Raw genomic sequence first — 72,089 nt, forward strand, 5'->3', positions numbered from 1 at the left:
TACAGGACTCTGCTTGAAAATCTATACTACAAGTATTTTGCAGAGTTCACAATAATATCTGTACTTCACGGTGGTGGAAAAGGTGTGTGAGAAGGGCATGCCTGTGTGCTAGAAAGGCCATTCCATTTAAGAAGGGTGAGATGTCTCCCCTGCAGCTGTGGAGAAATGCTCTTGGTTCTAGAAAAATTCTATTTAGAAGGCAATCATATCAAAACATGTTATTCTACCGGAAAACAAAAATTATTTTTTCCCCTTTATTTAAATGGAGGAAATATATACATTTATTTTTGTAAGTAGTTGATTCCTGAAATCCTTTTTTCTTTGAATTTTATTTAAATTTTTGTTGCATTTACTCTGCTTGTACAGTAGGCAGCAGTGCCTAGCAAGTGTAATTATTGTGTATTTCTGGTTTACTTCAAATTTTGATTCAATCAAAATCTGTAAATCTGACAACCTATAATCAAATAAAGGGAGTACTCTAGTAGGTGGAGATTAACAGAAGGAAATTAAACTGTCATTTTGCAACAGTTTATATGAAAGCCCACTTATCAGTCTCTCCATAAACATCCCTTTTGTTTTGTCTAATTGCTGGTTTGAATGTATCAGACTCATCAATGGGATTAGGGTTAATAGATGTTTGGTCACGCACAACATGCGAGGAGGAATCTGATACACACACACACAAAAATTGCACTTAATGAGCTTAGCAAATGTTTGCCATACTTTTAATGAACCCTGGGACTGTCATTTAGAAATGCTTAGCAACTGCTTTTCCGTCCTTAAAAATAGAGCAACTGAAGGACATTAATACTATGTACACCATAAATAATGTGAGCTATTTAAAGATACCAGCTGGGACATGACAACGGTGACATTTTCTGTGCAGGAGTCAGGGATAGTTAACACTTCATGTGTGTGTGTTACATGTCTCACATCCCCGATAGGCATCTCTAGTTTTCTACAGGGAATGGGTGTGAGTGTTTGAGGGAGATCAAATAACTCTGTGGGTTCATTTTTTGTGCGTTTTGTTTGTTGTTTTTTATTTTTTAAAGTTAAACCTCTTTATGATACTTAGTTTTCGAAATCATTCTCCCCTGACTTTTTTTATTTCACCCTCCTCATCTTTTTACCAAATACTTGTACAGAAGACTTTTAAAAAAACAGATCTTTTTTGGCATCATCTGCTTCTGAGCTTTTAATTTCTGCCTTTGGCATTAAGTAGAATGCTTGCTTAAACAAGTGATGTGGCAAAAAATGGGCATAGTCTGGATGACTGATTGCACAGTAGATTTAATGATCCATTCATTAACCTGTGGGACCTGCACATATAAAACCAATGCAGGCTGATTAATGGGGAATTATTGGAGCAAACCATGTGTTGTGTGTTTAGGTGTTTTGACTGGATGTAACAGAATCAGGTTTTCCTTAGGGAAGGACTTGACTTGATATAACGGTGCAAAAAGTGCCATCTGTATGAATTATGTTTAGAAGAAATGAATGCTTTTTAAGACTTCAGTTGCTATAGAGGCAGTAGATCTAACATCTTTTGTCTGCACACAAAAATCCTTTGAAACATGGGCTCTTAAGGCCTTGGATAGGGAAAAGAATCTGAAATCTGAACTGGCCTTTAAATGCTTGTTCGTGCTGTGATCAGTCAAAGCAGACCCTGCTGTGTCAAGTGAGTAATGTTTTTAAAAATCTGAATAGCTGAGAAAAAGCAGTATTATTAGCCTACAGAGTTCACCGGTATCACCAGACAAGGTTGTGATTACTGAAAACTTGTGTTTCACTAGTTCAGTTTTAGTTAGTGCAGTAAGTATGGCTTGCATGCTATTTATGTTGTACTAATATGGATGCCTCAGTTGGTGTGAAACCAGAGGGAATTTGAAAGGGAGGCAAAACAAGAAAGGATCTCAAACATCTCTCATTTAATCATGCAAATGTGAACATAAACAGTGTTGAAATTCAATAATTATGCCTGTAATTTGCTTGAATGATGTTGCCTACATGAGCAAGAGGGACCAAGTTCCTTTCCTCTCATTCTGTTTTTACCTGATACTTTATCCTTCTTGAAACTAGAGGGAGATGTATGATGACTATCCTCACCTTAACTTTGACTTCCCAGTGCATATATTTAAAAATCTTGAAAATATTCCTTTCTATTTTTCATGTATGGAATTTTTTATTCAGAGAACTAAATAACTTTGAAGTTCTCCATTAGCATGCAGAGATCTTTTACTCTACTCTGAAATAATTTCCAACCCTCTAATGCCTGAAAATGTTTTCATTTAATAGAATGAAATAAAAGTCTTTTACAAAAGTCTTTGACCCTATTTCAATTCTCCATGTGGAGGCAATCACCTTACAAGACACCTACCTCTATGCTGTTTCATATATATTTACATAAAATAAAGAACTGAGATGTTCAGGCGTGTGTTGCACAAAAGCAGTGTGAACTCAGAACTGCTAGGAAGCAGTATGGACATTCATAGCTTCACAGAATATGGATAAGAGATTTCAGACTGTAGCTCACAGTAATTACCAACTACATTGGTATTGTAGTTTGCATGTTACATTACCTTACTTCTAATGTGCTTCAGCCAAGACTGAACTTTGACAAGATCACTTTCTATGCCAAATATAGTATATATTTTCAATATAATCTTAGTTTAAGAGGTTTACTAGTTCCTTCAAGAAAAATAAACTTTTCAGTTTGCAAAAGTTTGAGGAAGAAAAATACAGTCTGATACCAAATCTAACTTCATCATCTATGAATAAGAGATACAAAAAGATAACAAACACTAGGAAATTAAAAAACGCCCTGTTAATAGTAGAGGCAGGTTCAGGAGTGACTGGACTGACTGCATGGTGCAAAGGAGGAAGTAGATGTTGAGCTGCTTGGGGAATGTCTATACACATGAACAGCATAAATCTCTCACCAAAACATCAGGATTGTGAGATAGAAGGTAATGTGGGTGTATCAAAATAAAAGACAGCAAGATCAAGCCTGGGGAAGACCAGGAATGTTTCCTTGAAACATTTTGATTCTCTAGCTATTCATCTGTGCAAAATAACACAGAAACTATTTTCTGACTTTGCCATCTGTGATGAAGAAGGGTAGTAGTAGTGTAATATGCTGCTTTTTTGAATTACATTCTCTGCAGGGCAATGGAAAGTGGTGGTATGCTCCAGTCTGGTCCCTCATGATGCTGCAGCTTCTACAGAAGTCATGGCAGGAGGTAGAGAGGTCTATCATTGCATAGACAATTTTGTACCGAAGCAAAAGGCATTTATTTGTTTATGTTCCACTCCCCCCATCCCAGCTTTGGGTGTTTTCTATAGCTCTCATGCAAACCCAAGGAAACTACTGCAGGGCTTCAGCTCTGAGTTAGTTCTCCACGTGAGCAAGGACTACAAGCTGGTTTCTTTGACAAAGAGAAGCAAACGGTAAACATTTTTTATACAGGAAAAATCAATACACTTCAACTTTAGGCATCTGCAACTCTTGTCCTGAAGACTTTGGAAAGGGTGTAGTAGCAGGTACTGCTCCTTCACCTGTGTGTCTTAGCCTGCATGTGCACAGAAACACGCTGAGTGTAAAACTTGGGGAAAGCTTCCCAGGTTCATCATGGAGACTCTCTTACCTGATGGTCTCCTATAAATCAGTAAGACTGATGCTGTTGTATTGGTCAGCATGTAAAATAACCTGTCATCAGTACAGAACGTGATGTGCAGAATATCAGTGTAACTTGAAATTCATAGTACTTTAACACCTGTTTCCATAGCTACAGTGTAATCCAGACATCTGAGAAGCCAGCCTGCCTTTGCCAGACATGTCATTTAGGGAAAGAAATTAAGGAAGCTGATCACAAGGCCTGGATTATACAGCTTTTTTAAAATATAGCAGCCAGACCTGAAATGTAACCAAGAATGGAACAGAGTGGATAAACCCCATTTCCTGTAACCTTTGTTGGAAAATTTGTATGTATCCTCCTCTATATCTTTTTTTACTCCCCACAAGCAATATTGCTTGTTATACCTGGCAGTATTTGCAGGACCGTATGTCTCGATTTTTGAGAAGTTATACCATATTCTTAAGTGAAGGTTCGAAAAAATAAACAGATGGAAAAACGGAAGGGAGAAGGCATAGGAAAGAGATACAGTTAAGTGAATGCTAAAGGGCAAAGCTTCAGTGCCAGACAGTTATTTACATATGCACAATATGTTTCTGTCTAGAGGCATATTTTCTCAAAGTCTGTGTGTGTATTTCTATGACTCTATATTTATCTGTATTACTGGCAACATATGTATGGCTATGAATAGAGCTGGAGTGTTTGCAGAATGATTTATGATGCTCCTTAATTTTTTTTCTTTAAATACATCCTGGTATTGAGAAATGATCTCGTATATGTAGGGCATTTGGAAAGAAATACAGGCATCATTTCTTAAATGCAAAGAACTGGAATCCACAGAAGATGCAGTTACATACATGTTTGTGCTTAGAGGTCAAATATATAATGTATATGCATGCGTGTTTTCTAGGCCACTTCATTTGCAAAATTTTTAACAAGGAGATGAAAGCTGTCCTGATATTTGTAGGATTGAGGAGCAAGGCTATACTCTGCAAGGATGACTCTGTTTTGGCCAGATTTGGCTGGTAGAAAGGATCAGAGGTTCTTTTAAAAATCATGTTTTGCATCCAATAATTTGTGACATCCTACCAGAGTGAGGAGAAAGCTATATAAAGGTTTCATAGCGGCTAACTGCATTAGGTAACTGCCCTGGTCTAGCAATAAAAGGGTCTATGTGGGTAAATATTTGCCATGATCCCATAAGACTGGCTTTATTACTGTTATATTTGGCAAATGGGAATAGCAGTCTGTAAGTAGAGAGTGGAAATGCAGTTCTTGACTATTAGGTGATTTATCCAGGTAATTCCTAAGGCCACTTATATTACTTATATGAGTAAGTAATGAAATAAACAAGAAAATTTGTGTGACTTTGAGTAAGCAGAGCCTTGTATCTGTTATTTTTAGGGCAAAATATTTGTTTATCTTTGCTTCTGTAAAGATTGTACTTGTATTGACCAATGCAAGTTCATACAATGGCACTGTAAATGCCCTATTTGACTTTTCCTTTTATAAAACATTTTACTGGTGAACCATATCCTAATGAACTAAGATAATATAATTTCAGGATGAAATACGGCTTAAATACTTGAAGGACACAGCCAGATAAATTCAGTTCTTGGGTATAGTGGTGTTTTGTTGATATTTTTATTATTATTTTTGTTATTATTATTTTTTCCTAGAGGTAGATATAAAGAGGCATGATATATTGACTTCGACCTGTCAGGCTGAAGCTATTACAGTCTACCTGGTTTGTGTAGTTAAATAACATTTCCTTTCCCTGGGAGGAACAGGAAGGTATTCCATATCATGTTACATCAGCCTGGCTACAAAAGGGGAGGGAGAGGTAGCTCGGCCCTTCTTCTTCTTCCGGGATGGCCCTGTAGACAGCTATGCCTCTCTGAGACGCTGCTTCTTGGGGCAGGTAGAATTTTGCTGTTAACTTTCCTTTGCCTGTGTGTTTGTAGCGTTATTAGTTCCTTCCCTTTTTCTCTGTGTAGATATAAGCTGTCTTTCTTGGTAAGCTCTGTGTTTTAAGTTTTTTTTCTTTCATCTCCCCTTTGGAGGGGGCACCTGGCGTGCAGTCAAAGTAAACAGCTACAAAATTGGTGCCGAAACCCCGGGAAGACTGCCAAGGGAAGATTGTTTACATAAACAACTGCCTCACTTATCTGTTTGTTTTACTAACCTGAGAACATATAACAAAAACACGGTAATTCGCTCAGCTTTAGTGGTTATCCCTGTAATTTTACTAACAGTTTTGATAGGATGTGAAACTTACCCCTTAAAAGACCTAGAAGGGGATAAAATCAATTTTTTTTCTCTTCTTAATTTTGACATAGATGGTCTGGTAATGTAAGCGCCCGTGATCCTTACTAATCCTTACCTGAGTTGTCTGACTATATTACTGCTTATAACCAGTGCTCTTAAAACATTATGGGGAGTGGGGAAGGTAGTGTTGTTTTTGTTGCCTTGTGTTAGGACAAAACCAACTTTGAGAGAGAATTTACTGGGATGTTCTCTAAAGGGGCCAGTTCCTGGGTGACAAGGGATGTGGATGGATTTAGGCAGGTTCTTAGGGTGTCTAACACCCCCTGTTGCTTTGGACTTCACACCAGAACAAGTATTCAACCCCAATAAACTGACACGTAGTTTAATGGAAGGATGCCTTGCCTACCCTAATCAAAACCAGCAACTTCTTGTCCTGTACTGGGGCCTGGCATGTGCCTATCGAGCTGCAGTTCAATACTCTAAAAAGACTGTGACTGAGGCAGGGACCCAAACTACGACATCTGAAGTCATTATTGCCCCTGTAGTGAAAAGGAAGACATGGGTAAGGATATCTTCAGGACCTACAGGCCTACCTCCACAATTAGTAAGGGAGGAAGAAGGAGAAGGATCTACGCCCTCTGTGCCTTTAAGAGAAGAAGCGGAGGCAGGACAAATAGCTGGTGATTCACCAGAGGGAGTAGAAGCACTTCCACGTGAGAGAAGCAGAGAGAAAATTAGTCAGGAAAGCAAAGTTACCTGATCCCTGAGCCCGTCAGAACTTTGGGACTTGCAGAGAGACTATAGCCACCAGCCTGGTGAATGAATTCTTACCTGGCTGCTCCAATGCTGGGATAATGGGTCTAGTAGTCACCTGTTAGAAGGTCATGAAGCACAGCAATAAGGATCTATTGCCAGAGACTGTGAAATTGAACAGGAAATTGGAAGGGAGAGTTTTATTTGCAGTCTTTGGCTCTGACTCCTCTTCAGTGTGAGAGAAAGGTACCCATTTAAAGAAGATCTAATGAGCTCTCCAAGAAGGTGGATACTGCAGAAGAAGGCGTCCAGGACCTGTGGGAATTGGCCATGCTAGAAATCATTTATTGTGACACAGGTAATCACCACTTCCTAAATCCAGAGAGTGTCCCTTGCACGCTACCCATGTGGAGAAAAGTGCTCCTGCATCATGTACTAACTGCCTGATAACAATATATCATCCAAGGATGAATGAACCAACCATGGACACGATGTGTGCCTGAATACGGAGTATAGGAGAAGGTATGGAAGCCTCCTCACTCCCATGGACCAGCAAGTTAGATTTCAGGGAAAGCCCTGACCTTCAACACTGGCGCACCCACACTGAGGAGAGGATGGAGAGGCCTTACAAGTGCCCTGAATGTGAGAACTGCTGCAGAGACAACCCAAGAGATAGGTCTCCATCTCCTCCTGCCCCACTCAGAAGGAAAGGAAACCCCAAGAGCAGGTCATGTGGTGAGCTATGGTTCTTTCTGTGTGACTAAGGGGAAGACATGAAGAAGTGGGATGGTGAACCTACCTATAAACTTGAAGCCCGTCCATGAGAATTAAGAAGGAAGAAACCTAGTAAGAAGGCTGTCTACACAGTTAATGCAGAGGCTCCAGAAAGAAATCAGTGACCACTGAGACGCAGAAAGACTGAGATCCTGATGAAGGGACCTCTGGCTGGGCAATGCAAGGATCAGACAGTGAATACTCTGACCAGTAGAAGAATAATAAGAATAAGAACAAGATCATCATGGCTAGGCTTCATGAACAAAGATTTAGGAGGGCTCTATCCATATTTGTTACAAGCACGCTGGTGGCTAGTGAGGCCAATATGAGATAGACATATCCGACTGCAAAAGGCACAGTAGAAAGACTCCTTAGGTGGTATATTCTGCAAGACATGGTTCTTTCTGCGTTGTCTTTTCTCCTCAAGGGTGATCCTGCATGCATTCTTGAAGGAGACAGCTGCGTTATAGATGGTGTGTCTCCAGGCCTCCCAATTGGAGGCCAGAGTAGACCAGTTATGATGATCAATATGGCCAAGGCTGAGATGTTGTTTCAGGGAGTCCTTGTATCTTTTCTTTGGGGCTCCTCTCTTGCGGTAGCCAGTGGCAAGTTCACCATAAAGCAGGATCTTAGGGAGGCGGTGGTCCTTCATCCTGGAGACGTGCCCTGCCCATTGCAGCTGTGTTCTGAGTAACATGGCCTCAATACTTGTGACTGCTGCTTGTTCTAGAACAGATGTATTGGTCACATAATCTGACCAGTGGATGTTTAGGATTGTGCGGAGGCAGCGTTGATGGAAGCGTTCTAGGAGACGCAGGTGGTGGTGGTAAATGACCCATGATTTGGAACCATATAAGAGAGTAGACAGCACAATGGCTCTGTAAACACTGATCTTTGTACTTTTCTTCAAGTGTTTATTACACCATTCTCTTTTGTGGAGTTTTCTGAAAGCAGTACATGCTTTTGCTAACCTGTTGTCTATCTCTCTATCAATCTTACCATCCGAGGAGATGAGGCTGCCTAGGTAATTAAACTGCTGGACTGATTTAAGCTCTGATTGTCCAATGGTGATGTGGGGACGACGGAGGACTTCCTGAGGTACAGGTTGAACTTCTGTCTTCTTTAAGCTGACTTCCAGCCCAAAGAGCTCAGCAGCATCTGCAAAGCAGGATGTTAAACGCTGCAGTGCTGCTTCTGTGTGGGCAACAAGGGCGGCGTCATCAGCATAAAGCAGCTTCTGGACAAGATGATTTAAGGTCTTGGTGTGGGCCTTCAGTCGCCTTAGGTTGAATAGGCTTCCATCAGTACGATATCGAATGTAGATACTGTCCTGATCATCGAGGTCTGCCGTGGCCCTTTGGAGCATCATGCTGAAGAAGATTGTGAATAGAGTTGGTGCGAGAACACAGCCTTGTTTCACACCATTAGTTATTAGAAAGGGCTCAGAAAGTGTGTTGCCATACCTGACTTGGCCGTGCTGATCCTCATGGAATGAGATGATCATTTTAAGGAACTTGGGGGGACAACCTAAACGTTCTAAAATCTGCCACAGACCTTTTCTGCTCACAGTATCGAAAGCCTTGGTGAGGTCGACAAAGGTTACATAGAGACCTTTGTTCTGTTTCCTACACTTCTCTTGCAGCTGTCTGAGAACAAATGCCGTGTCTGTGGTACTTCTGTTGGCTCTGAAACCACACTGACTTTCAGGTAGAATTCCTTCTGCTATAGCAGGTATTAGTCTGTTCAAGAGTATTCTTGCCAGGATTTTGCCAGCAATGGAGAGCAGAGTAATACCACAGTAATTTGAGCAATCTGATCTAATTCCTTTCTTCTTATACAAAGTGATGATGACTGCATCACGAAGGTCTGATGGTAGTTTGCCTAGTTCCCAACAGCGCACCACAAACTCGTGAAATTTAGCATGGAGTGCAAGGCCCCCATGTTTCCAGACTTCAGGTGGAATTCCATCAACCCCAGCTGCCTTGCTGATTTTCACCTGCTGTATGGCCTTGAGGGTTTCTCCTAAAGTGGGGGCAGTATCCAATTCGTATTTCACTGGTTGTTGTGTGATGGACTGAATTGCTGAGTCTTGGACTACATGGTTGGTACTGAAAAGAGTCTGAAAGTGTTCAGACCATCAATTCAGAATAGAGATTTTATCTATTAGAAGCATTTGACCATCTGCGCTGAGTAGAGGGCTTCGTACCTGGTATGTAGGCCCCTATGCTGTTTTTAGGGCCTCATAGAATCCTTTGTGATCACCGGTATCTGTGTATAATTGAGTTTTTTCAGCTAGATCGATCCACCACTTGTTCTGGATGTCATGGAGTTTCTGTTGGAGCTTGCTGCATGCAAGACGAAAGGCTGTTTTTCGTGTGACAGGATGGCAGTGCAAGGTGTGCTTGGTGGGTGGTTCCCTTCTTCCTCAACAATTCCTGGATCTCTTGATTGTTTTCATCAAACCAGTCCTTGTTCTTCTTGAGGGAGAACCCTAAGGAATCTTCAGAGGATTGCAAGATGCTGTCTTTAATATGGTGCCAAATTGTTTCAGGAGACGAATCTGTAGAATCTATGGAAAGGTTTTTGAGCCTAGTTTGAAGGTTTACCTGGAATCTGTCTCTCACTGTGGCTGATTGGAGATTGTTAACTTGGAGTCTTCTCCTTGGGATACTGCCCCTTTTAGGTTTGAATGTGAGATTGAAGTTGAGTTTGCAGTGCACAAGCTGATGGTCTGTTTGACATTCTGTGCTGGACATCACGCAGGTATGGTAGACATCGCGGACGTCCCTCCGTCGCATCAAGACATAATAAATGAGGTGCCAATGCTTAGATCTGGGATGCATCCAGGTTGTCTTCAGACTATCTTTCTGCTGAAAGATAGTACTAGTGAGGGTGAGCTGTTGCTCCGCACAGAATTCTAGCGGGAGTCGACCATTATCATTGCAGTTTCCAACACCATGCTTGCCTAATATTCCTTTCCAGGCTTCAAAATTCTTACCTACTCTGGTGTTGAAATCACCAAGGATAATGATCTTATCCTCTGCAGGCACCTTTTGGTTAAGGTGGTGCAGGTCAGTGTAAAATTTCTCTTTTTCAGCAGGGTCAGCTTGGAGAGTTGGGGCATATATACTAAAGAGGACGACGTGTTGCTTGTTGTGTAGTGGAAGGTGTAGGGAGATAATGTGGTCAGAGTGACCTGTTGGCAGATTTTCGAGTTTAGGAACAATAGAGTTTTTGATCATGAAGCCAACTCCTGAGATACGCTTTTCAGTTCTGGGCTTACCTGACCAAAAGAGTGTGTAACCGGCACCATGTTCTCTGAGGCTGCCTTCCTCGTGAAGGCAAACTTCACCGAGAGCAACAATGTCGATGTTCAGACGAGCCAGTTCATGGGCATTTAGGGCAGAACGATGCTCAGGATGTCCGCTATCCACAGAATCGAGCATGGTTCTGATGTTCCAACACGCTAGAGTTAATTTAGGTACACCTTTGGAGGCAGGTGCATGCCTTTGTCTTTTGATCTTTGTGCGACTGCATTGGAAGAAGATGCCCGTTGGCCTGCAGTTAACCAACTGGGTGAAGATGGAGCAGAGCTTTGTTTAGGCCACCTTTCCTAGGCCCCTCTCCGAGTGGAGCAAGCAGTGCTGTCCTTGAAAAGGCTGTTTGGTCGTTCAGGGTGCTACCTCAAGAGACTGTCATCTCCGGTCAGTCTCAAATGACCAATATCCTGAACCGCCTGCATGCAGGGTTGAGTCTGCGGCTTCCAGTGCACCTTTCACCTGCCGTTTTGACCCTCGCCCGTCGCTACAGGGCTTTTTGCATGTGGGTAAAGCCTTCAAGCCTGTGTAATGGATTTTTTAGGTGAGACACAGCATGCGTGGAACTGAACCCTTTAATCCTAAGGTTCATCTGCCAGGGCCGAGAGAGCTTGGATGTGGCAGCGAGGTCCTCAGGATGTAGGTTTAATTAGAGTGATCTTCTCTTAGATGGATGACCTTACAGGGCTAAGCAAGCTCCATCTGCCCGGGTTTGGGATTAGAGTTGTCCTTCTCTTAGGATGACTGCCAGAAGGCTAATGAGCTCATCCTGCCCGAGGATGTATTGTATCTGACCCTACGGTTTTGACCTGTCTGGCATGGGCGACCCTACCGAAGGCATGTACCATCACCAGCATAGCTCGCAACACATAGGATTACACGGGCTACATTCCTACTATTAAAAATGATTAGGGCAAGTCTTACATTTCCTACTTTTCTGCCACCTATCTATATTCAATCCCAGGGAAACACCCAGGATCAACCCTTTGTCCTGACCACCCTTTCAGGATGTAACGAATATATCCAGAACATACCGAACCTGGGCAGTAGCCGCAGGTGAGCCAAAACCAAACAAACGAACAAAACTGTTCCGGCCCCTGTACCCACCTAGGGCTTGAGTACCTCTCCAGACCCCAGCCCGGCCAAGACCCCCATCCCCCAGAGGATACCATTATCCACCCTGACCTTATCCTCCCCGCATCGTGTTACCTCGTATCTTCCCATGCACCGCTTACCTGCCCACCCTCCAGTCTGAGGACCCCCACAGCCCGCCCAGCACCATTCCCCTCCCCCCACCCCCAAACCACATCAGCAAACCTCTGTGTGCACCGAGGCTTCCACTCTCCTTTCTCATGAGGGCTCAAAGCCACGCCAGTGAAGCTCTCCCTCTCCTTTCCCCCACTTTGGGGGGGGGGTGACGGCGGCCCCACGCGGGCCCAGGGGCGGCCCCGGGCTGCGAGGCTTGGGAGGGTGCCCCCGCAGCCGCCGCGAGGCTTCCAGGGGGGGCGCCCCAGCGGCCGCCACCATAAGAACAAGAACAAGAATAATAAGAATATGAATAAGAATAAGAATAAGAACAATAGAGGGGCCCTGCCTTCAGCCAGGAGAAGGAAAGGGGTGATAGGGTTTACTCGACTGTGTGCATTCGATGGCCTGGCACGTTGGATCTGCAGAGATATAAAGCTTTAGTTGACACAGGTGCACAGTGTGCCTTGATGTCATCAGGGCATAAAGGCACAGAGCCCATCTGGATTTCTGGAGTGACAGGGGGACATCAAGAATTGTCTGTTCTACAGGCTGAAGTAAGTTTAACAGGGAACAAATGGGAAAAGCACCCCATTGTGACTGGTCCAGAGGTCCCTTGAATCCTTGGCATCGATTACCTCAGGAGAGGATACTTCAAAGACCCAAAGGGGTATTGATGAGCTTTTGGTGTAGCCACAGTGGTTACAGAGAAATTTAAACAATTATCTACCCTGCCTGGCCTCTCAGAAGATCCTTCCATTGTGGGATTGTTACAAGTCAAAGATCAGCAAGTTCCAATGGCCACTACAATAGTACATAGATGACGATACTGAACGAACTGAGACGCTGTGATCCCCATCCATAAAATGATCCGAGAGCTGGAGAGCCAAGGGGTGGTCCATAAGACTCACTCACCCTTCAATAGCCCCATCTGGCCTGTACGTAAGTCTGATGGAGGATGGAGACTGACTGTGGACTGTCATGGCTTAAATGAAGTCACCCTACGGTTGAGTGCCGCTGTGGCAGACTTGTTGGAGCTCCAGTACGAACTGGAGTCCAAGGCAGTGAAGTGGTACGCCACCATCGATATTGCAAATGCATTCTTCTCCACCCCCTCAGCAGCAGAGTGCAGGCCGCAGTTTGCTTTCACGTGGAGGGGCGTGCAGGACACCTGGAACTGGCTGCCCCAGGGGTGGAAACACAGTCCCACCATTTGTCATGGACTGATTCAGGCTACACTAGAGAAGGGTAAGGCTCCAGCACACATACAATATATTGATGACATTATTGTAGGGGGGGACACAGTAGAGGAAGTTTTTGAAAAAGGAAAGGAAATTATCCAGATTCTCCTCAAAACCAGTTTTGCCATCAAAAAGAGTAAGGTCAAGGGACCTGCCAAAGAGATCCAATTCTTAGGGGTGAAATGGCAAGATGGACGTTGTCAGATTCCAGTGGAAGTCATCAACAAGATCATAACAATGGCTCCAGTAACTAAGAAGAAAGAAACACAAGCTTTCCTGGGGCCATAGGTTTTTGGAGGATGCACATTCCTGAATACAGTCAAATCGTGAGCCCTCTTTACTCAGTGACCTGTAAGAAGAATGATTTCCAATGGGGTCCTGAACAACAGCAAGCCTTTAAACAGATTAAGCAGGAGATTGCACACACCGTGGCACTTGGACCAGTCAGGACAGAACCAAATGTGAAAAATGTACTTTATTCTGCAGCCGGGGATAATGGTCCCTCCTGGAGCCTCTGGCAAAAAGTGCCTGGTGAGACCCGAGGCCAACCACTCGGTTTCTGGAGCTGAAGCTACAGAGGATCTGCAGCCAACTACCCCCTCACGGAGAAGGAAATCCTAGAGGCTTATGAAGGAATACAAGCAGCCTCAGAGGTGATTGGCACAGATGCACAGCTTCTCCTGGCACCCCAACTACTGATGCTGAGCTGGATGTTCAAAGGAAAGGTGCCCCCTACCCATCATGCCACTGATGATACATGGAGTAAGTGGATTACTTTGATTATACAACGTGCCTGAATAGGAAACTCGAATCGCCCTGGAAACCTAGGGATCATAACAAATTGGCCTGAAGGTGGAAACTTCAGTCTGGCCTATGAGAAGGAAAAAGAACAAGTGAATCGGGCTGAAGAAGCTCCACCATACAATCAGTTACCTGAAGAAGAAACACATTATGCCCTCTTCACTGATGGTTCTTGCCGTATTGTAGGGAAGAATTGGAAGTGGAGAGCAGCTGTATGGAGTCCCAGCCGACAAGTGGCAGAAGCTACTGAAGGGGAAGGTGAATAGAGTCAATTTACAGAACTCAAAGGCATTCAATTGGCCCTGGACATTGCTGAACGAGAGAAATGGCCAAGGCCTTATCTCTACACAGACTCATGGATGATAGCCAATGCTCTGTGGGGCTGGCTGGATTGGTGGAAGAAGATTAATTGGAAGTGTGGAGGAAAACCTATCTGGGCTGCTGATTTGTGGCAAGACATTGCCGCTCGGGTTGAGAAGTTGACTGTGAAAGTCCACCATGTAGATGCCCATGTACTCAAAAATTGAGCTAATGAAGAACATCACAACAACAAACAAGCAGACCAAGCTGCACAAGTCAAGGTGTCACAAGTAGATCTAGATTGGCAGCACAAGGGAGAGTTGTTCTTAGCTTGATGGGCACATGATGCTTCAGGTCATCAGGGCAGAGATGCCACTTATAGATGGGCATGACACTGAGTGGTGGATCTCTATGGACACTATTTCCCAGGTTATCCATGATTGTGAGACATGCACTGCCATTAAACAAGCAAAGAGTGAAGCCTTTATGGTATGGTGGACTTTGGGATAAGTATAGATACTGGGAGGCTTGGCAGGTTGACTATATCACACTGCCACAGACTTGCCAAGGTAAGCACTATGTGCTCACCATGGTGGAAGCAACCACTGGATGGTTAGAGACTTATCCGGTGCTTCATGGAACTGCCCGAAATACCATTCTGGGTCTTGAAAAGCAAGTACTTTGGTGACATGGCACCCCAGAGTGAATTGAGTCAGACTAGGGGACTCATTTCAAAACCAGTTTAGTTAGTACTTGGGCAAGGGAACATGGCATCGAATGGGTATATCATATTCCATATCATGTACCAGCTGCTGGAAAAGTTGGATTGCTGAAAACTACTTTGAAGGCATTGGATGGGGGAATTTCAAAAATTGGGATCAGCATCTAGCAAAGGCTACTTGGCTAGTCAACACTAGAGGCTCCGTCAATCTGCCCAATCAGAGCCCCTTCACACTGTGAATGAAGACAAAGTCCCAGTAATTCACTTGAGGGGTATGTTAGGTAAAGCAGTTTGGGTTAACCCTCCCTTGAGCAAAGGCAAACCCATTTGTGGGATTGTCTTTGCTCAAGGACCCAGATACACTTGGTGGATAATGAGAGAAGATGGGGAAACCCAGTGTGTGCCTCAAGGAGATTTAACCTTGGGGAAAAACTGATTTGTATTCTGGGTTGTATGTTGCAGGAAAAGTCACTAGACGAGGAAGACCTGAACTAAGCTGATGCTGGTGCTCAGTGATGAGACAACCATAGAAGTCAAGACCTGTGCAAGTGCAGGATATAGACAAATAATGGGGATATGTGTGTGACGTAAAATGGTATGGAATAAGGAGTGGAGATTGTAGGGGGTTTGTGTAGTTAAATAACATTTCCTTTTCCTGGGAGGGACAGGAAGGTATTCCATATCATGTTACATCAGCCTGGTTACAAAAGGGGAGGGAGAGGTAGCTCGGCCCTTCTTCTTCTTCCGGGATGGCCCTGTAGACAGCTATGCCTCTCTGAGACGCTGCTTCTTGGGGCAGGTAGAATTTTACTGTTAACTTCCTTTGCCTGTGTGTTTTTAGCATTATCAGTTCCTTTCCTTTTTCTCTGTGTAGATATAAGCTGTCTTTCTTGGTAAGCCCTGGGTTTTAAGTTTTTTTTCTTTTGTCTCCCCTTTGCAGGGGGGAGGGAATCTGCACAGCCTCAGTGGACAGCTGGCATTCAGCCAAACAGCTACACTACCAAATCAGTGATCCATAAGCTGAAGAGTCTTACAAGCCTTGACCCAAAAAGCTGAGATGTCTTAGTAAGACTTGTTATGGACTTTCGGAAGAATAATGAAATGGATTCTTTGCAGTGCCCACACAATTAATAATTCAGTAGTCTGAAATGTCTCTGGAGATACTGGTCAAAAGTAGTAAGTAAATAATAGGGTTTTAGACATCTTCTTATTTCTGTGTTTCTAAAGGTGTGGTTTTTCTTTTTATATTTCCTGCAAAGATTCCAGGCAAAGTCAATTTTGATAGCTGTTCATAATTCATAAAAGGAAAATCTAACTATTTATTAAATACATTAAGTGGTATATTTTGTCCCCTCAAAAATCTTAATTATGACTTCCGTTGCATTGCTAATATGTATTTGAGACTTAAGGAGGATTCAAATTCGGTTAGCAACCTTATTTGTTTCATGGTTTAATGCTTAACCAATCTTACTACAATCTTAGTTCAAGCAGTAGATACTATAACTCCAGATTGCTCAGAGTTCTTCTCGAGATGCTGTGATGACACTACCTCTTGGTAGAAAGAAGTCAAAGCAGAGGAAATAGATTAGTAGTTCCAATGACTCTGTGTAACTGTGGATACAAGTCTATTTTAGAATGAGGTGATAGTCCAGTACTTGGTATGACATTATTTCTCAGTAATATACTAAGGAATGGTTCAGTCAAGATAGGTCTAAACAAAAGTCCTGACATTGTTAAAAATGAAAAATATTTGGTATACTAGTCTTTCCATCCAAATATTGTGTCTGCTGTTAACTTTGCCCCAGAAATATATACAATAAATTAATGAACTTGTGGGAAGAAGGAGTAGCGTTTGGAGAGTAGATTTATGTAAAGGTAATGACATAAAAGAACATGTAAAACATTTTAATCCACTCTGATTAAAAAATAAAATTTCTGAAAAATACAAGTTGGAAAATTTTAACTAAATAATCATTAAAATCATGGAACTAAAGAATATTCTGTGGAATTCAATGCTCCAGATACTGATAAAGGCTAAGAATATACACACTTATCAAAAAAGGTCAGAGAAATTCATGGAGGATAAGTCCAATATAGGCATTAAACACAAGAACTGTCAAGTGTCAACCAAAGTCATCAGATACTGTGAAGATACACCAGAGAAAAGCATTGCATTATGCATATTTTGTTTTATTTTTCTCTCTGTGACTGCTCCTGGTTACCAACAGAGATGGGTTGCTAGCTAATTGGAGCTCTGATCCAAGAGGTGGCAGTTCTTATCCGGGAACTCTGACTCTACAGCTTTTTATGTCTACTTTTTCTGTTTTAGATTTGCACTGCTACAAAAAGAGTAATCTGGGTGTGTAAATGCATGCACAAAAATGTGGAAAAAGGAGAGGAAAAAGATTTCTTTTTTATGTGATTAGGAAAGAGGACAACAGGGATTTACTGTAAATTCAAATCCTAATGTGTCCTTATTCTTTAGAATTTTCTAGACTCAACAGTTGACTTGAAACAGTTTTGTTGTAATTGTGGTGCAAGACTGAATGGACAGGGATTTTAATTTCTCCCTAAAGAGAAAGCATTTTTAAATACCCTGATTATTACATTGCTTTGAATTATGAGCACTTCCCAAATTTTGTGTTGGGTCCAGGGAATTACATACTAAAGAATACAGAAACCATTTCATGCCAAAAGAGAATTTTGAAAAGGAAAACGCAAGGTGAAAACAAATTGTTAATAGAATATAGATCTTTTCCATTCAAGATCTAACTCATACAATCAAATGATTGTTTAGGTTACAAAAGACCTTTAAGATCATTGAGTCTGACTGGAAACCTAGTGCAACCAAGGCCAACAGTAAACCATGTCCTTCAGCATCATGTCTTTTAAAGACATGACTACATGACTTCTAAATACTGCCACGTACGGTATCTCAACCACTTCCCTGGGCAGCTTGTTTCAATGCTTGACAAACCTTTCATTGAAGAGATTTTTCCCAATATCTAATCTAATCTAATCTAATCTAAACTTCCCCTGGCAACTAGAGGTTGTTTCCAATTATATTATTGCTTTATACTTGGGAGAAGAGACAGACCCCTACCTTGCTACACCCTTCACTTTCACGTAGATATAGAGAGTGATAAGGTCTCCCCTAAGTGTCCTCCAGGTTAAACAACTCTAGCTCCCTCAGCCTCTCCTCATAGGACTTTGCACACGTTTTACCAGGTCTGTTACCCTTCTCTGGACTTGTTCCAGCACCTCAATGTCTTTCTTGTCATGAGGGGCACAGAATTAAACACAGGATTCAAGGTGCAGCCTCACCAGGAACAAGTACAAGGGGATGATCCCTTCCCTGGTCCTGCTGGCCGCCCTATTGCTGATACAAGCCAGGATGCCATTTGCCTTCTTGGCCACCTGGGCACACTGCTGGCTCATATTCAGCTGCTGTTGACCAGCACATCTAGGTCCTTATCTGCCAGGCAGCCCTCCAGCCTCTCTGCCTCAAGCCTGTGCTACATGGGGTAGTTGTGACCCAAAGGTAGGACCCAGCTCTTCGCCTTGTTGAACCTCATACAGTTGGGTTTGGCCTATTGACCCAGCTTGTCTATACCCCTCTCTAGAACTTTCCTGCCTTCCAGCAGATCAACATTCTCACCTAACCTAGTTGTCATCTGCAAACTGACAGTGCACTCAATCTGCTCGTCCAGGTCATTGATAGAGATCCTAAACAGAACTGGCTCTTGCACTGAGCCCTGGGGAAGATCGCTTGTGACAGGCCACCAGCTGTATATAACTCGATTCCCCACCGTTCTCTGGGCCAGGTCATCCAACCAGTTTTTAACTCAGCAAACAGTACACCTGTTCAAGCCGTGAACAGCCAGTTTCTGCAGGACAATGTTGTGGGTAACAGTGTCAAAGCCTTTACTAAAGCCTAGGTAGACTCTTCCCTCATCCACTGAGTGGGTCACCTTGCCACAGAAGGACATCAGATTGGTCAAGCAGGAACTGCTTTTCACAAACCCATGCTGGATGGGCCTGATGCCCTGGTTATTCTGTATGTGATGCATGAATAATAAAATAAATGAACTCTCCAAAGAAAAATTATGAAAAGTAAAATACATAAATAGATCTAGAAATGGGCAAGAGTTATCGATTATCTTTGCTTGGGCAATAATGAGAATAAGCATGTACACAGAATAAACCATGTCACTGTTATCAGAAGATTCATATCACACAGTCTTGCCTAAATGTCATAGCTGAGTATGTAACAGCGTTATATGTTTTTTTTGGAACTCTTCCTAGTTTAATCATATCCTAGCTTGATCTCATGATATTCAACCCTGAAAGCTAACAGAAATGAAAAGCAACTCAGGCATTTCATTAAAATATTTGTTTCTTCTATCCTGAGGGGTGTTAACAAGTTGATGGAGATCTTTTTCCTTTTTTAAGGAAAAAACAGAAATAGAAACTCCTTAATGTTGTTAAAATGTTTAAATTCTTATTTTTAAAGCGGTATATGCCACAGTCCGAAAGGGGGGATGGGACTGTGACACAGCACGGATGGGTTCGGGAGACAAGGTAGGGTGCAGATGGAATACCTTATTGAAGCATGCACTGGGATTTTTTATCAGCTCAGGCAGGGAAAGGGCCAGAACATGGGGTGGAGCACGAAATAGACAAGTGGGGGAACAAATCAGAATAGGGACACAGGCAAAAGGGGGAGGAACGTAGGAGGAACCGGGGAAGGAAAGGGTGAATGGAGGCTGTCTCCTCTCTGCAGCTTCTCCAGCCAATCAGCAGGGAAGCAGGGAAGTGGACAAGCCTGGACATGCCCGGGAGATACAAATTCTGGGGAAGCATACAATGTGTATATACATAATAACTGTAAAGTCTGTATCATAAAGTCCTTTCAATTGCTGTACGTCTTTTTCCACTTCTGAAATTGTTCCCATTCTGATTCCTGGTCTTTCACAGGTATAAGTTCGGCAAAATGCATAAGAAAATCTAAAACCTTATACTTTCACAATGAGTAGAAGACAAGTAAATTTTTTAAAGATATGCCTAGGTCTGGAAAGATGAAATCTCTCAAGTATTTCCTTCAGTCTGTAAATACCCAGCCTAATTAACCTCAGTTCTTAGGTCCATATGAACTTTTCCAGTCTCAGAAATGCCACCTCCTAATCCTTCAATATACTTCCAACTTGAAAGTTTTTGAGAAATTTTGGACTTGTTGCAAGTGAAGGGTTTAAAAAACAGACAGAATTTCCCATACTTTACACGTATTACCTAAATAGAATTAAAAGGGGTCTTGAATGTCTTCTCTGCTCTGAAGGGTATCCTGCAGATACACTCAGCTTTACAACTTCTTCTCCCAGATACAGTAAAATACAAACTTGTAATATCTTACTTACTTCTTTTATTTATGATTTTATTACTTTCCTGTTTTGCTCACCATATTCAGCTTTTTTTTAACCAGACTTTTCTTACAGATCATCTGAAAAAGCGGTAATTAAAAATTGTGGCAGATTTGATTCCTCTTAGTGGTTAAGGACATAGACTTCCTCCCTTGCAGCACCATTTTGAGTTGAGCAACAGCAGGTTACAATCACACTTCTTCATAGACTTGTCCATCCTCAGGCAGTTTTCCATCAGCTTTCAAAATGGACAAAGACACATTAAAAAAGAGTGAACTTGAACCAAAAAAACAGATTGTCCAGAGGTTGACTGTGACCAAAGATCTTTGACTTCTCCTGCCTCAGACTTACCACCAATGAGGATATTGATGGACTTAGCTTAGAAGAAGTGCATGCTGTTTCACAGAAGATGCCAAAGGCAGAACTTTGCAACATGACCTTCCTTCCCAGTACAGCTGAGAAATAGGAAGCCTTTCCCTGGGCTGGGCAATTCTGTGATGCCTTTGGTTGCATTCAGGTCCTTTGCTTTACCCTGGTGCCAGAACTCACTGGAGTGCTCAGAAATTCTACTGCTCAATTTAACTTTTAAGAGCAGAGACTGACTTGTTTAAATTTTCTATTTTCTTGGTTTTTTGAGGTTTGATTTTTTTTGTGTGTGTTTGTCTCGTTGACTCTATCAATAACAGAATGGACAGAGGGAAGAAGTAATTTTCAGGGACGTGAGATTCTGTAAGGTTCTCTCCTAGCTTCTTACCTCTGATTCAATCTGTTTCAAGAAATGACACGGCAGTGGAGGCTGGAGCTGGACCTTGTTCCATAATCCAATTGCTCAGAGTCAAAATGTGCCAGAGGTAACATTTGCTGATAGGATTTAAAATCAAAGAGCTCTCTCCCCAGCAGTGCTGTCCAGACTCAAGGGATGATGTTGGCCTGGCTCTGTGAAGATGACAGAGGCTCTTGCCACCCCAGTCTGTTATGTGTCACAGGTAGCAGCTGCCAGTGGGATTCAGCATCACTACTTTCCTCCTTAACACAAATGGCTGGGCAGTAGTAGCTTTGGGAAGAGAAACATAGGGTTGAGGACTACTGTGACTGTCATGTTTGCAAGTTCTTCACTCTCTTCTGACATCAGAGTCCTCTGAAATGAGGAAACTGAGTGGACTCATCACATTTTCTCCCACCTTTCACTTGAAAGCACAGTGATTTATAGAGATAACTGAACCTCAAAGAAAATCTGACCTGGTGCTTTTTCTCAAGACTATGTCAAGTTCAGCAGTCAGAACCCTGGAAAGATTCATTGCAGTACTGCAAGAATAGACTTAAGGTCTCCAAGAGTAAATCTAATCTCACATGTATAGGATGACAAGTCATCTCAGGTTGCCTGGTGCTGGTATAACTGTCTAAAAAATTTAACAGCTCTTTCTACATGTTAAGGAAGCAAAATGTGCTTTCCAGTTCATTTGGCAGCACTTTCCCTTGAATTAGTTACAGTTGCACACCAGAATTGATTTGGAAACAGGACCTAAAAGAATACAAATATCTAAGTGAACTTGTGCCTTCAGAGCAACTGAGCCACACTGCAGTTTGGTCGAGTAAGCCAGTGCATGTGTTTTCCAGGAATTTATTAAAGAGCAAGTAGGCATTAAACACACGTACAATTAACCTACACAATGAAAAGCTGCAACTAGAAATCAAATAAATAATTAAAAACATTCAAAGTAATTAAATAAGCACATTGAAATTAAGCCATCCTGGTGTGAGGTTGAGATTATTTTGCATAGATTTGTGTTAAGACTAATTATAGGGGGTTTGGAATCCTAGATTGACTAAAAAGTGTAAATGTCAGCCAGCTTTTTAGTCAATCCAGTGTGTTGACCTAATTAGGTGAAGTACATGTGTCTATACACCTCACACAAGCTTTCTGCACATAATATCTTACCTGAAGAGGTAGCCTAGTAAAAATCGCTTGATTTGTATCAAGAAAACATTTCAGGCATTAAAATAGCTCTGGTTTACCACTTTCTATCACTGATCCAGCTTTCTTTGGGGTTTTATGCTTTAGTGTACCTTAACTCATTTCATTGCAATCTGACATACAGAAAACCTTTTTAGGAAGTTATTACAGAACTCTTCCTCACAGAGATGTGTACACCTCTGCTCTCCATACACAGATGTATCAATGACAGAACAGAGACAGATGTTTAATGAAAATAAATAGAGAAATGTAATGTTTCTCAAGAAACTCACAAAAATGTTATTGATTATCAGAAATTAAAGTTCTTTTCAGGCTTGAAAATGCACAATCACTCGTTTCTTGACAAAAGGGGCGAAGAAGTTCCTTACTTCTACCTCCATGTGGTCTACTCAGAAAAAGAGGGACCACACAGCTTTGTCTCCACTTCATGATACAGAAGGACTTCTTTTCTTCTGCATTTCTGCTCTTTTTGCTCTTTGAAATTTATTACTTTACATGTCTGCTTCAGAGTTCTTTTCAGTTGACTCAAAATCAGTTAAGCAAATGTACATTTTCTGGATCTAGTCTTCTCCCCAGACTCTAAGCATTTCTTAGCAGTCTCTAAGCACTGTGGCTCCATCACTGAAAAGTGTTTAATCAGACCTGCTTTGGTTTTCTGCAGACCAGACTTTAGTCTAGAAATGTGAAACATGATATTAGAGTTAATAATGACCTGCACTTTCTATATTCTCATGTGTTTTCCTGTGTTCTACCATTTCTAACATTATTTTGGCTTTCATATTCTTCTTCTAGTAGTCATCTTTATTTGTTTTTCTTGGGCTATTTTGAATGCTTAAGGGAATCAAAGGAAGAAGGTATGAGGAAGAGAAATGCTATCAAATATACCAGAGAAACATATAGAGTTACTTTTCATTCAAGGATATTCAGGGATTTGTATTTTCATTTTTGCAATTTCTGTGAAAATAGGTCCTCATAGTCAGTGGTCAAAGAAAGCCAAATCTGGGAAACCAAAAGTTTCTCATGACTGTTGTTTTCTACTTGTGGGAAAGATGTACTGCAGAAATGCATGTGTGCTAACCACAGAGTAAAAGAAGGTCTAAATACAGATTTCAAGCATCTTTATATATATTCTCTGTCATTACTCCTAAACGCCAGTGTGCAATCGTACTGCACATGGGCTATTTTACACCTAAGGGCATCCCGTTTATGTTCTATGAGGTATGTATTCAAGATTTTCACAAATCCTTTCCCCTGTGATTATATCAAACCATGTAGAATTCATGTAACACATTGAAAATATTATCTTTTCTTAAAATGTGTTTTTCTGCTGTTCCAAGCATAGAAACAAAACACAGATAAGGGAAGTGGATGAAAAGTAATAGACTCCAAGGCCAGAAGATGTGACAGTGATAAAATGCAAAATTTTTTAAGTAGTTGCTTCAAATTTGTAGTTTCTGGTTAGACCAGTACGGCTTTTAGAAAAGGCATTGAGACTTAATATAAAGATATAATCTGACAAAGATTGTAAGATGTTCTGCTGCTTAACTACCTCCACTACAGAAATTATATCTCTCTAGTAGTTTCAGCTTCCAGTTAGCATTTCCCGCTATGCTTTTGACACTTATGTTTTCTTCCTTTTTTTCCTCATTGATTACCTAGAGTTGAATTGTAACTTCTGCTTGTATTGAACTTAAGTTGATTAAGTTTATCTAGTCTTTTCGTCTCTATCTTGTATTTCTTTTAATACTTTGCTGTTTGCCAAAAAACAGTTGTGGATTTTTTTTATGTGTACGTTTTTTTGTTTGTTTATTTGGGTTTTTTGTTTTGTTTTGTGGGGTTTTTGTTTGTTTTTTTAAGTATGAACAGCTCAACAGACTACCAGAGGATGGGAGAGAGTAAAAACAAGACTGTGTGCAAATTTGCAAAGAAGCTGAACATCTTCTAACATACAGATCAAATTGAGGTTTTAAGACTGACATGAGTGCAATGTTTCTTGTTCTGTACCAGATGGGCTGCAGTTGTGAAGGCTGAGAAAGCAGTGAGAGTAAGAACTGCCCGTTGTAGACCCTTGTAGAAAGACAGGTGATGGTTTTGGATAAATCTCAGTTGGATATAAGTGTAAGGTTGTCCTCTTTCTATTTTTTTAACCTATAATTCAACCTTTAATATAAGACTATGTTGTTTCTACAAAGGACTGAGAGATAATGTTTCAAATTTTAGGAAAAATGTGTAAATCTGATGATTTGTTGTTGCTGTTCTAATATAATTCTGCATTTATACTTATGCAATACTTCCAAAGTGTAGACAATTTTCATTTCTTATTTTCTCCAATGTCGCATTTCTGCTACATGTCACAGGATAGGATTTATGTCCCTGAGAATATGTTTCTCTTTATGAATTAACTTTAGAAATACTGATGAGAATTTGTGTCTTCTGCCTTTATTTCACTAACTGCATTGTAAGAATCTTTTTGAGATAGCTACAATATAATAGTAAGTCTTTCAGGCTTGGGGTACACTTACTACATTCTTAGTCTTTGTTTTTAAGTGACCACAAGAACTAAATAAATACATTTTACGTGAAATGCTTTTGAAAAAACATTTTTGTTCTTTCATAAAAGATTGAAAAGCCTAATTTGGGCTATGGAAAAACAGAATAACCTCAAATGCAATCTCCTTCTTTCTCAAGGAGGAAAAACATTGTCACTAACTGCTCTTTCAGCTTACTCTATGAATAGGATTAGAAGGACTTACAGAGTACAGAAAAGTAGAAGGGGGATAATTTAAGCATGACAGAAAGATATCTTAAATGTCTTTTCAAAACACAGGAGGAGAGGTAGCTGACTTCTTTTTTTCCCTGATGCTTACATTCCAGATGAATTTATATGACAATTACTGAAGAAATGTGAATAGAATGTTTGAAGTCTGACCCATAGCAAATATTTATGGAGAATGTATAACCCTCTAAAATAAATGTTTGTGATATGCAGTTCTGTGGTTCTTGCTTATAACTGAACTATGATTCTAGTGAATGGTTGGAGAACCATAAAGCTTTTTCTTTGCACACCCCGACCCCCCAGCTTGACTACAAATAGGAGATATCTTATAATTTAATTATAAGGAACTCTGGGAACTGTATAATTGCACTACAATGAAATTTTCACAAGGAAAGCCTCTCCCGGTATGCTGGCTGAAGCCTACCTAAAACCCTCTCTTCCTCTTAATTTCTATGTTTAATTTAACAGATAAAAAAAGGTTCAGATGGGTGAGACAAAGATTCAAACACAGCAATAAGCACATCATACATAAGACACATATCCATGCCCTGTACATGTTGCTTCTTGCTATAATGTGAAACATCCAGAAACTGAGGTCCTCTGATTGACAAAATATCACTCACTGCATTACAAGACATGTAAAGGAAAACTCATAGTTCAGTGGTGTGCTGTTGCACAGGTTTCAAGTGATTGTTGATGCTAGAGCAAAATGTAAAGTCACAGTGGTGATACTAAAGGGGAAAAAAAATCACTGGAGCAGGAAAGTAAATTTCTGAAACAGTGCAAAAGAGCAATCATTAAAACAGTAAGACAAACAGTCTTCCAAGTCACCAAAGCCGTTTAAAATTTAAGGGTAAAGTAGATTGGAAAGATAGAAACCTTCTGTGAGATCAAGAATTAAGCAGCTGTAAGAAGTAGAAATAGACCAAATTTTATGGAGAATACATGATTCCATTAAATCATGACATCAAACCACAACTGAAATAGTTATAAAAGCAGAAACTATAATTACTGAAGCTGCTGTGGATGTCTTGTTATATTTTATTTTATAATTAGAATGCCCTAATAAAATTGCTTTTTACATCCTTATCTGTCTTTTTGCCTGTTGTTTAGTGCAAATAAATTGAGCAACATGAAACATGTGAAGAGGCATTTGGCCCAGAAATAGTTACACTGAAGTTTCAGGTTGATTGGTTTCCCCCATTCTGGAAATCATTATTTGAAGTAAAGAACTTCACTTGTTTTCCTGTAGCTTAGTTTCCAAATTTATTTAGTTGCACAGAGTGCTTGACACATAAAGAATTTAAGTCAGTGTAAAAAACTCAAACAAAACCTTTTTAGCTAATGTCCTCCAGGTCTTCTTGTTTAGAATGCACTATTTTGTATTATCTATTGAAAATCTTAATGAGTTTGAAACCTTGTCTGCACACACATTTAGTCACTTTGCTACCACAGGATGACCTAGATGCCCCGACACCTCCTACATGTGAGGTATGCAGCTGCTATTTCTGTTAATCTTCACAATCTCAATTTTTAAGTGTTCCACATTCAGTCATAAGACAATATTTCACACATACAAAATTAGCAAGATTAGTAAGTACTTATGTTCCAAAAGAATTCCGTGTATTTAAAAATGGGATTGTTTAGGAAGGTTTTTGATTTTGCCATTTGGAAAATACTTGTGAACTAATTGCTTTTTTACAAGTATACTGACTTTTTAAAGTTAGTATAAGACAAAAAATGGATAGTTAATAAGTGTGGTAGATATATTTCATGCTCAGATAAAGAATTTTCTCACTACCATTTTAATTAACTCATTAACTTGGTGAGTATGTGACTTACTAAAGGTAACATGCTTATAAGCTATCATCAAAGGCAACACACATTTATGTCACATAGAAAAAATTGTGCTGAATCACAGGAATGAGTGAAAAATTTCAAATTTGATAGGAATTCCCAAGTGTGGTAAAATCTGTCTTCCATGCATCCAGTCATCAAGGTGTTGTAGTTAAAGGCTGTAATACTATGCAAGTGACCACAATTCATGGGCACATTTAGTGTTTCACATGAGTTTAGACATGACAAATGATACCTTGTTTCCTAATGACGTTCAAGGGATGATTTCAACAGGTTTACATAAAAAAGCTTCCAAAATGCTTAAAATCACTTATATCACTTATATAATTTGGATTATATTGACCAAAATATTTCATTAATCTAAGAAATCTTTCATTATATTTTAGTTGTATTTGGTTCCAGGGTTCCAGGAAACATGGTAGGTCTTGATAAATTTACCTGCCTTTTTTTTTTTTTTTTTTCTTGAATGCTTAAATATATTTTTTGTTAGAAAGACACTAAGTTTCAAGTCTGGATCCTAATCTCATGGAATAAGAATAATGCAAACCACTCACCTATTGTTGTTTTCTTCCTTTTACTCTTTGGTAAAATTAATCAAGAAGCCTCAGATTCTTTTCATTTATTCCAGGAGTTTTTGTAAATGGGCATTTTTTTCTTCCTTTACTTAATTGAAGTCTTACCAAGTAAAATTCTTCCATCACTTCTTCTGTCATTTATTAAGTTCTCCTTTTAACAGTCCTTGTGTATGTACAAGTTTGACTTCAGGGGCACAATCCAGAAATCTTAATATGCAACTTTTTCATAAACAATACAAAGAAGTTGACAGTTCTCAAAGGGGCTTGCGTGAAAAGATAATTAAGTGCTTTAGAGAATGTCAAGAGTCAATAGCTCAGCACTGTCAGCATTCTTGAGTATTACAGGCTATAATTAGATGGCATGGAGGTGTAAGAGATGTTTGGCAGTTTATTTCAGCATGATCTTGAGGGTAAAAGTAAAGAGCTGCCTCAAAATGTGACACTATGAGTGAGGAGAGCAGGAAGATTAAAACCTCACACAGGTTTTTTAGTGACTTAGACAAATTGCTACTTTGTGGAATGTCACTGTTTTCAAAATTTCCATCCATCTATCCAGTCAGTTTTATCTTATGCCCCAAATTTCAATTGCGAGGTCACTGGCATTTTGCTTTTCTAATATTCCAATTCTTGACTTACTAAATTACCTCAGTAGTAAAATTTTCAAAAGCACCTATTTAACTATTGGTATTCAAATTATTCTGTAAGATAAGCTGTTTACCTGATTACTGAATTGTGTACTTCTGTAAATATAATAATTTACTCTCTCTGTTACTTATCCAGTACTAGCCCTACCCCTGTTGTATCAATACAACGCCATCCATCTCAAAATCCCAAGGATTTTAATACTTTTTCAAGATAAAATCTCTTATACCTATTCCTTTTGAAATGTTAGAAGCTCAGGTTTTAAACTGAAAAATAATTCCCACCACAACTTATGATTTTGACTGCAAGCAGGTTTCTGCATTGACTAATGTAATTAAAGGTTAGCCTTGTAATAGTTCATGTAATTACAGTTATGATTATTAAAGTATCAGTCGTCCACTTTTCCATTAGCATTCTGCTTGGTAGTTAGCAGTAAGCAGAAATAAAATATTAGAATTTTCAAAGCAAGAGATTACCACTTAATGAAATTCTCCGATGGTGCAGAATGGTTATTAATTATTATCATGATGCCTGCTCAGCTGGTGCTATGAAAAAAATCTAGGAGCCGTAAGCTGGGGTGAGATAAGAAAGGGTTTAATTATGCCAAGGCAAAGAGATGTTACACAACGGGCGCGCTGGGCTGTGCCCGGGATGTTACATTTATAACAATATCTGGCCAATCCCAAGTGTGTCCACCCTATAACTTTTGGCCTGGTCCACCCCCTGGCCTGCCTCCTGGAATTGGGTCGGGGGGCTTTTTGGGACCCCCTCTTCATCATTCTTCCTCATCTTCGGGGTACAGAGAGCAGAGTCACCCAGTTCTTTGACTCTGTCCTGCGGTTTAGGCCAAGATACAAGCGTTCTCCAAACAAGACAGGCTTGCCTTGACTAAGAGACAAAACATCTTCTACTGGATATGGGAATAGGGTTGATATGGGGGGTATGGAATGGGGTGAGAGGATTAAGGAATGTATAAACTAAGGGGTGCTACAGGGAGGAGGGAGAAAGGGGTTTGTTTCTAAAATCTACTTCTATTACCTATAAAACTTATAAGGTAGAAAAATAAAAAAATTATTATGAGCTTAAGGCATCAGTCATCATCGTTATTCATACAGCAAAATGGCTTTGGGGTACCTGTGTGCTTCCTTCCTGCACTGTTCTCCAACATTAGCCTTATCTGATCTCAGATGCTGAAACAGTGCTTGTATTAACTAAAGAGCTGACTGCACGCTAAATGAAAATTAATACTGCAAGGAAGTCACAGTATGACATGTAGGGTTTTTTCCTCTTTTCCTTTTTCTAGACATTTCACAGAAAAGGTTGTCAAACATTGGAACAGGCTGCCCAGGGAAGTGATGGAGTCACCATCCCCAGACGCGCTCAAAAAACGTGGATATGGCACTTCACAAAGGTTAGTGGTAAACATGGTGGTGCTAAGTCAACAGTTTGACTGGTTGAGCCTAGCAGTCTTTTACAACTCTAATGATTTTTTGATTTGCAAACTATTTAAAATGACTCACTGGAGTCCTTTCTGAGCATCTTTTGGTCATATACCTCCCCTAGCTCTAGAATTATATTGCTTATAAATAATCAAGAAAAGATGAAAGCTTTGTTAAAAAAAATAAAAAAAAAAGGTTTTGCTGCTAAGCCACAGGAATTTTCTGAAACTAGTCAGAATGAAACAATCACATTTTTCCACTCCTAAAAGACGAACTATTAAAGCATTTGATGTATTGAGAGGATACTCACAGGAAGTTAACATGATGGCTTCAGTTTGATTTCCTGACTCACTGGAAATTTTCTGCTGTTGTTATGCTGCTCCCCCCCAAGTGGACCTCAAAGAGCACAGAACCTGCTAATTAGACTTGAAGTTTACCTGCTGTTTAAGGCTGGTGGCACTTGATGTCTGAGCACACCAGAAAACGTGTGCTAGGCCTTCAGAGTTATGTGACTGGGTGCTATTTGGTAGGTCATCCTTTTGCTCATTCAAGCTAGGCTTTCTTACATGTGTCACCATGAGAGTTTCCCCAGACCTCACTATTGGCCGTAATTCCTTATCTATTCAATAACAAGCAATAGTGTAGAGATGTGGGAGAATACAGAGATTATAAGTCCTGGAAAGAATGCCTATAGGAGCGGGTCCATCATGGCGACAGCTCTCTGGGATCGAGCGGAGTGGAAAGACACCGATTACTTGCATTTTTATTGTACGGTTCTCCCCTGAATTCTGTAATTCCCTTTACCCACACGATCTCCCTATACAGCACCATGTTCTCTCGCCTCCCCAAGCCAGTCCCCACCCCTGCACAAGCATTATTGGTTGTCTCATTCGTCTCTCCCCAGTCCCTGGTTTGTTATTGGACTTTGGTCCTCCTACATCCCCCACTGGCTAGCAGAGTCCTCAAGCCACTCCCTTTCCCCCAAACCCTTGCCCAATCACGTTCCCCTTTCTAAACCCTCCACTGGAGACTTTAAAAGCCCACGGGATTTCGAATAAACTACTTTTCACCACTGGAATCCAGAGAAGAAACCTCGTGGTTCTTTCCTCCTGGCAAAGGGGGACCGCGCCACAGAAACCCTCTCTGAGAAGCAGCGAGCGAGGAGTCAACTAGCAATCAACTGTTATTCTCCAGTTTTTGTTAGAAAGATTTGACCTTTATTGATCCTTGAAAATTGGGAGTTCAGGTGGTTGGAAGAGGATTTAGTGCTGTGAAAGCCTGGCATGAAGTAAGAGCTGTGAAAGGATGAGATTTTTAACTGCTTTCTTAGAAGCCCTATCTGTTGGCTACTTGAGCCAGTCAAGTAGTTAAAATCTGTGCTGTTTGTTGAGAATTCCCATTCTGTGACACTCCTCTACCCTTATCCTCATCTTTTATGTTTCTGCATACCAAAGTTGGTAGTGAAAGTATCCTGAAAATTATCATCTGATAGGGGATTTTTTGTTAAAATTATTTTTTAATGCAAATAAAAATTATGTGTCCCTTTGTTGAATTGTTTGAGCATTTCTGTAAAGTACTGGAAGGAGAAGAACAACTAGGTATACTTCAGTGAGACTTGTAAAAAGATTTGAGAGAGGTCTTACCAGTGGGCTGTTATAGAAGTTAAATAGCGACAATGTGAAAGAAGATATGATGACATATCTTTGTCTGGTAAATGCCAGACAAAAGAAAACGAGCAAAGACAGAGATTGACCATAGGTGTTGATAGCAACCCACATTAGGATTCTCTATTGAGGTCCTATATAATTTTAAAGCACATATACAGACAAAACAATGTGATTAATGAAATAGCTCTGTATCAAGTAATAATAATTGCTTAGATGTTTCTAAATGCTGTGAGAAACTCCAGAGCCATCTGTGCTATGCAAACTCAGCCATTAGGAAGGGATAATCCAAGGAAAAACTTCTGTTGCTATCCAGCTTTTGTCCTTAAAACCTTTCAAATCCCATAAAGGGAATGATACAGATAGTATGTTATCACTGCAAAGAAAATAGCAGTAGGACTCTCAACTGAAATTTTCAATTTTCTAGCAATATGAGTCTCCCTATCTTGAAAAGTATATTGCAGAAGTTGAAAATGTTCAGTGAAAGATGAAGGAAATTATTATGAAGAGAAGTCTGTTAAGGGAGTTGAAAAACACTTTAGAGAGATTCAAAAAGGATTTTTTTTAATCTTATAAAGGAAATGAAGAAGAAGAAACATGATAAAAATTGAAAAAATAGTAAATGTTAGGGAAGAAATAGCAAAGGACATTCTGTTTGCCATTTGTAAAGCTTGAGAACTAAAGAACACCCAGGAAAGCAAAAAATGCCAGTTAAAAATATCAAGGCATATTTGTGAATGCAGTGGCCCACACAACATCCTTCTGGCCAATAATTTTGTATAATTCTAAGAAGGGTTTGAAATTTCATAGAATTATAGAATTGATAAGATTGAAAGGACTTTAAAGATCCTTAAAGATTGTCTAGTTCCAGCCCCTGCGCTATGGGCAGGGATGCCACCCAGGTTGCTCAACCAGGTTGCTCAGTGACCCATCCAACTTGGCCTTGAAGACTTCCAAGGATGGGAAGTCCACAACATATCTGTGCGATAAGTTACAGGACAATAGAAATGCTCAGAATTCCAAATATCACTGCAGCCAAACATTTTGGGAGGTATACCTAACTAAAGAGATTAGGATAGATATTGTAATAATATGAATTATTACATGTCTGCCAAAAATGAACTATTCTCCTTTTCTAAAACTTTCAGAACTGGGCAATCTTGAAAGCATAACATATTTCAGCACACTCTATATCCTGTTGATATCAATGGCATAATCTTTTACATTCCACATTTTTAATTTTACATCCATACAATTTGTCATAAGTTTGTGTATATGTTAAATACTCAGCTAAGAAAATTAATTGTACGTGCCTTACTTTTGTGATTTTTGTGTCAGTAGAAACTCATAGAACTAAATCCCTGTTGCAACGCTTAAATCTCTTTGTAGGACTAAGCTCAAAATTATTTTGAAATTAGGATTTAGGATCCAAAGTTATCTAGATCCTGGGAAAATTATGTTGATTTAATACCTAGAATAATAATTATAATAATGAGGTTAGCGAAGGCATACAGTGCTTTTGGAAAACTCCATAAACGAGTTTGGCGTAATAAACACTTGAAGAAAAGCACCAAGATCAGTGTTTACAGAGCCATAGTGCTGTCTACTCTTTTATATGGTTCCGAATCATGGGTCATCTACCGCCACCACCTGCGTCTCCTAGAACGCTTCCATCAACGCTGCCTCCGTACAATCCTTAACATCCATTGGTCAGACTATGTGACCAATACATCTGTTCTCGAACAGGCAGCAATTACGAGTATTGAGGCCATGCTCCTGAGAACGCAACTGCGTTGGGCAGGGCACATCTCTAGGATGAAGGACCACCGCCTCCCTAAGATCCTGCTCTATGGTGAACTTGCCACTGGCTGCCGCAAGAGAGGAGCTCCAAAGAAAAGATACAAGGACTCCCTGAAGCAACAACTCAGCCTCGGGCATATTGATCACCATAACTGGTCCACTCTGGCCTCTAATCGGGAGGCCTGGAGACAGACCATTTATAACGCTGCTGATGCTTTTGAGAAGGCACGCAGGATCACTCTTGAGGAGAAAAGACAACGCAGAAAGAATCGAACCTTGCAGAATATACCATCTAAGGAGTCTTTCTGCTGTGTCTTTTGCAACCGGACTTGCCTTTCTCGTATTGGCCTTTTTAGCCACCAACGCGCTTGCATGAAAAATGGGTAGAGCCCTTCCCAAATCTTCGTTCGCGAAGCCTAGCCATGATGAATTATAATAATAATGAAATCAGTACAAAGGCATACAAATAATTTGTTTCCAACATTAGACAGCATGGTTTTACTATAGAATGACACTTGGTAATTCTGAGAATTGCTTGTGGTCAGAAAATAGCTTTATTTTTTTCTTATCAAAAAGTGATAAAATTCTAAGCCAGAACAATTTCTCTAAATAGTTACAGGGTGAGAAAGTATTATATCTTAAGGTTTAGAATGTTTAGTTAACTGGAGGAAAAAACCAGAAATTAAAACAAAACCCCCCAAAGCCTTCTCTGACAGTCATAGAGTAAAGCGCAGAATTTTAAGTAGGATCTCAACATTTATAAATAATGAGAATAGAGATGACATAATTTCTTTTACCTATGTGAGTACAACACAACGAGCAAATCTGACTCATCTGGGAGTTTCATCAGTGTGTTTTAAATTTCACCATAGTTAGAGCAGATGGGGGAAGGATGAAGAGGGAAGGTGAGGAAAATATTTGTAAAATAAGCTTCCAGAAGAGAGGGGTTAAAAGATGTTGAATAGGATTTTACAGTTAAAAAAAAAATAAATGACCCTTTCTAGGAAAATATTTCTTTACACTGTTTTTCAAGTTCCAGAAGTTACAGTTCGTGGAGACTGGTCATATTTTTTCTTTGACAGACATCTTTTCTCATTTGTGGAGAAACTGCTCTCTGCTGCTCATACCATGAGCCTTACTTATAACATGAACCTGTTATGAAGTTCCTCTAAGTTTTTGGGTGTTCATGCAGTTCTCTGAACATGATTCTTTTACCAGCTGCAAGCAATAACCTATATGATAAAATTTTACATTTCTGACCAAATCTTGGCAATCTGATTAAGCCAGTGAAAAGGCATGGAAAACTACAGCAAAAAAAGGAAAAGAATAAAAATTCCTTCATGTAGTTAATAGTTAATTTAATTTTTGTCTCTCCATTAAAGGATGCAATAATCAGAAATTCTGAGCATGCAGTGGTATAAGGTTTTCACCTGTTCTTTGCAAGAGTTCTTCCTTTATTGTGTAGCTAGGATCTGAAGCCTTATCCAAAGTAGGTGACATCACCAACCGGATGATATAAAGAACATATAAGAGCTTTCTCTAGTTCTTCTCAGTTGCTCAGGTGGAATGTAGTACAAAAATGTAACTGGTTGCCTTTTCTTGGGACATTTATATGCAAAAATATCAAAATATCAGTCATCTAAACCTGAGGTATCAGGAAGAGAAAATAATGTCAGCTGGGTTGTATCCTGATAAAATAATATTATCCTGCTAATTTTGCATAATAAACAATATTACTGATAAATAAAAAACAACCTAGTTCCATTTGCTCTCCTGTTACATTCCACCAAGATACTGTGAATCTTGAAAAGAAGTAGTGGTCATTTATATATGTTTACTTTGGAGCAAAATTTTTCAGTGAATTCCATTTCTAGATTAGAGCTATTGGGGTATGCTATCTGTTTAGCAAGATAATCTAAAAAATAAACAAAAAAAGGAAAAAGAAAAAGACACCAAGTCAGGTTATAAATGTCCATTCCTTTATTGCAGGCTTAGGTATGGGACAAAAGTCCTTTTGAATGTTTATGGAATTTATACTATGCTCCAATAATAAAATCAATCAATCAATCAATCAATCAAACAAAAAACCTCCCTAAACCTAAAGATAATACTTTGGCTTTGACCCTAGTGTCTATATTTTTTCTGTCTTTACTGAATATGTGACTAATTAGGACACAGTTCTCACAGACTATATTTTGCAAATTCTGAAGGGATTTTAGGTTATATGATAAATATTCTATCTGTGATGTCTTCAATCTTCTATCCTAGTTTTTTTAAAATTAAGAAATATTCAATGAATATTTCATATCTTAACAAGTAGTTGTTCTACAGTAAAATGAGTGGTTTCAAAATATGCAATTCTTGTGAGTGCATAAGGATTTTCACTGTACTAGATTAGATGCATGTTCACATGTTCCAGGAAACCTGCCCCCCTTTTACAGTCTTGACATGGGGGCAGGATGAAGATTGCTGATGAAGATTGTTATCTGTCAAAAGGGGTATGATTTCATGACTCACCTTGTTTTCCATAATATATAATTTAAAAGCATACTGTCATGGTATTTTTCATAATTAAAAAAGCCCTTTCTATTGTTTATAATTATCCCTTTAGTGCTTGACATTGAAATCTGTTTCCTTACTGATCTATTTTCCCCTCTCTTTGGAAGTACTTGTGGTTGAGTTATTGAAGAGTTATATATGAATGTAAGATAACTTAATTCTTATACTTTTTACTAAGAGTGGGGCAAGAATTTCTTTGTATTGCACCTAGATGATTTTCTTGACAATACCCTGACCGCCCCAGAGCCTTGTTATGTCTGTGGACAACCGAATGTGACAATGTTGTGCTGCCTTGTGCAGTGCCTCAGTGGTCCATGCTATGCAGAAGAACAGGAATGTGATGGAAAATACCTTCTGTTGAAAACCTTATCCAGAGTCAGAGCATTTCTTTCTTTAGAAAAACTCATGTGAGGATATAATATACTCCTTAATCAGCTTATTGTATGACTTTCATCTTCTACTACTAAGACTCTTCCACAGACAGTCACTTCAAAATATGCTATATGCATGCACCTATCATACTATTTGTCTGCATTTTTGAACCTCCCTCAAACTCCAGCAATTCTGATGGAGATGTTTCCTTGTTTGCATTGCATAAAATAGCAGGATAAGTTTTATAATTCAGATGTGAGGCTGAGATATAAGGTCTTTACCTAATAATTTTTTCACTGAGTCACACCAGAGGTTCAGCTAGCCCATTTTCCCATTCATCACTTACACGACATCTAGTTGCCACAGATCAAGAAAAGGAACCACAGAAATACGGATTGGTCCTTCCATTCTTACAACTTTTGTACTTTCTGGAAATCTGCAATTTGTAGACATCTGAAAATTGAGCTGCAAATTGCATCTAGTCTGTGTTTTTTAGTAGACCTTGATAGAGCCTTCTAGGTGGCTGGCTTTGGCCAGTTGCAAGGCACCCACATAGTCACTCTGTCACTACTTATCCCTCCTCAACAGGGTGAAGGAAGAGAAGAAAATAACATCAACTGAGATAAAGACAGGAAGATCACTCACCAGTTACTGTCATAGATGAAACAGCCTCAACTTGGGAAAAAGCATTTTAATTTATTGCCAATTTAAATCAAGCTGCATAATGAGAAACAAAGACAAAATATAAAACATATTTCATACCCTTCTTTCCAGTCTCAACTTCACTCCTTTATTCCTGACTTCTTTATCCCTGACTCCTTTAACTTATGACTCCACAGCCCAAGCAGTAAAAGGTGGGATGGGGAATGGAGGGTTGCAGTCAGTTCGTAATAGTTAATCTCTAGCACTCCTTCCTCCTCCATTGTTCCCTGCTTTGCCATGGAGTCCTTAATGGGCTGCAGGAGAATATCTTCTCCACCACTGTCCCTCTCACAGACTGCATCAGAAGCTCTGCTCCTATGTCTGCATTACTGTTCCTTTATTTTCAGTGCTCTTGTTGTTTTCAGGGCTTTCTCATAATTATTTTTTCCTTCACTCCTCTGCAACTAACGTAATTGTTTCAGTGTGTACCACAATTTAATTATGTTTTGTTTAAAAAAAATACTTCCTTTTATTTTAAATTCACTGGATGCTAATTTTATTTGGCAACACCTATGTTGTATCTATGTGAAATGGTAAATTGCCACACCTATTCACTTTCTTTAAGCTGTTAATGATTTCATGACTAGCTGTCAAATTCTTGGCCATCTCCTTCCTAGACTGAAAAGCCCCTTCACTTCTTTTTTTTACAGAAACCATTCCATACTCCTAACCCCCCTTCACATCCTCTGTCTTGTATAGTTCTTTCATATTTTTTAAGATGGGATATCACAACTTAAACTTTTGTTACAAGGGTTTATGCAGATTTGTTTTAGTTCCTATGTTTGACTAACAGTTGTTAGCATTCTGGTTTTACTTTTGTTTCTGAGACAGTTGTCCGTGATAACTCTAAAATCCATTTTACTTCTGGTAAGATTTAAATTAGAGCACATATTTCCTCTTTGTTCCCTATTTTTGATGTAGCACCACTTCATTTAGGCTGGTTTTCCCTGTCACTTTCTATTACGAAATTCTTATGCAAACCTTAGTAATTTTAGATTTCATCCCATCAGCTGCTGTAATAATTATCAATTCTTTTTCAAATTGCTATTTCCTGGTCATTCATGAATGCAGGTCCTAGGAAACATCTTGACAAAGGACTTTCCTGGTAGTCCTCCTCTATTCTGAATGTTGACTCTCTATTACTCTTCTTATTATCATTTAACCAGTTATATATTCTTTGGAGGACCATCACCTCCAAAAGCTTGGCTTTTTAACAGCTTTTAGAGGAGGACTTGCCAGGAGTTTTCTGGAACTGAAACATAATATGTGAACTGGATATCCTTTCCACTTTTGCAAGAGCTCAGGGAGTGCTTGAATTGTCTCTGCCTATTCTTACAAGAAAGAGATTTAAGACCAGAAGAAAGCTCACTGTCCAGACATAGATTAATGTAACAGGCTTCCAGGTGCATTTTGCTTCTGGTTCCCAAAGTTCTGGTTTCAAATAAGGTGATCCAAAGAGATGGTTCTACTGCTTTAAGGCTGCCTGAAGCTTTTTCCAAAGCTACTATTTTACCATCTTCCTAATATTGTCTTCCAGAGTACCTACAGCAAATACATCTCTCTGCAACATTGTCTAAGTTTGATTTGGCTCCCTGCCAAGTCCCCAAGACCCAGCATAAAAACCTCCAGCAAAGAGCAATAGAGGAAAAAACCTATGAAAAGATCCAGACTAGCCAAACTATATTAAAATATATGTATTTACATATATTACAGTCATATACAGTTGAAACACTATATACAATCCCAAAAGGGAAAGAGAAAAGGAAGGGGAAAAAAAGAAAAAAAACACACCCAAAAACAAAACATATATACGCAATCAAAAACAAACAAACAAACAAACAAACCTCAGGATCTAGCAAACTAAAGAATTAGCAAAAGAATATCTTATTACTTTCCTTGGCATAGCACAATTGCCCAAATGCTGCTGCCACACTACCAGACCCCGGATCAGCAGGAACAACAGGCCCCATAGGCCCGGCCAGGCCTCAACTCCCCCCACAGGAGCCAGATCGGCCTTGCGAGACAGTCTGCTGTCTCCAAACCTCGCCGGAAGGGAAGAGAGGAAGAGGTTTCTCTCTCCGTCTATTTGTATGCTGGGTTACATAAAGGAATAGGATGGACTACTTCCTTCCTTCCTTCCTGGCGACCAAGAAGGAAGGCCTAAACTCAAAACCATTGCAAACATACAAAACATTTAGGAATTTTAAAACCAAAAAGCACTGCTACTGTGTGCAATATGCAGTACCCAAGCAAAGATGAAACTGTGAAGCTTATGATAAGACTTGTGAAATATCCACTGGGTTACATATTGGTACCTTGTTCTGGCAATACTGCAATTGTGATTTTTTTTCCTTTGTTTGCACAAACCCAAACTGAACAAAAACATCATTGTACAGTTTTCCCTGCTTTGATAACAGATGACAGTTTCAAGAAAACGGACTCTTCAGATGGAAATACCATTTTGCCAGGATCACTAATCCACTTGGATGATAGTGACAGAAACAGGTTGCAATATGTACTGTAGTTTATAACATGGTTTGTATGTCTTACAAACCATCTCGTTCCTTTAAGACATCTCTCCAGATTAAGGGTTTCACTCAAGAGAAAGGAATCTATGGCCTCCTCTTCATCCAGGACCTTTAGAAAAGCAGTCTGCTCCTGTTATGGACTAGGCTTTCTCTGGTAGCTGATGTGAAGGTAAGCAGAATTGTTTGCACTTGATGTTTCTTTTAAGAACCTTCCCCAGACAGCAATATTAGTGTTCAACAGGTATTCACCTTGCACAGGATGCAAGAGTTGATCATAAGGTGGCCCTAAAAATGGAGGTAATTTATTTGAGGGAATGATTCTAAACATATGCACATAGGATGAATTCAATTTCAGAAAAGGAGAACGAGGAGTATGTGAGACTTTCTCAGGAGCAAAACTCTTTGTACGGTGGCTGTACTGGACTAAGCAAAACTTTTCACGATTCCTTGTGAGGCAAGAACTTCCATTGTTAAGCAAATGTGCTAAAACCCAAATTAACTCTTTCTCTAGTCTATGTCAAACTCCCTTCTGCCTGAAAGGAGAAAAAACTCCAACAACATTAAGGTAAATATTTAAGATTGTGCTTCAATGGAACCTGGTGCTTATAGACAAGTTGTAGTCCTGCATGTCCTTTTAAAAATGTGTAGATTTTATTTCAGAAAATTCCTTCTTCTGTAGAAATAACCCAGATGCCTAGAAAAATGCCTAGAAATGTGTATTTTGCACATATCCTGAGCTGCTTCTATCTTGACAGATTGAACAACCCAAGTCAAATCATTACTGAGAAACAGTTATTTCTCTGCATGACTCCTCTCAGGCCTCTGCGTAAGCACTCTCCAGGCATATTGTACTGCCATGGTCAGTAAAGATCCTGGTAATAGGGTCAATGTGCTGGCCATCATGAATCCTATTTTAAGCTATCAACCTGGAATGTCTGGGTGTGAGTCAATTGATTAGATCCAGTGTGGGAGCCATCCAGCTCACAGGAAACTCTGTGGATGCTCAGCACTGCAGCATGAAAGCCGGTTTTTGCCATCTCCCCTCATGTTGTCAAGTTCACCATTCTTAATTTTAGTGACTTAGTCACCAGTTTGACACATAGTAAAGAAGCAGCTGTTCATTTTCTGCTACCTAAACATTTGTCATTGTTTATGCCTTTTAAAACATTCATCTTTTTTGTTCAAGACTCATCTTGACATCATTTTAAATTGTGAAGGGCTAGAGATGTTCATCAAGAAACAGATTAGAAGACATAGTAGACCTGGGTAATTATTTAAGGGCCAAAAAGGGGTTACATGATGCATTTTAACTGAAGCTTTAGTGGATTGCTAAATTAAATGAGTAGTTTAATGATAAACATGTTGGAGTTAATCAGTTGAGTACAACTATAGGGAGACTGTGTAAGTGGGTTTACGAGTTGAGAGACATATCTGCTTAGTCTTTGCTGAATAACAGATTTGACAACTAGCTAATGGTGCACAATATCTAATGTTCTTAGAAGGAGTGCTGGCACCATGAGTAGCCTGAAATTTGTTAGCATAACAAACCAGATATTTGTGATAATGAGAATAATTTTTGAATTAGAAGTATTATTTAAATCTTGTGGAGTTGGTATATAACACACCTTCCAAGTGTTTATTTGATAGTAACACCTAATTATTTGAAAAGTGGAAGCATGTATTTCATAGTGATTAGAAATTTTACTTAATACAACATTTAATCTATCTTTTTTAGAAAATGCAGCAATGTCATTTTTAGTAAAAGTTCATAGTTTGTTCATAAAAAAGCACTGGGCATTTAAAACTGTTGTAATTCTTGTTTGACAAGTCACCAAAGGCCTAGAACATTTTTTAGGTCACTTTCCTATTACTTGACAGTAAAAAAAAAAACCAAACCCCCAAACTGGATTTGAAAATAGTTAGGTCACACTGATTGCAGAGTTTTTACTTTACACATCTAAAAGCAGAAATCCAAAACCGGTCCCAGTTTATACTAAGTAATTTGTGCTTGGCCTTCTCTGCACATGAAAATAATGTTAAGGAAAACATAGTCAAGGACAAAAAATTATTCTGGGGGGAACGATAGTTTTTGGCAGTGCCAGTACTAAGAGCAACTGAAGAGAATAAGATTTCTCAGTCAATATTATTGACTATGTCACAATCAGCACTTCCTTGCTATGCCCCTGACTCATCTCTGGTTGCCACATCACAGGGGTGGTAAGAAGTAATTGAAACTCTTGTTCCACCTTGCCTTTAAGGAGGACATATCTCCTCTAGATTCTACCCATGAACATACAATTCTCAGTTCTGGTTTGTTCTGCTTTGTTGCAGTAGGTTGATGTAGATTTTCTTTCACATGAAAGAAAAAATGAGCAAAACATACATGATTAATATAGCAGCTGTTCAGAATGCAAACCTTGGAATTTAGCTGGAACCCTAAGACCTTTATGGGAAGGTCAAACTCAAAGCAACATTCATATCACAGTCAGTTCCTCTTTTAATTAAGTTCTAATGTATCCAGTATTTTATCCATAGTCTACATTGATATTAAATATAAGTCAAATTGGTCTTTGTTCCTATTCAATATAATACTACTCTCTGGTCTTCATCTAAAGGTGAAGGTACATGATGTGATTCTTAGGGTAGTCCTGTGCAGAGCCAGGAGTTGAATTTCCATGATCCTTGTGGGTCCCTTCCAACTCAGGATATTCTATGATTCTGTGATTCTAAAGATACAGTTGTACGTATCTGTCCCTGGTGTTGTTTCATGGAAACGCACTTCCTGTTGAACTCATATTCATTACAAGAACTAGGATCTCAGGCAAGCTCCACAATACATTGCAAATATGCAAATATACACACACATATATTTACGTACTGGACCTATATTTTTTCTATATAATTGTCAGCGTGTTCTTTTACATTAATGAAATATTATGGGCTCCCTCTGGTGGGCCAAAACAATATCTTTGTATTGTAGAGTCATTGTAGAGTGTTGGGAGCCCATTTAGCCTAAAGGAAAAGAAATACTTGTTCTGTGTATCTAGGGTTGGTAGTTCAAATCTGGATTTCTTAGCTAATTTTGATGTCTTTCCAGTTTGTATTTCTGTCTCAGAAACACTGTATTTTCAATGCTTAATTCTCAAACCTGAAAATAATTTAATTACAAAATATATTAATGAAAAGACTAAATAACCTGAATTAAAGTTGAAGGTTCAGGTTTCATGGATACATGATAACAGTAACCAAGAGGAACAATAGGTCTCCCAACTGAATCACACAGATACTGTTGTGATAGATTACTAAAACAATTTTTTTTTTCAGAGTATCTCGCATGAAGTAGTTTTGCACACTAAACCTAGTTGCTCTGAAGAGCTTGCTGTGCCTATATCTCATAAGATGAATTGCTTGTTCAAAATCAGGACTGTACCTTGCTTGTTAGTACTTTTTCCATAGAAATATTTTTTCATTTTTTTCTACAGTTTCTGTGGAATTTTGGTGATCTCATCTCTGTGAAGTGAATAGTAAGCTTTCTTAGTCCTTTCCTCTTTAACAAGCAATTTACTTAATATGCCTATTTTTTGCACTTGATACAATTATGAATCGATTAATTCTTATAACCTTCCCAAAATAAACTCAAAATTTGTAGCAGATCTGAGCTATTTTATAGGTACAGGAAAGACAAGTCATTAGGGAAATGCTTTAGCTAAACAGAGATGGAATTTAAACATGGAAAATCATCAGAATAGGCTGAGAGACTGAAATGAGGTATATAAGCAATAGGTGATTATGTTAAACACGATTACATTATCCTGATTTATAGACACAGTTGTATCTTACTCAAAGTAATCACTTATGTGATGAACTCATTTTGTCAAAAGGGCTTTTTTGGGAGGTTTTTTCATCTAATGGAACTGTAAGCTTTTTTTCATCTCGTCCACAAATCACATACCTTTTAGTACTGTTATGTTGCTTTATTACCTCTTCTAAGAAGCCTCAACTTTCACTGAACTGTTAAGAAGAAGAATATATCTCTGTGCTTAGTTATGTTGTTAGAGGTAAATTTCCTATTAAAAGATTATGGCTCCCCAAACGGCACTGAAAAATGTCCTAGAACTCCAGAGCAAGAAATAATTTCTGACAGTGACCAGCAGAACTTCCAACAGAAAAGAAGAGGATAGGGCAAAACTTTTAATTTGTTCACCTCTCTTATAAAGACCTGACTGAAAGGTGCCACTAAGCTTAGTGTGTGTCACTGTGATCAGGTCCATTGTTTTGTTGTTCTGAGTGTAAACTGATAAAGCTTTACAAGATGACTCATGACTGACACTAAGCTGACCCCAAATGCATTTAGGAAGCTGATGAAGAGGAGCAGAGCCTTCCACTGAACTGTTATCTTTTAGGAAGATAAGACTGTTTCAAATCCATATTCCAAACCGTCATCTCATTGTCAATAAATGCGGCAGAAGAGCAGTAACCTCTGCACGCATAGAGAGATGGGGAAACTTTTAATGAAAGACTCTGGCTACAATACATTCTTCTCTTAATGACAGTGGATGGCTAAAGTCTTTGTTCTTACAGTTTGCCACATTTTTCTGAAGTTCTAATTGCAGAATGGAGAACCTAAATTGTACTTTTAACTCTGTTCCTATTAAAGAAAATGCCTGGGAAATAGAGAATATTTCCAAAACTCCAGAAGTTCTTGTCATCATGTCATCCTGTATTTACATAATAATATATCATTATAGAAAGAGAAACATGGGGATTGCTTCATGCATTTAGTTATGTTGATTAATATGCTGATGCTCCTGTTCTGATGATTTTTGTACTTACAGAGTACATTCCTCTCATCTCCCCCAGTGAAGACCGTGATGGTGGTGATGATGAAGATTATGCTTAGTTTAGAACAGGAGAAATAAGTCACAGTCTGAGAAGTAATCGAAAATAAAAATAGTTTTCCTATTTAAGCAGCTTTATTTTTAGCTCTTTTTTTTTTTTTTTTTTTTTTTAAATGAACATGTTCCTGGGTGCATATAGCCTGCTTTTCACTCCAGGCAGGTGAAACTATTAAAAAAACCCAGACCATCAAATTCTCATCCGCAGGTAGGTTCTACCCCTTAGCAAATATGTTCTGGCACTGTAAGTTCTCAAACTGTTAAGCTGTATGTTGCAGTGTCAGCTAAATGCAGGGCAAATCTTTAATTTTGCTCAGCAACACCTTTTGTTTGAGGCTTTTATAGTGTATTTTCTTATGACTAGCTGTATGCACTGAATTATCTGCTTTTGTAAATTACCAAGAGAAATGAAAATAAAGTGGAATAAAAAGTAAATGCTTTGGGGTTCTTTTGTTGTTGATTTTTTTCCCTTTATGTTTGTTTTGGTTTGGTGGTTTTGATGCCTTCTTTTCTGTTTTTTTTTTTTTTTTGAGGGGGGGTGTTTTTTGATAAGAAATAAAGCACATTAAAATTTTGGAGCAAATTTACATAACATGTTTTTTGAATTCAAAGCACCTATTCACTTTGTAAATTCCAGCTGGTGTCTGGGTTTTGCTTTTAGTTTTCAACATGTCTGATATTTGCTTCCAGAAGCAATCTGCTCTAACTTTCTTATTTCTGTTCTTCACCATGAATCATGCTGATGCATGTTATGTTTCCAGCCATGTTCTAAAGTACTGATTTTTAACCCTCTTCATACACTTACATGATATGAAAAAAGAGAAAGAGCTTTGGCATCGCTTCTAGCTTTAATGAAAATCAGAATGATTGATTTCTGAGGTGAGAACCAATGATCTTGTAAGTTAAATGGCATTAACCTGAATATAAAATCTAAACAGCCTTGGAATGTTCTGCAAGCTGCTGATCATCAGTGGAAGACAAGTCCCATGCAAGCATTAGGATGATAAAAATTTAAACAGCCATAAATCTCTGTCTGGATTTTACAAAAGACCCTTTTTTTAGTTCCTTTCTCATGCAATTTTTTTTTAAATTCTTTCAAAAAAGACAGGAGAGCTAGTGCTCATTCAAACCCAAGTCTGTTTACAACAGAAGCCACTGAAGCAAACTGAATCACCAAGCTATTCCAGGGTTTCCTGTCAATACTTTTGACTGCCCAATCACATTTCTTCCATGTTTTCTCTCAAGATTCAAGTTTAAAGAGCCTGTGGCCTCAGTTAGCCTGAATATGATACAATTCTGCTTTTCCTTAAATCTATTTTTTTCCTCTTTATTCTCTCCATCACAGAAATTGCACCTCATCATGGAGAAATTTGAAGGAGTCAAATCTGTACTGCTTCAGACACTCTACTGACCAAACTCACTGAGTTTGAGCACTTTAAAACAGAACTGTGTTCTAAAACCTTTTGTTCTTCTAATGAACACATTTTTATTGTCTGTTTCCTAAAAGACTTTATTTAATATTATTATTGTGTTTTGCTGCTGCCTGAAGGACAGGAAAATAGTCTCATTTGCTGAACAGTATCTCCATGTTTTTCACTGTTGTGGAAATTAATTAAGAGATGTTGATTTTGAAGTTTTCCCACCTCCCCCACCCCTTAGTTTCTCAAATATTTAAACAATTTTTTGGCCTTTTTTAAAAAATATATTTCTCTCTGTTTGTAATAAGATTAATTATGTGTGGTGCACCACTGCTTATCCCCATGAAAGAAAATCTAAACCAAGGGATTTCAGCTTCAAGAAGGCTATTTTGTCCTGTTTCCGATGTTCTAAAGGGATTAATTTACCATATCCTATAGCCCTGGAAGACTGTGATAATTGAAAACATCCATATTCATTGCATGTTCAAAGGGATCTGTCTGACTTTGTAATGTAAAAAGTGCATTTTTAACCTGAACGGGGACCTGCATCTGGTATTGCTTAATCTTATTAGTCCGACAGTTCCAAAGCTTTAGTGTATAATCATTAGCTCGTGTTAATCCTCAGACATTCCTCCAGCTTCAGCCTGTCAGAAGGAGTCCCTGTAGGGAAAATATGGAGGTGCTGATAGCACAACACCGACTAATCTTATCTTAAATGCTAGCAGCAGCCACTATCTGTGATAGCCAGGGAATTAAAAACAAATTTTTTATGGGTATTGGGTATCGCCTTCCCTTCTCTCACACAGCTCTTCTACCTTGCCCTAGTTTCTCCCCCACCTTGCTCCCCACAGTCAGGCAAAAAGTAATACTGATGGTAGCTAAGCAAGTGGCAGTAGGGGATGAGGAGAATATTTGAAGATATTTACTACACTGTCATAAAAATAGGAGTGTAAGCTACTAAACCTCTCAGGTGCCTTGCAGTCTTTTCTATGGAGGAGTCTCAAGTCTGTCTTTTATAGGCTTATAATTTATTTCCTATTTACCACCAGCTGCAGCATCACATAATGAGAGCAGCCATGATCTCTAGAAATAGAGTTGTGTTCTGAATACTAGCAAGCTCACTTGCCTGCCCTGCTAGTATCATGTGCCAGTTTGGCATGGTAAATTGGGAAGTATGTCTGGTTAAAGGGAAAAGGTGGTAGTAAAGGTAAAAAAAAAAAAGCAGTTCGATGTGCTTCTCCTGCCCTGGCCCCAGAGCTAAGATGTGTTCAGAGCACTCCATGTCCTTAACCAAGGCAAAGTGGGAGAGTGATAAAAACTGAGAGCATTTTTTATTTCAGTGAATGAGTATCCATGTGGAGGAGGAGGTGTTGTGTGGTACATGTAGGGTCTTTGCTGTTAGTGATGGGAAAGAAGGGCACAAAATCCCTGCTCTGTGATCAGAGAATCATAGAATATGCTGAGTTGGGAGAGACACATCAGGATCATTAAGTCCAACTCCTGGCCCTGTGCCAAACACCCCAAGAATCACAACAGATGCCTGGGAGTGTTGTCTAAATGCTTCTTGAAGTCAGACAGGCTTGGTGTCATGACCACTTCCCTGGGAAGCCTGTTCCAGTGCTCAACCTCTGGATGCAAAACCTTTTCCTGATATCAAACCTAAACCTCCCCTGACTCAGCTTCATGCCATTTCCTCAAGTTCTGTCACTCGTCAAAAGAGTGAAGAGATCGATACCTTTGTTTCCTCTTGAGGATGCTGAAGTCCACAATGAGGTGTCCCTTCAGTCTCCTCCAGGCTGAACATACCAAGTGACCTCAGCTGCTCCTCATACAGCTTCCCCTCCAGACCCTTCACCATCTTCATGGCCCTCCTTTGAATCATCTCTAAGAGCTTAATATCTTTTTTATATTTAGACACCCAAAACTGCATACAGTGTTCAAGGGGAGGGCACCCCAGTGCAGAGCAGAGTGGGACAATCCCTTCCCTCGACCGGCTGGTGATGCTGGGCCTGATGCCCCCCAGGACACGGTTGGCCCTCCTAGGTGCCAGGGACTCATATTCAACTTGCCTTTGACCCGGAGCCCCAGGTCCCTTTTGGTAGTGTTGCTCTCCAGCAGGAGTTCAGGGTAAACCCAGAATTTTATCTGCCCTCTGAAAGAGCACCTTTTGTTGTTGTTGTTGTTTTTGTTGTTGTTAAATATAGCAGCAATATGTTCCATGGTAGCTCTGCTGGCTTCTTCATTTCACCTTTTTGCCATTGACTTGAATGACCCATGTCTGAGGATTCTGTCTCAGGAGCCTGGCAAAATTATTTCAATAAGACTCCTCCTCGACCCTCCTACCCTCCAAAGTCTAAGCAGATCTAGCTCTAATTAAAACTAAGAAACTTTACTAAAATGAATATGTTAAAAAACTTATGATCTGGATTTTATTCAGTCTGGCTCTTAGGGGTTATATCTGCACTATCATTTCTGGAAGAATTTTGAGTTTTTCACACATGGCTCTCAGCACTACTTACTGGAACACAGATGTCCAGCTATGCCCAGTGACTGATGGTCATTTGGATTGTTTGGGTAGCTGTGAAGAATGGTGCTAATCCACACAGGAGAAGTATTCTTTGCATGTGTAATTGACTTTACTGAATTTTGCTGGCCTGATTCAAGTGAGAAGCAGTGAAACTGAGTTGTGCTGCTCACATCCCTAGTATAGGAGTTTTTACCGCTTTGCTAGAGTCATAGATTAGCCTCTATCATGTGAGGGCAGCTTACACCTTTTGACTTTCAGTTTTGTATCATTAAAGAGTAATAAATGACTTCTGTGGTTCCTTTAGTATGAGGATTTTAAATTTCTTAATAGTATTAATGAAATTTATTACTCTTTTACATGAGAGGTGGGTAAATAAGAGCACAATAAAATTAAATTATTTCACAAGGTTATTCAGCACATGAGGAAAGGAACAGAAATCAGGATCTTGATTTTTTGGCCTTAGCCTGTTGCTAACGGCAATGGTTTTTACAAGTGTTGTAATAATCACTTATGGTAAATGATTGGCACTAAAATTCTACTCTTTCTACTGTATTTACTATATATGGAGTGAAACAGGAAACTCTGGAGGATGGTTGTAGTGTCACTTTATATTAACTCTACCATAGCACACCTACAAAAGGTACAAAATCAAGGTTTCTCAATTAATCTTAAGTCAATAAAGTTGTTTGCCATTTGTGATTTTTGTCCTTTCAATTCAAGAACTGGTTTAGTGTGAGTTTATTTTGATTATATTGACTAATAGTATGGAATTGTACTTTTTTGGAGCTAATATTAGGCAGATAGCAAACTAGCATCATTAATAATGGATACAGAGTGTTGTTCACTGTACTGGACATTAAAAACTTGGGATGTTTGAATAAGTTCCATAAAGAAGTAAACCAGTTTAGATATAATAACTGTGTTAAGAATACGAAAATTGACTGTGATACTCTACCACCTGCATTCACACATTCTTGGTACAAAAGATGAAATAACATGCTTATATAAAAACAGTATCTGCTATCTCACTGTTATGAATAAAGAGTGAAGAATATTAAAAGTATATGTGGGAGGAATAGAGCATCAAATATTCAGACTGCACAGCAGGACTAAAGAGGTGCTGCTTCTTGATGTTCTCATATCTTTGCTTTGTCTTCCATTAATGTGACTTGAGGTCTTCAGCTGTGCTTTTAGAGTTGTTACAGTAATTTCAAGACTACAGAGAAGAGGAAGAAAAAAAAATCCAAGTTGCCACTTATTTTTAGAATAGGTATTTTCTCTCTTTTCAGAATCACAATGAAAAAGTTTCCTCCTACTATGAGTTTATGGAAATCTAAATACCAGCTGAATTTTGAGAAAATTAGCTCAGGTTACTAATTTTCCCAAAACATTTATAACGACATCTTGGAGTTCTTTCTTTGCAAACCAAATTGTGTCCCTGCAGTCAAACAAACTGACATACATGAAGAAAAAAAAGGGGATGGGGGGGCGGGGAAACGCCATGCTGATAAAAACCCAGTTGCTCTGGTTTTGGCTGAGGTAGACTTAATTTTCTTCATAGTGCTTAGTATGGAGCTGTGTTTTGGGTTTGTGCTGGAAATAGTGTTGATAACTCAGGAATGTTTTTGTTATTGCTGAGCAGCACTTACACAGTGTGAAAGACTTTCTCCTCCTCATGCCACTCCACCAGTGAGTGGGAGTTGGGAGGGGACACAACTGGGATAGATGATATCAAGTAACCAAAAGGATATTCCAGACCATATGGCTTCATCCTCATCTTAGGGGGAGAAGAAAGAAGGGAGAGATGTCCAAAGTGATAGAGTTGGTCTTCCTAAGTAACTGATATTTAGCTCTGATATTTGAGCCTCTTAAGATTTGAAACTAAATTTGCAAATTTTTTAATTGTTAATCAGTAGCTATAGCTGGACAGTTACAATTAAACAGTTGTGTTGTGAACGTTTTATGCTTGGCTTATCTTTTGATTGAAGGAAAAGAGAAAACAATTCCAAGATGAATTGCTTGTCTCGTCAAGAGTCATCAGGAGAATTTTTTATCTCAATCAGCAGAACTGAGCAATAGCTGGGGGAAAGGTAATCCTGGCAATGGGTGAGCGCAACCATCAACTTACTGACCACCTATTCAAAATGGATCCCAGACTCAAATGAAGAGAAGATTTGCTTATGTTGACTAATTAGTACAAGAAGCGAGATATAAAACTAGCAAACAGGGGTTTGAGTACTAATTAATAAAAAAGGTAATTTTTAACCAATGAATGCTGATGCCTTTGTTTGCGAAAATGTATAAATAATGTAAAATTCTGATGATCGAGGAGCCAGCCTTTTGTGGGTTACCACCTAGCTCCCTACTTTGCACAAACTAGAATAAAAAATAGAAATACATTGCCTCAGTGTGTGAATAGATGCTGCTCACCAGGTAACGAACCTGCATTCAGGCCAATATAACGACTGTGCATGATGGAACCCTGTTTTCCTGAAAATGGCTGAACACCTATCTGCCCATTGAAAGCAGTGACTGAATTTCATGTTTTGCTTTGTTTGTGTGTGCAGCTTTTGCTTTACCTGCTAAAGTGTCTTTATCTCAACCCACTGATTTCTCCCTCATCATGCTGGATGGGGAGTAAGAAACTCACTGCATGGGGTTTAGTTGCCAACTGGGGTTAAACCATGACAGCAGTTAAGCAGACATTATGTGGCACTGTGTTGATGAGAATAAATAAATATTTGGCACAAATGAGGATCATTTTAACCTTATCCATAGATCTCTATCTAAGAGATCATTTTTGTATAAATACTCACTCAATTTAAAAGGCTTTTTCCCTTAAATCAAACATTTCTCACCCCCATAAAACAGTGCAGTCGTACATGCAGCACAAACATCCTAGACAAGAGGTGTTGTCTATGAATATAAAAAAAGAAGTGTGTGAATTTAAGAAGTTAAAACCAGACCCAAAGTCCACAAAAGCCCAGAAAGCAAGAAAGTAAGTCAGATAATTAAACGGTTCTGAAATGATGAAAATAATTAAGACTCTTCAGAAGGCTTTTCCACTTTTTACAGTTTAAGAAATGTGAAAGCGTATTGTTATATCATGACATATTTAGTGCAGAATCTTAGATCACCTGTTCACAAGTTTACCATTCATGTAAATTTCCTATCTCTTACAAATATATTGCCACTAACCTTTCAAAACAGATACAGCAGCTGTAAGACCCCGGCCCCCAAGCTACAAGCTCACCAAAGGGTTTTTACTTTAAAAATATACAAGGCTCCAACAATATCTGTCCTCTGCATTATTAGAAGATCCTTTGGTTCTTTTAACACCTTAAGAGAGAGCACAAATCAGAAAAGCTACACACATTTTCTCAAGAAGTACTTCTGAGGTACTCAGGAGTTAAACTTCACAAAATAAGGAAACTTGACAAAAGTTTAAAGGGTAACGTTCAACCAAAATAAAGCATTCCACAAAGCATTGACTTCACACATGTAAACCCATACAGCTTAGCAAAATCCAACCCAGTCAGCCTCAAGCTACCCAAAATATTAAGACAGGAGATTAGGAGAAGAAGTAAAGAAAAGAGAGAGAAAAAGAGAATGCTTAGCTATCACCTAGAGTCCTGTGCAAGTCCAGCTCCCACATGCGCAAGTGGCAGGGTTGGAACAATATGGAGAGCATGTCTTTGGTTTTATCTGCTCTGGCCCTGTGGCCATCCCTCCCAGGCAGGACTTCTGGTCCCTTGACCACTGTGGGGTTCCGGGACAGGGTGGGGGACAGTGCTCCCTCTGTGTCAGCCAGTCAGAGGCTTGTTAGGGGTTCCAGGGGCCATGGTGTGGAGCAGTGCTCCTGGGTTGCCTTTGACTGACAGTTACTCCAGTGTCCCTCCAGGACACTGGCTGGGCTTGAGGTGTGAGATAGGGCATTACCTCACTTCCACAAAATTTGACCTGTCCCTTCCCCAAATACACACACAGGTGAGTTGGTCCAAGTCAATAATTAATATAATAATCCAGTGTCTCAGTAGCCAATAAGTATCCTATTCTGTTCCATTGACTCATTTACAAATAATTAATTCAGTTAGATGAAGTGAGATTTTAACCCCAGATTTTATCTGATTTCTTTTTTTTCCTTTAAGTAAAATGGGGCGTTATCAGCTTCGTCCACATTCTTTGATGGAATTCAACCAAAACCACACTTACCATAGCCACCATATTCTCAAGATATCATGGCCTCTGTGCACGTGTGTGTGTGTGTCTATAGGTGTGTGTTAGTATGCTTATATATTGTGGGCACAATGAAGTCAGTTACTGACTTAAGCAGTATTAGAATCTTTTATGTATACATATAGAAATGTGTGTACAGATATTTGCATGTATATGTGTAAATACATAATAGTATATGCATATAAAACTTTTTGTAATCTGGTTGAAGTTGTTTTCTTGCCATACCATCTGTCCCCACTGCTTCATAATTTTTTAGCAGAGATTCTCACTGTGTGACCAAGGTAACATATTGAATGATCACACCTCTGTATCATCACCAGTTTAGTATATAAGTTTGAATAAAAATCCACCTGCAATATAGTAGGGGTTTATAGGAAGACTACTTTTGGTTTTTCATTTCTTCAGTTTCTGAGCTTCTTCCTCTTGTTCTTCCAGATTTTCTTTCTTACAGAACATTTGATATTGTGGCTAGCCGCTTTCCTCTTTTGAATGTCATTCTTCACTTACTCATCAAGGATGCTCCCCCATCAAGGCTCACTTCTATTAAAATCCGCTACAAAAAGAATTGCTTCTGTAAACGCATTTACTGCAACCTACCAGTTGTGTGTATGCCCATGTATTGCTTGTTAATCAGGACAAAATTTTGTTCAGGGAAATTCATAACTGTGCACCTCAGACATTTTGGGAAAACTTCTTCTGCCTCCAAGATGTAAATTTCTTGCAGTCACAATAGGGGGATTTTCTCTATTTTGACAACTACAAATGATGATATTTTTTGTCTGTTACATGCTCTGAGGCCCTTTTTGTATAGATTAAACGAAAAAAATTGGAAATATTAATTTAAATATGCAGTGACCCATGCATAAACTTGTAAGGACAGTGTTTTTTATTTAAAGATGTTCCAAACCAGGATTAGATTATCTGAGACTACTTTTTAAATTCAGCATGTTTGAAAAAGTATCTATGTTATTGAATCCTTCATAGGCTTCTGGAAACAGAGTTGAAGAAAAGCTTTTAAGATCCTGATGAAGACTGACACAGTCATGGAGATGGTACAGCTGCCACTCTGCCTGTCTGCCCCTCTCTGGGAATCCATAGAAATTCTGGCCTTCATTTAAACCAACAGAAGCTTTGTGTCTCATTTCGATGGAGCCAGAATTTCACCCTGCAATTTGAAATACTCTCTGCAGATGACAGGCAAGTAAAATGATTGCCTCACTGTTCCCACTGCCTCTGTGTCATAAACTGTGCAGAGATTATCATCAGTGAAGTGCAGTACAGATGTGTCCTTCCTCATTCCTTCCAAGTCATCTTTCATCCTCCTCTGCCCTTTTTCCTTATAGTTCTGTTTTTAACTTTTTGTTGCATTTCTCTGGCATTCAATACCAGGAAGAGAAGCCCCTACAAGGACAATTCATCAGCCTTTGGCATTGGATGAGACTATCGCTATTGCTTACAAAACTAAGACAGCTTTATAAATCAAGGGACAGTTTGAAATAAGGGAGGTTTATAAGTACAAAAAAATGTCTAATAATTATTCTGAAGGTTTGAAATTTATCCCCTCTCAGTAGCGTTTCTCTCATTAGCCACTCCACATGACTACACCACTCATGAGTGAAAAGGTCACCTCCTACATCATGAATATAAATTGCTGGCTCTTTGATGTAGTTTTGATATGTTCCATATATATAGTCTGAATGTGAGAGATGAGAACATGTCTCTTAAAAGCTGTAATCCTCAGAAGTCAAGAATGTTGGAAATGTCTGACCTGATTTGTGCCCACATTAGGAAGAAGAATGTGCCCTTTTAATAACACTACTTTCTTTTGGAAATTGTTTATCCTCCAACAGGAAGAGACGTATCTTTAAGTTAAATTAAAAAGTGGATGTGTACAGATATTTATGTACAGCTAAAAGCTGTTCTTGTGCAGCTGAAGAGATGGAGAAACAATTTTATCCAGCCAGAGGCCAGGATTCAGTTCTTTCCTGGACATTAGTCTGAGATTTTTTAGCTGGTTTCACTAGTCCATGTACACAGCTGCTATGCTAAAAGGAATAGAGTTCATATATCTCAGCAGCTTTATAAGGAGGACAGTTGAACATCACTGACAGTGTATGAGGTCTTTATGTTGCTCTAAATTCATACATCAACTCTTTGGAGAGAGAAAATCCAAGGCTTGTTATCTAATTTTTCAGATGTTCAACATGGAGTTCTTTTAATCTGATTAATTTTCTTCCAAGTCCATGTATGCACACACAAGCACTACATCCCTATTCCTATTGATGAGATCACTCATCAATTGCTGTCACAGGCAAAACTTGGGGAAAATAGTTTATTTTATTAGCAATCAAAGTCACAGTAGGATAATGAAAAAATTAAACTTGGGGAAAATAGTTTATTTTATTAACAATCAAAGTCACAGTAGGATAACGAAAAAATTAAACCCAAATCTTAAAATACCTTAACCCTACCCCTCTCTTCTCCCCAGTCACAATTGCACTCCTGAATTCTGTATTTCGTCCCCTCCAGAGAGGGATGGGGGGAAGCAACGTATATGTAACATGTTAACCTCTGTTTAGGACATATACAGGAGGTCTGATGCTTCTGGAAAGACAGACTTTAAGCTCCTACACTGTGTAGTGTGTGTACACACATTTTTTGGGGGAATTTTGGGGAAAAAGCTTTCTCATTGCTATTCCTTCCAGAAATTTTGAAATACTTTTATTGTTCAATACCTTTTAAAAGGTAGCATTTTGCCCATGTCAGTAGGTAAAATTTACATAAAAGGCTTGTAATTTTTAGAATTGTTGGTAGTGGTTAATAGTTAAAAACTTTTTGTGGAGAATATTGACTGGAAAAAAATATAAAAATAATTTAAAAAACTCCAAACATGTAAAAAAGTTAAGAAAGAATATTTCCTCTGAAGACCTTTTTAAATATAGAATTATTTCCTTAGCGTGAATAGAATAATGATAAGAGCTAATAATTTTATCTGGATGAAAATAAGGTTTTGTTGCAGTGTGGCGTAACGTAGAGGAGTAGGAAAGTTTTGAATGATTGTGGGAGACATTTGTAGCTATTGTCTTTTTACGAACAATGCCTGGCAATACTACCAACTTTCCAGAAGACCAGTAAGTGAAGAAAAGAAGTATGGAGATCTTTTTTCTGCTCCTTGGACTAGCTGCATCCCAAAAATATAAACCTGTAATGTATTCCAATTTATTTAATTGCTACAAAGTCAAATTTCCAAAATGGCAAATAATGTTGAGACCTTAATCTCATATGGGCTGTAGCACAAAATATCTTGTGGATAACTTCAGAAGCCATTTGACAAGTGAAGTTATATTCAGTTCCTAGCACACAAAATTTGATTAAAAAAAATTATTTTTAATATTAGTAGGACTTGTATACACTGAATTTTTCCTTTAAATTTTCAGAAAAGATAATATGAACATATTTTCAACCAGTGTCAAGCCCCAAAGTTATTTTGGAAAAGACTGAGATTGGAGGGCTTTTAAATGATCATAGTGTCTTGGTAAAAAAGGAGAAAAAAGGGAATGTGTTCATAAATGCTCTGACCTGTAGTGATAGAGCTGGTTATCCACTGACTTGTTCTTTTCAAAAAGTATCTGATAATGAATCTGATTTAAGATGTTGACAATGAATGAAAGATGAATGAAATGCTTCCTTGGAAGTCAGTGAACTTCCATAGACAAAGGACCAACAAATTAAAAATCTGCAAGAAATGCCCCTCTTAAGTGATTCAGCAAGCAACAAAGTAAGCCTAAAATAAAACTAAGCTAGACCAAAAACCTACAACAAGATCATTGTGTTGCCAAAGAATTGGATATGCAGTAAAATTTCCTGTATTTCTTTCCTCACTCTTTCCTGGCAGTAGTAAACCTTTCACTTCGTGTTGCGAACCAAAAGTTAGCTGTTCTTCTGCATAGGAACGATGATCTTCCTCTTTCCAGAGAAATTTATTTTGGCAACTATGCAGTAGACAGAAACCATTCTCACAGCAAGAAAGAAATCTGCTTTTAGGTAAAACGTCCACTCTTTACAGAATGGCCCAAATTCAGTTTAAAGAGCTATCCAGACACCAGTTCAACTACCTTGTCAATATTTTTGGAACTTAGTTACAGCACTGCAAAATAGCATCAGTGTCAAAAACAGGACTAATGCTTCCTGAAAAATTCTCCAGAAAACCTTTGACTATTACAAGCCATGTTTTAGGAAGCAACAAGGCATACCTAACTAAAAATCGGCACTCAACAGCCAACTAGGTGGTGTTGACATATTTTTTCAGAATGATATCTCATTGTTTTGTACCAATTGACTATATTATTTTAGATATCGCTAATATTCAGGATAAGATACAGATAAAAGTTTTCTAGCAAATACTAGCCAAGTATTTATGATATAAGAGCAAAATTAAAAGGCGATCACCTGTAATAATATCTTCATAAAAGAGCTTATATTGGTTGACATTTTAGGCAAGCAACAAAAATTACAATTCCACTTTTTTGAGTTGGAAGGGACCTCTGAAGGTCAATACCACACAGGAGGTTGCCCAGAATCATGTCCAGACAGCTTTTGAGAATCTCCAAGGACAAGCTGGGTACTGTGCTTTCACACTGGTATGTATTTCTGCTGATGGCAGGCAGAAGAGCAACCTCCACATTTCTAATGGTAATTCTCCACTTGCAATGTTTGCAGAACACAGTCCTGGGCAGCTCATTGCCACACAGTGTTGAAAAGCATTCCCTACAGTGGGTACAGACGCTACCTTCTTGAACTTCAGGGTCCTTTGATGAGAGGCTGGAATCTCACACACAATCACTTGGCAACAGGAAGCCCAGCAATGCAGCAGGGTAGCTCCTGGTGAACTTCCACATGCCAACGGAGGGAGCACCGTGGCTCAGCTTCTCCTTGGGCTCTTCTCAAGGGAGAAGGACGTGTGTTTTGTCACTGGAGATGACAGAATGGTTGGAAGGGACCTCTAGAGGTCACCATGTTTAAGGTTCCTGCTCAAGTATGTTCACATAGACCAGGTTTTCCAAGCCCCTCTCCAGATGGCTTTTGAAGGTCTCCAAGGACAGAGTCCACCAGTTCTCTGGGAGCAACCTGTTACTATGCTCATTTACCCTCCAAGTAAAAGGGTATCTCCTTGGGTTGAGGAAGAACCTGCCATGTTTCAGCTTGTACCTATTGTTTTCACTCTGTCACTGGACACCACTGACAAGAGACTAACTCTGTCATCTCTACACCCTCCTGCAGGTATCCAGACACCTTGATGAGTTTTCTTCTGAGTCTTCTCCAGACTCAGAAATCTGAGCTCTCTTTAAAGTTCCTCCTATGGGAGATGCTCCAACCCATTCATCATCTTAGTTCAGCTCTTGGCTAGATCCTCTCCAGTATATTCATGTGTCTCTTGTATTAGAGAGTCCAGAAGTGGGCACAGTACACCAGTAGTGGCCTCACCAGTGCTGAGGAGCAGTGAACGATCACATCCCTCAACATGCAGGCAATACTCCTCCTTATGCAGCCTAGCATACTGCTGGTTTTCTTTACAAGAGCACAGTGTTGGCTCTTCAACTCTCTCCTCTATCTCCTGGATCTTTCTTCAAGGCTTCTTCCTATCTGTTCACCTCCATTATGTACTGGTGCATGGCATCATGCCTTGCCAGGTGCAGAACTGTGCACTTCCTTTTGCTGAACTTCAAGAGATTCCTGTTTGCCCATTTCTCCAAACTATTATGATTCCTCAGTTTTTATCTCAATGAAAAGTGGGTGACAAAAGAATTTTGCTTCATGATTTAAGAATATAGAGTAATTGATTTTTTTCCCTAGGTTATATTCCTCACTACAGGCTTGAAGAGAAGAGAGAGTCCTGCTGACTCTGGAGATAAAGCACTTGGTTCTCAGTCGCCCACATCTAAACTTGGTGACCTTTCTTTCTCTAAGCTTGTTTCTCCTAGTCTCTACTTAGCATAATTTCTCTAATACTAAAAGAGATCTTACTACATGTGTATAATTAAGGGAAGTTATATGCACAGCAATAATTTTTTCTTTTAACATCAATCACCCCTTATTGTTGGGAATATCTAATTGCTGTTTAGTTCAAGAGCTGTGTCTGGTCTCTGTTCTTGATCAGAATTCCAGGATCAAAGAGACCTTTCTGGAACATGACATTACAGACACTAATATGCTCCCAGGAATAAAGGCAGATTTTAACAGATCTCTGCTTCAGTCTCAGAAAAGCAGTTAGCTGAATAAATCCTGATTAGTTGTTCTTTCTCTCGTGTTTAATGAGACTCTGATGTTGATGTTTATTCTAATGTTCTCAGAGATAGGCACATAAGTGTATTATGAGAAGAACATGTTATATTTTTTGTCTGAAAGAGCTTTGAAAAGATATCTGTGTACATACAGTATTTGTCAAATACAACGTTCAGTAGTTTACATAATGTGTATGGATACATAACAATAGAACATTAGGAATTAGGTTTTTAGAGTTTTTAGGATTTGAAATTGTGTAAGGTATTGATGTCTACTATCATCTGTTTTTCCCACTTTTTTTCTGTGAAAATGTTTTACCCATATGTTACCAAACTTTGATATCTCTCCAGCCCTTTCTTTCCGTTTTGATTTTTTTTGTCCCCCTCCATAATTTTAATTTTCTTTTGGGCTCTCTTTTTGCCTTTATTTTGTCTTCTGACTGCTGCTGTCAGACTGTTTTGCAGCACAGAGTAAGATTCTTCCTATAGAGTGATCTGAAATGTTATTCTTCAGCCATTTGTAAGGCCTAGGGACACACAGGTGTTGGCGCAGTGAGCTGAACTTAATGAAACTGGAGCTAGCCCTCTGCCTTTCACAACATGAGGCCATATTTTGTTATGTGATATGACTTTCAAGTTGAACTTAAAATACCTTTGTCAAGTTAAGTTGTAGAGCCCTGCTCCTTCCTGGAATTTTCTATTTTTTTTTCTTGCCCAGAAGAAACAGTTTCAGTTAAATGAATAAACTTACAGCCTAGGTTGTAACACCTGGCAGGAGTTCACAGGCCTGCAGCTTTTTCCACTCTGTTTCATGTGCTGATGTTTTGTGTTGCCTACCTCTGACACATACTGCACTGAATTTTCTGGCCTTTGGGTAGGTTACAGAAGTGCCTACTCAGACGCAAATCCTACTGGCTTTGCTTCTCTGCTATGGTTATTGCAGAGACATGAGGGTCAGAGGCAATACAGTGGAAAGCTGTCTAAAGAGCATGCAAATATTTTGCCATTTCAGTGTTCCCTTATTCATGGAGGTGGCCAGTTTCAGGCATAAAAAAGGACATAGTCTCGTGTTAGAGAGACTAGGAAGAGCAGGTCCTTGGTGAGCAGGAAGGCTGTTCATTACCTGCACCATTGCAAGAAACTAGACAGAAATGTCAAAGGATTTGGGGAAAAAAACCACTGTTGAAATATTAATTACTTATCTAAAGAAAAAGGAAAAAAGTATAGGGAAGCTTTTTTCTGTTAGTAATAAAACCCATAAAAATATCTATTTTAGAATGCCCGTGTTTCAACATATTGATGAAACTTTAAGGAGAGAGAGAAGGAAGCCACTGGTAGACATGTAGTAATAAACTTTATTGATAGCTGTGTTTCAGTAAGTTGAAAGAGGCCATTGTTTATTGCATGTCTGATTAGCCAATCTCCAATCTGAGAGTTTGTTGAGCAAATCTGAACTGAGCAGTAAGTTTATTTCCTTTCACAATCCTGAGCTGACCCCTGCTTTTGCTTCCTAAAATTATAACACAGAAGGGCTTTTGGCTACAGTGGTGGGCTGAAAAATAAAACTAGATACGATTTCAGCTTGGGGAAAACTGGAATGTTTAATTGAATGCGAGAACACAATTTTAAAGGCATCGAGGCTGGACTTGTTAATGAAGGGGACAAACTATGTTAATTAGGGAGTTACACAAGTTTTTACTGCAATTTCCAAATAGTTAATTTTTCTTCAAGCAGGATTACATGGGGGATGGAGGGATTACAGGGGTTTAGACATGGTTTTACCAATCATCTCAAAAGGTCCTTTCTTAATTCTGCTTGGAGCCAGGTTTATATTTCAGGGTTGCACATCAACAGGTCTCAGGACAAGGGTCCAAATTTCTTCAGATCACGAGATGTTTGTCAGCTCTTGTTTTCCAAGGTTTGTGATTCAAATTTACCAAGCTTCCTTTTGCTGAGGTTTGGTTTTGGGCTCCTACAGGTTACTGCATTTTTTAAAAAGTTTTGTAACAACTCTGTTCCTCTTTTGCAAGTCCTTAACTGGCATCTGACAAGAAACTCAATGATAAATAGATAATTAAACTCCTATCTGAGTAATTTTTAGCCTAAAGGCTTATTGAGACACTTAGCTGATCTGACTTTTTGAAGAACTGAAGAGAAGATTAAAAAAGAGGAGGAAGAGGGTTTTTCCCTCTTGAACATTTTGAATAAAGCATTGAATCATCAGGTGTCATCTCTGCCACTAACATCTAGTAACAGATAATTGCTGTAACTAGAACCATTGAGCCTTGCAAATGTTATCCAGTAAATTTTAATTAACACTCTAGGGACAAAAGAATTTCAGAACAAGCTCGTGGGAGACTTTCCGCGAACTGCTGGCAAAGTGTGCTGAGTAATTTCAGAACCACCTGCCTGTCAAAGTGGATCAGTGTCATCTTGCCACTTATGCTGAAGAAAATGCACCTGCTTCTACATGGAAATAAGGTGCATTATCTGCCAATTTGTGCTGCTTATTTTCACTGCTGCCTGGATTTGACAAGTGGAAAATTCAAATGCATGGATTATTAATTCATAATCCAAGGAGAAAGGAAAAGGTGAAAGAGGTCTGTGAGCAAAAAAGAGTAATGTACTTGGTATTACAGAATCCACCAGAAACCTTCTAAATAAACATGCCATGGAATTCTACTAAAAGTCTAGAGAGGCAAATACCCTTGCTTTGTACTTTTAACATCAAAGGAATATCTACTCATTAAGAAAGTTTGGTAGCATAAAACGACACTGCTAACAACAGCACAGACATTATTTTAATGGCCATAAATTTTCTTTAAAGCTCTACCAGAAAGGGACAGACATTCAATATTCCGAATATTCAAGCTACAATAAATAATAATTTGGTAGATTTGCTCAATAAATATGACAATATCTATCTCTGATTCTGCTTTCACTACTACAAAATAATGCAATAGAAATTACTGAAATCAGACTGTATGGTTATAAGCTAATCTCAAGGGAGCAAATAACATCATTAGAGTGAAATCATTAAATTCAGTTAATATCCATAGGTCTGTGAAGCATAAAATCCATAAAAGCGTTCAGACTCCTTTGGTATTACTCAAATTGCTTGCAAAGGATGAACTAAAATATTTCAAAAGTGTTGAGGATCTTACTAACACTATTTCCAATAAGAATATTCTAAGTCATATTTTATTAAGTAATTAAGATATATCTATGACCTTAGCATTTTGTACTTTGTTCAGATTCATTTTTCAAAAATCTAGAAAAAACCCATAATTTAAACCTAATTTTCCTTTTGCTCTGGAAAAACCTTTTGTGATGGCTATATCCAGAACCAGAACTTTATAGATAAGGCAAGAAAATTTATAGTACAAGTTAGAGAGGATACATACAGGTTTCAGAACTACTCATTCCCAGTCTCAGGCACAGGGCAGACGTTCCCCAGGTTCTGTGCAGATACCTGCTGTCATCTATCTTGAAGGCTAGTGACTGGGAGGCATGCCAAGATATTTCAAACTGAAAATTCTGCAAATAAATGGTATCATACAACTGTAGAATGATTGTAAGGGACCTTAAAGATCCTCTAGTTTCAACCCCCCTGCCATGGGTAGGGATGCCACCCACTAGAACACGTTTCACAAAGCCCCATCTAACCTGACCTTGAACACTTCCAAGGATGGAACATTCACAGTTGCTCTGGGGAACCTGTTCCATGCCTTCCAACCCTCACAGTAAAGAATTTCTCCCAAGTATCTAATGTAAACCTACTCTTTTTCAGTTCAAAGGAATTACCCCTTGTCCTGTCACTACACACCCTTGTAAATAATCCCACTCCAGCTTTCTTGTAGCCCTTCTTTAGGTGCTGGAAGATTTCTATAAAATCTTCCCAGTCTTCTCTTTTTCAGGCTTAACAACCTCAATTCTTTCACCCTGTCTTCATAGCAGAGGTGGTCCAGTCCCTCTAATCATCCTCTTGGTCCTCCTCTGGACTCAGTGCAATAGTTCTATGTACTTGTGTTGAGGGCTCTACAACTGAACACAGCACCCCAGACAGAGTCACATGAGAGCAGATTAGAGGGGTAGAATCATCTCCCTTCACCTGGCTGTCACACTTCTGAAGCAGCCCAGGATGTGATTGACTTTTCAGGCTGCAAGCACACATTGCCCGGTCCTGTAGAGTTTCTCATCAACTAACACCCTCAGGTGTTCAATCCATTCTTCACCCAGCCTGTGATTGTGTTTGGGATTGTCTTGACCCAGGTGCAGATCTTCTACTTGACCTTCTTGAACTTACTGAAGTTCACACATGCCTACCTCTCAAGCCTGTCAAGGTCCCTCTGGACAACATTTCATCCCTCCAGTGTGTCAACTGCACCACAAAGCTTGGCGTTGTCAACAAACTTGCTAAGGGTGCACTCAATCCCATTGTGCACATCACCAACAGTGTCAGTTCCAATATTGACCCCTAAGGAATACTAATCTCCACTTTGACCTTGGGCCCTTGACTACAATCCTTGAGTGCAACCATCCAGCCAATTCCTTATCCACTGTGTGGTCCATCCATCAGAGGCAATTAAGGGAGAAGGATGTTGTGTGAGACTGTTAAATGCTCTGCACAAGTCCAGGTAAATGATGTCAGTTGTTGTTCTCTTATCCACCAAAGCTGTAACCCCATCCTAGATGGCCACCAAATTTGTCAAGCACAACTTGCCTCTGGTGAAGCCATGTTGACTGTCACCTGTCACCTCCTTCTTTTACATGTGCCTTAGCACCGTTTTCAGGAAGACATACTCCATGATATTGCTGGGTGTAGAGATGAGACGGTCTGGCCTGTAGTTCCACAGATCTTCCTTTTTCTTACCTTTCTAAATGTGGAAGTTATGTTTCCCCTTTTCCAGTCAGTGGAAACTTCACCAGACTTCCACAACTTCTCAAATATGATGGGAAGTGGCTTAGCCATTTCATCTGCAGGTTCCCTCTTGACCTGAAATGTATCTCATCAGATCCTGTGGATTTGTAATACCTTCAGGTTGCTTAGATATCTTGAAGCCGATCTTCTTCTTCAGCAGGCAGCTTTTTATTCTCCCAGACCCTGCCTTTGCCTTTTGTAACTTGGGTGGTGTGACTGGAAATCTTGGTAAAGACTGAGGCAAAAAATTGTTGAGTACCTCAACCTTTTCCATCTCCTGGAAAACCAGGTCTCCCATTTCCAATGGGAGAGGGCCCACTTTTTCCCTAGTCTTCAATGTACCGTGTACCTACGGAAGCTTTTCTTTTTGCCTTTAATATCCCTTTGCCTGATTTCCTCTTTGTTGCATCATTCTTGAACTTCCTATAGATGATTCTTTAATATTAATCAGCCGTGTTGGGCCCCTCTTCTCTCCAGGGCTGTATCCCATAGCACTCTACTTTCAAGTAGAACCCCAAACAAGAAAAAATTTACTCTCCTGAAGTGCAGAGTAGTGAGCTTGCTGTGTGCTCTCCTTGCTGCCCTAAGGAACTCAAACTCCACAATTTCATGGCCACTGCAGCCGAGGCTGCCCTTGTAATTCCCCCAGACCCTCCTTTTTGGTGAGAACAATGTCCAGCATAGCACCTCTCTTCATTGACTCCTCTGTCACTTGAAGAGGGACACTATCATCAATGGATTCCAGGAACATCCTAGATTGCTTATGTCCTGCTGTGTTATCTTTCCAACAGATATTACAGAATCACAGAATCATCAAGGTTGGGAGAGACCTTCAAGACCATCTCATCCAATCATCACCACCCCTAAACCATAATCAAATAACCACAGATAATCACCGTATCCCCAAGTGCCACATCCAGATGCCTCTTGAACACTTCCAGAGCCAGTAACTCCATCACTTTCCTGGGCAACTTGTTCCAACGCCTAGCCACTCATTCAGTGATTTTTTTTTTTTTTTAATATCTAATCTGAACCTCCCCTGACACAGCTTAAGGTCATTCCCTCTTGTCCTTTCACTTGAGACATGACAGAATGAAGTCCCCTCTGAGCCTCATCTTCTCCAGACTAAACACTCCCAGTTCCTTCAGCTGTTTCTCATAGGACATGTTTTCTAGACCCTTTACCAGCTCTGCTGCCCTTTGTTGGACACGCTCCAGCATCTAAATGTCCTTTTTGAATCAAAGGAACCAAAAGTGAGCACAGGGTTAGAGGTACAGCCTCATCAGTGCTGAGTGCAGCAGGACAGTCACTTCCCTGGTCCTGCTGGCCCCACTGTTCTTGATACAGGCCAAGATGCTATTGTCCCAGACACACCGCTGGCTTATATCTGTTAACCAGCAGCCCCAAGTCGCTTTCTGCTGAACCAGTCTTCCCCAGCGTGTAGTACTGCATGGGGTTGTTGTGACCCAAGGTCAGAACCTGGCATTTTGTCTTGCTGAACCTCATGCAGTTGTCCTCAGCCCATCAATCCAGTCAGTGAAGATCTCTCTGTAGAGCCTTCTGAACCTTGAGCAGATCAACACTGCCACCTAACTTGGTGTTGTCTGTGAAGTTACTGAGGATGAACTCAATATCCTCATCCAGATCATCAGTGAAGATATTAAATAGGACTGACCCCAGAACTGAGCCATGGGGAACACCACTAGTAACTGGCTGCCAGTTAAATGTAATTCTATCACCACCACACACTGGATCTGGCCATCCAACCACTTTTTCACCCAATGAAGAGTACAGTCATCCAAACTATGTTGTTGTGGGTTGAGGTGGCTGGGTTTTTTGGTAGTGGGGGGGCTACATAGGGAGGCTTTGGTTAGAAGCTGCTAGGTTCCCCCCCAAGGAAGCAAATGATAACGGGCTACAGGAGGGACTTCCTGCTGCTGGCCAAGGGAAAGCCAATAATTACGCCTCTGTAATAACATATTTAAGAAAAAGTTTGTTGCACAGAAGAATTCCAGCCAGGGGAGAGCTGACTGAAGCTCCTGGGTGGCCTTGCTGCCTCCCTTGCTGTGGGGTGGGGGGGTGGACAGCGGTAGCCTGGCCTGGGCCTCTGAGCACCTAGCCCAGAGCAAGCAGCAACGTCCCAGCTGAGCCACCCGTGCTGCTTTAGGCAGAGCCAAGCCAAGCAGCAGCCCCTGTGGAGGAGCGGCTGGGGCCGGAGCTGGGGCGGCCCATCAGGGTGTAGCCGAGCCCATGCTGGAGCAGATGGATGCATGGAAGAAGACCATTACCCCCATGGAAGGCCCAGGATGGAGCGGAGTCCTTCAAGAGACTTGTGGCCCATGGAGAGGAAAATCCACACCACGGCAGGTTATTCCCGGGTAGGACTTATGGTCCTGTGGGGATTCATGTTGGTACAGCTCACTCTATGAAGGACTGCATCCTATGAAGGACCATTGGGGTACAGAGGCCCCCCTGCACCCCATGGAGAAATGACTCTTGGGACAGTAGATATGGAAGAACTACTACCTGAGGAGTGGACCTACATTGGAGAGGTCCCTCAGGGACTGTTACTCATGGGAGGGACCCCACAGAGCAGTGGAAGAACTCAGCACTGTGGTCCGCCCATGGTGAAGCAGGCTGTCCCCCTGGAGCCCATGGAAGAGTGATCTATGGGACAGGAGATTTGGAAGACCTGTTGTCCAAGGGGTGGACTTGTCTCTCTGCACTGTTGCAGGGGGAGGAGGAAGAACATGGAATGTCGTGGGTTGGGGTGGCTGGGTTTCTTGGTAGTGGGGGGGGGTGCATAGGGTGGCTTCGGTCAGAAGCTGCTAGAAGGTTCCCCCCCAATGAAGCCAATGATAGCTGGCTACAGGAGGCAGTAGCGCAGCACAGGCGGCTCGACCGGGGTGCCGCTGCCTGCTCTGGGCTAGGTGCCAAGAGGCCTGGGCTGGGCTGCTGCCCAGAGGCAGTGGGGCCACCCGGGAACATTGGTCAGCTCTCCCCTGGCTGGAATTCTTCTGTGCAACAAACTTTTTCTTAAATATGTTATCGCAGAGGCGTAATTATTGGCTCTCCCTTGGCCAGCAGCAGGAAGTCCCTCCTGTAGCTAGCTATCATTTGCTTCACTGGGGGGGAGCCTTCTAGCAACTTCTAACCAAAGCCTCCCTATGTAGCCACCCCACTACCAAAAAACCCAGCCACCTCAACCCACAACATATGTGCAGCCAGTTTCTCCAGGAGAATGCTGTGGGAGATGTTGTCAAATACTCTACTGAAGTCTAGATAGTCAACATCCACAGCCTCTTCATTCTGCAGAGTGGCAAAGTTATTCTACAGGGGCACCTTAGGTTTCTGGGGAAATCTCTTCCTCCTGCAGGTCCCTGCCATGACAAGCATCCATTTTTCTGCATTATTGATTCCTCTTCCTTTTGGTTTGCTGTTGGAGGAGTCTTTGACTGTGTGCTTTGGGTTTTCTTCACGTTGTGCTTGGAACCAGCTATCTAACTCCTTCTCAGCTTCTCACTGCCTCCTGCAGCTCAGACACCTTGTACATGAGGGTTTCTACCTTGGTACATCTTCTGTAGGCAGCTTTGCTGTCTGTCCCTGACTCAGGAGAAAGGTCTAGGCACTTTTCTGCTCTGCAGCCTCTCCAGCAGCTCCATCTGGGTGGAGTTTCAGCCACCACTGGGATAGATGGTGCAGATCCCCTAGCTGGAACTTCTGCAACACTAGAAAAACCTCCAAGCTATTCCCTAGTTATGGTCTTATTTTACAGACTTTCCACCTGGTCCTTCATATGGGGGGGGAAAAAAAGAAAAAAAGGTATTTTTTTATGCTTTGGGGTGGTAGCAGTTACGATAATTCAGCTTACTGATGTAGTTTATAAAGATCATGATTCCTGCAAAGAATTTGATGAAGTTAGTATCTTAAATTCATTTAGACCACAGGACTGGACAGTAGTCTTCAAAAAGTACTAAAAGTGAGGAAAGGAATTGGAAAAGCTTTATCATATATTGTTCCAATTCACTTAGTTCAGGAGAAATCCCTGAAGGCTGAAGAGTGGCCTGCATCATCCAATTATTAAGGAAGGAACCTGGAGCTATATGAGGAAATTACAGACCAGTTAGCTTAGCATGAATTGCAGTGAATGTCTTTAGAAACTGTTTTAGGGTATCTATATAATGGCCAATCTTCGCGAACGAAGATTTCAGGAAAGGTCTTTTACCTTTCCAGCCTGCGCAATGGATTTTTTAGGTGAGACACAGCCTGCGCTGAACTGAGCCCACCCTTTAATCCTAAGGTTCATCTGCCGGGGCCAAGCAAACTTGGACAATGGCAGTGAGGTCCTCAGGACGTAGGTTTGTTTAGAGTGTCCTTCTCATAGATGGATGGCCTCACAGGGCTAACGAACTCCATCTGCCCGGGGGACTGGGATTCGAACCTGGGTCGCAGCAGTGACAGTCCCGCATGCTAACCACTAGGCCACCAGGGGTCCCCTAGGGTATCTAGAGATATTGCAAAAGCATATTTTAATTAAGGTAAGGGAATTCTCAGGAAAGGTACAACATGCTGAAGAATGCTGCTATTGCAAAGTTTGCATTTTTTTGCTGGGTTTCATGTTGTTATACTTTTTCAACTTTATTTACAGACATTTTTTTATTGCTTGCCACTATGGTACGTGACCTGATGTCTTGCTATACTGAGCTTTCTCTGCAATCAATAAAATTTTTCTCCTAAAAAAAAAATAAAAAAAAGTGTTGTTGATGTCCTAACAGTAGGTGTGGCTCTTAAATTTATTAGTTCTAATTATGTAAGTTATGTCTGCTCGTAAAGCAAAAATGCAGTGGTGTAAAGCCACTTTTCTAGAAGACCTTGCTGTCTGTCCTTCAACAATGACCTTTTTCTGTGCTAACTAATGGTAGGTGGTACTTCTGATGTGGGTGATTAACATTCAGGTAGTTTTGGTATGACGACAGTGATACTAGAAAAAATATAAAAGAAGCAAAATGGAGGCAATAGCAGAAGAAAAGCCAGAGAAAGAATGTAAAGCTCTTCTGCAAGGACACAGAAAGAAAATGGATCATGCCACAGCTGCTGGTTTATGTCTAGATAAAGCTTGGATTTGGAGATGTTATTTCTCAATTGTTTTGAAACAAGTTTGTACACTGGAACTCCTGAAAGATTACAACAATGACAGAAATACTTTGTTTTAAAGAATTGACGGGCCTTTGTCACTACTGATATCAATCACTAATTTAATGAACCTTTTTTTCTTCTAGAAAACAATCAATTATTATTGTTGAACTTTTGTAAAAGTGGAAAAAATACATGATTCCAGAGCAGAAAGATTTTTTAAATAGAATTATAATGGCAAACTTCATATTAAAACTGGGTTTCAGTTTTTCTTTGATATTTGGGAGAGTGAAATAATTTCCAGAGTTATTTTTTTCTCTTTTAGGGAAAGAATAATAAGGAATAAAAAGACCTGAGTTCCATACTGAGATCTGTGCATGTTCTGGTTTTGGCAGAATAAACCCATCCTCCTGGAAAATATTTTTTTACAGCAGTTCTTAGGATCCTTGCACTTTGTGAACTAACTTCATAGTTTTCCTTTCATTCATAGTGAGGATTTGTCAAGAATAAACCTGAACAGTTTCTTGTAACAATTTTTATAAGTCTGATACTAAAGTATGTACTTTCTGTAGAGTAAAAGTGGAGGGCAACTGATAGGGTCAAGCACTGGCAGAAAAGAAGAAGAGGACCAGTGAAGGATGAGTCCCTTATCATGGTTCAATGTTTCTTCACATGAAACCATAACTTGTGTGATCTTCTTCTAATCACAAGAATCCTGTTGCTGCATGGAACAGAAAACCTTGTATTTAATTTTGGCTAACATCTGATCTCAGAAATATTGTTGTATTTTTAAAAGTATACTTGTTGTAAAAATTAAGCATTTATTATCCGAATCTTCTTGAAATGCACTGAAATGAGCTACTCACCACAAAATTCTTATGGTCCGAAGTAACCATACAAATATGGTAAATACATTTATTTCCTTTTTGCTATTTTGAAAATTAATATAGTTTTAGAATCATACAATCATTTAAGCCAGAAATTATGTCTAAGATCGGTAAGTTCAACCCTTAACCTAGCACTGCCATGTTCACGACTAAATCATATCCCCAAGTGCCCCATTCCTGCACCTTCTGAACACTTCCAGCGATGGTGATTCCACCACTTTCCTGAGCATCCTATTCCAGTCCTTGACAATATCCAATATCCTTATATCCAATCTAAACTTCCCCCGGTGCAACTTGAGATCATTTAAGGTCATAGTGAGGACATGCTAAGGTCACACTGAGGACATATATTTCACTGAACCTATGGAATTTTATCTCTGTATAAAGTTCTGTAACAGGTCTGTAAGGGAGAAGGATAAGCCAAACACACAGCTTAGGAATATAAGGAGTTGACGACAGTGTCCTTCAAACATATCAACAATAAATGGTTGTTTAAATTTCATTAATTCAATTTACGTTTTCATTAATGGCTCAGTAAATTTTTAATTTTTTTGCCACCAAAACTTCTTCTCTGCCTTTTTATGACTTGTTGTTGACTTCTGGATGCTAAAGCCAGACCAGACCAGCACAGTCACAAGGCTGACATGAATCTTGCCTGACGGCAACCGGGAGTCTTAAAACAGATGTGATCAGCTGGCTCCTAATTCCAGCTTCTCACCATTCCTGGTAGAGCTTGTTGACTTTTCTGAGACGGTGACGGCATTGGCTTTTGACTCAGTTCTTTCTAAACTGAATAATCTGAAGTACTGGTGTCTCTTCAGAGCATCTTGTATTCTCCTGTTGGGATGTCTGTGGTTCAGAACACACAAGAATAGAATTTGATTCTAGTATGTAAGAAAAAACCATCATCATTCAACTATTCTAAACTAAGTAAACTGTTTGGTGGTTGTGGTTAGGTTTGTTACTACTACTGACATTGCAATAGATAAATATGAATTGCAAACTGAAAGAAATGCAACCAACTTACAGTATACTGATTTCAGAGATCACATGACTTTAGCTATTGAATAAAAGTCAGAAGAGAATAGCATAAGCCCATGTTTTATTAATGCTTAAATAGCTGCAAAGACATGTGAAAACTGTTCCACTAAGGAAACTCTTACAAACTGGAGAGCCTGCCAAGAGAGATAGTTGTTATAGAAGGAGGAAGGAACAACTTCTTTTTGGGCAGTTGGGAAAGCATTTTACGTCTGTGTGCACATTCAGAAAAACATATTTCCAAGCCCCTCCTTTTATTTGGGGTATCACATTTTTCCTCAGAAAATATGTTTTCTAATTTTAGTAATAATAAAAAAATCCTCATTTGAAGTAACTTACGATGTAATGAGGCAATGTAAAGAGGCTCTGATATTAACCAGACAGTTGGGCCATGTCTCTACTGGCCTCCAAATGGTTCTCTGTGATGTGTCAATTAGTAAACATTAATTACTGTACATATTAAATGCGTTAATTTCTTGTCAAATAGGTCTCAAAATAAGATGGAGAGTGGAAAAAACAGTGCAACAAATCATAGAATTACCTTACTGGCATAATATCCGTTCTACAGATAACTAGAAAGCTTCTTTCTCTAGTCAACCTATCACCTGTCATAATGATTGCTAGACACAATGTGGAAAAAGCTATCCACGTACCAGTAATTAGAAGGGTCATTTATTTGACTGTAAGCATCTTTTAAAGCTACTTTACAGCACAAAAGCATTTAAAAAGTCCATGAACTTTATATATTAAAAAAGATATAGAAAAACACATAATTAAAAATACTAACTTCTACAGCAGCATGAACCTTTAATACATTTAAAATTTTGTGCCCTTCTTTTAAAACACTTTTTCTAATGATCTGGTGATAACCATAAAAAGGCAAGGAGTTGGCATCAATATGCTCTAGGAACAAATCATAATTCCAGAATGATGAGCTTCTCCCTGGAAATGTACTAGAAATAAAAGCACTGCATACAAAATTTTTTTTGGTCAAATTCTAACACAAATAGAATACTAATTCTTCATTCTGTGCAATTTTAACAAAGATTTATTAGCAGGATTACATTATCACATATAAAAATGGCAAGTTTGAACTCTATAGAAAAGAAAGTAGATTTTGAATAAATTAAAAAACTATTTTTTCAGTATGTAAAGTATGCTTTTTTAAATCCAGCATGCAAGCTTGATACCAAAAAGCAGCAGAAACAAACTTCTTGACACCAATTTGTAAATATTAAAAAGGGCTTCCTTTTTTATTCAGTGTGCTGGACACTCGGAGGATAGCTCCTCTAATTGAACGTGTCAAATGACAGACAGCCAGGGCTTTTTATTACACCTACCGTTTACATATTCATTAGATAGTCTTCCTTATTTGATACATATTCATTAGTATAT

General features: G+C 39.5%; 2 long non-coding RNA genes across 2 annotated transcripts; both read left to right on the plus strand.

The window, feature by feature from the left end:
* Positions 1–30,230: 30,230 nt before the first annotated feature.
* LOC113960914 lies at positions 30,231–54,548 on the plus strand. Its single transcript, XR_003532146.1, has 3 exons — positions 30,231–30,241; positions 37,658–37,663; positions 54,139–54,548. It is a non-coding gene; the product is annotated as an uncharacterized LOC113960914 (long non-coding RNA).
* LOC113960915 lies at positions 41,071–44,688 on the plus strand. The gene is made up of 2 exons (XR_003532147.1): positions 41,071–42,882; positions 44,194–44,688. It is a non-coding gene; the product is annotated as an uncharacterized LOC113960915 (long non-coding RNA).
* Positions 54,549–72,089: the final 17,541 nt, after the last annotated feature.

Source organism: Neopelma chrysocephalum, unplaced genomic scaffold (genome assembly GCF_003984885.1).
Source record: "Neopelma chrysocephalum unplaced genomic scaffold, ASM398488v2 Primary Assembly neopelma1_96936, whole genome shotgun sequence".
Lineage (NCBI taxonomy): Eukaryota > Metazoa > Chordata > Aves > Passeriformes > Pipridae > Neopelma > Neopelma chrysocephalum.